This window comes from Tamandua tetradactyla, chromosome 20 (genome assembly GCF_023851605.1).
Source record: "Tamandua tetradactyla isolate mTamTet1 chromosome 20, mTamTet1.pri, whole genome shotgun sequence".
NCBI classification, from domain to species: domain Eukaryota; kingdom Metazoa; phylum Chordata; class Mammalia; order Pilosa; family Myrmecophagidae; genus Tamandua; species Tamandua tetradactyla.
In genome coordinates this window covers 5,558,983-5,619,930 of record NC_135346.1, presented here as the reverse complement: position 1 = coordinate 5,619,930, position 60,948 = coordinate 5,558,983, and the positions used below count along the sequence as shown (strand labels likewise).

General features: G+C 38.1%; 2 protein-coding genes across 2 annotated transcripts; one reads left to right on the top strand and one right to left on the bottom strand.

Moving 5' to 3' along the window:
* Positions 1 to 7,328: 7,328 nt before the first annotated feature.
* Positions 7,329 to 29,293, top strand: TRIM58 (tripartite motif containing 58). Its single transcript, XM_077138031.1, has 6 exons — positions 7,329 to 7,831; positions 11,013 to 11,108; positions 16,060 to 16,290; positions 18,310 to 18,332; positions 18,441 to 18,541; positions 27,772 to 29,293. The coding sequence occupies exons 1-6, from the start codon at positions 7,409 to 7,411 to the stop codon at positions 28,359 to 28,361; spliced, it is 1,464 nt and encodes a 487-aa protein (XP_076994146.1). The 5' UTR covers positions 7,329 to 7,408; the 3' UTR covers positions 28,362 to 29,293.
* Positions 29,294 to 46,377: 17,084 nt separating this feature from the next.
* LOC143664809 (olfactory receptor 2AG2-like) lies at positions 46,378 to 47,127 on the bottom strand. Its single transcript, XM_077138181.1, has one exon. The coding sequence runs from the start codon at positions 47,125 to 47,127 to the stop codon at positions 46,378 to 46,380; it is 750 nt and encodes a 249-aa protein (XP_076994296.1).
* Positions 47,128 to 60,948: the final 13,821 nt, after the last annotated feature.

Below are 60,948 nucleotides of genomic sequence, written 5' to 3'. Positions count from 1 at the left end.
ATTCAAGTGATTTATGACCTCTGATTTCATGAACAAAAATGATTTTGAACTTACTTATGGGCATAGTTGAAAACATCTAAATTTCACTCTGTCAGCATACATATGCCTCCTCTTAGGGACAGAGGAGGGGATTTTTCAAGATACACTAATCACTGGTCTTTATCTCCAGAAAAGTGTCACCACCTCTTTCAAATCCATTCTAGTGCCTTAGCATTCTTAACTCTGTTTGGAATTGATGCTTTATGGATAGAGTCAGGAATTCAATAATGCCAGGTCCAGCAATCTAAATGATTTGAAGAGCTATCTTCAAATATCTTTAATTTTCTTATAAAGAAAGTTTCTATTATCCAAACATTACATCTCATTACTTATTGCATTCTCTGCTTATTTATTTAAGCTGTGAAATGGGGTCATAATGAGTATTAGGTGTGCTTTGCAGTATCTTTTTAATAGAAAAATTGATGACGTTGTATTTTTTAGAATGCTGTGATGTCCAAACACAAACTTTGGTAAGAGAGTTGCTTATAATTTAGAATCAAGTAACTGAATAAAGCTGGTGTCTCAGTTGAAACAACCAGGCACAGAAGATAAAAACCAATCCAGGAATCAATAATTATTTTTTTAAAGACAGCCACATATTGAAATTAGCAGATAATTTGTTATTATTTTAATAAGCCTCCAGGCACATAACTAGGGAGAAAGCCGTCACTCCTGAACATTTCCATGTCAGCACATAATGGAGATAAGGAAACTTCAGAACAATTAGCCTCTATAGACAATTGAATGTAACATGTCCCCAAAGATTTGCCTTTCCTTTGCTTTCTCCCTGGTGCATTATATGACTGGGGAGAAGGGATTTGGACTAGCATTTGTTGAGTACATATTAGGTGCTGACACTTTAATATCACACGTCAGCCTCCTGAAAGGACCCTTTCCTCCCATGAGGACATAGGCAGGCTTACATAACTCACCAGGGTCACACAAGTGCTATGTCAGGTTATTGAATTCAGGTTTGTTTTAGTTTCAAACCCGTCGTCTTTTCACCATCACGCGCTTCTTTAAAGCCACTCATGCAAATTTTAGGTGCCACGTTAATGGAATCAAGCTCAGAGAGCACCAAAGGACTTAACAAGAGACAAATGACCAAAAGATCTAACAGCTGTGTGGAAGAGAACCCATACCACAAAAGTGATGCAGTGGGATTCGAAACGTGGAGGGGGTGGGGAAGCCGTCCTGGGGGTGTGCATGAAGAGAACTCAGGACATGGCACATGGGACACTGGGTGGTGTCGTGAGGGTCATGAGTCCACACCACTTCCTTTCATAGTAATGCCTCTCCCCGCTACTTTCATCTAAGAAAGGCTGCTTTTCAGACCAATCGTACTCTCTTTTGAAAAGCTCAGCTCTGGCTCTATTACCTCCTTTACTTATAAATAAGCTTTGAAAATGTGTTCACTCACTTCTTTAAAAAAAAAGATCAAACTTTCTAATTTTTTAAAAATTTTTCTTATTTGTTTTTGCTCCATGCTGTTTCCACTATTGGGAAACCTTCTTCATTTAAATACTATCATGAATTTCTTCCTAATTTGTTCCCCATCCCTCTCTGCCTCCAATAAGTAAAATAAATAGTCCCCCTCACTTCTTTGAAATCATATAGACAGAAAAATAAATCTTCCACTTTGACATAAATTTTTTTATTCATATGATATATTGGTGCAAAATGCCATGCATTTTACAGAGACTAGAGGTAGAACGGGGGTTGATATTTCAATGCAAATTCATCAGAGAAACTTTGGAGACCTTGTTTGGAGGAGTGGCCTGAGAGGCCTAATGATTTGGTTTTCACACTTATCATGTGGAATCATGTGAAGTTTGATTTTGGCTGTCTTTAACAACTGACAGAATCTTTAAACGCCACAGTCCCATTTCCCACCAGCCACCAACACAGTCCTTGAGGGTAGACAGAGACACATGGGACTTCAATGCCAACAATTCTTTGGAAATAGAATTGAACCTGGATATTATACCCTATGGTAATAACTGTTGAAAATCATCTCTGGGACCCACTGCTATGAATAAAATCTTACCCTTTTGCAGAACATGAAAAAGGATCATTGTCTAGTGTTTCCTGCTCACCACCTGGGCTGAAGCCATGTCAAACCACTAGAAATCCCAAAACTTACACCTTCTTTTGTCCCCTCCTGGGCTTTGCACAGCTGATTGATCTGTCTGGGTTCCACTGGAACCATAGAGGCAGGGCTGGCAGTTCAAGACCCCTGTGAACACTGTATTCCCTATCTGGCTGTTTCTGCCATACCTTTTGCGTTTCTGGTAATGTTTGTCCCCTTCTTTCTAGGATTTTGTCCATGTGTGGTTCTTTCCCATAGCTGGACTGTAGAGCTTTGGGATCTTCTTTTTCTGTATCTTGAATCCTTCAAATGGTGCCTGGCTTCTAAAACTGTCTTTTGAATGATGGAATACACACTGTCATTGAACACTAGACCTGGAACGGTAATAATGGGTTTGTTTTTGCCACTTGCATTTGCTCAAGTCTTAAACTTCTCATGTTTACAATACAGATAAGGTTTATACCTCCCGCTTCAGAAAGTGGCGGCAACTCTCAAATGAGACATTGCACTTACTAATTTAGTCCAGAAGCTATGCTGGGTTTACTCTGTGCAGGCCCAAAATGAAGGGACTGTAAAATACAAACATTAGCACAATACATTCTTGTTCTTGAATAGACCAAATTATGAAAAAAATCTTCTTGATATAACGTCATTATGGTACCTTTTTACACACACACATACTGATTGGAGTTTGTATGTGGGGGAAGCAGGTCAAGGCCAGCATTTCTACTGACCAATCTCTTACACCCCTTGGTTCTCCTCTACAGTTAACTAGAAAGTATCTTTGCTTTAACCTTTCTCTCCGAATTTCTTCCAGATGCAGAAGCCCTTACCCACCTAAAGAAAGAGGAGGCTGTGCCCACAGGGACCATAAACAGCTTCAGCCCAATGAATCTATCAACACAGTCTCTGTAAAAAAAAAAGGAAAAAAAGTTGCTTAAAAGGAAAACATTTTCCTTCCTACAAACAGGGAGGAAAATGCTGAGTCAGTGGCTGTTGAACTTGAGATTTGCTCTGACTTTTTTTTCCTTCTTTTTTTTCAGGGGAGGGGTTGTTTTGGTAGAGGGGGCTGAGCTGTAGGCTTAGAACGCTGTGAGTCCCTATAATTGAAGGAACCGGCTGCAAAGAGCTCAGAGCTTCTGTGAGAAGAGTGCCCAGCAGGAAAGAAAAAGTTTATGTTTAAAGAATTGGTTTCAGGAACTCAAAGATAAAATGCCAGAGAAGTTAAGAGAACAAGGACAGGGAAGAATGGACAGATGATGGAGGGTTCTGGAGTTCAGTGAATTGATTTTATGTCACAAAAAGACAAGATAGGAAAAGAAAGGAATATTAGAGAAGAGAGGTGGCTAGCTGAAAGATTTGGAGGTATGCCACCTACAGATGAGTTAAATTATGGTGTTAGAGTAAAGATTTAAATGGATGATTCTATCAAGACAAACAAAAATGCATTTTATTCACCCCAGAAGAAAGACTGTGAGAAAATATAAATTTAAGTTGGACTGTTCCTATGCAACCAGAAAGTGTCTGGAGTAGAATTCATTTATCTACTTGTAAGTACAATGAAATCTAGTTTTTATCAAGTCCACTTCTTATCTGCATGGATGTGCCATAGGGAAATTTGTTTTTCTAGAATAATAATATAAACCTCATACCTAGCTCTCCAGTGCTATAGGCAAAAAAGAACTTTAAACTCTCAACAACTGCAGAGCCACTGGGGAAAGAAGTGCCGTCTGCTGTCAGCACGCCCACTTCAATGACCTTCAGCATAAGCCAGTGTGACCTTGCCAAACAGGCACTAGGAAATCTGGACTCAAATTATCGCTGTCAGCAAAACACCCATAAGTTTGAAATATATATTTCTCTACTGTGTCTTAAGTTAAATATCTGTAAAATAGAAAAAAATGTTCTAGCCTCTGCCAGAATCATGGTGTGATAAAGCAAGGTCATAAGTAAGACAGGAAATATTGATCCCACAATTGACATAACTGGATATCGTCATCTTTAAAATTCTTTCCTCTGTCAGTCTTATATGATAAACTGTACTGTTTCCACTCATTCATTTATTACTTTATTTATTCAGCTATTATTTATTGATTGTTTATTTATGTGCCAGGTAATGTTCAAGGTACTGGGGATACAACAGTGAATAAAATATTGAAAATACCCTGTCCTGATGGAGCTTGCATTCTGTCTCACTATCCTTCTCCAATTCATTTTGCTATTTCTTCCTTTTTCTTTAATTAAATTTACTCATTACAGGCCAGGACCTATATTCAGTGTGCGACATCTATTAGCTTATTGCATCCTCTGGTCAGGCTTACAGGTGTGGCACAAACAGGGACCTCATTGTGTGAGAAGAAGTGAGGTACAGAAGAGTGACTCCTCTCAACCTCTCGGCCAACAAGTCCTACTCCAGTCTGTTCTGCTTTCCCACTGTTAAGACTGCTGCCTTCTACCCTCTTCATGGTTTTGATGCTTTGCTCTTACCTGTCTATGTGCATTCTCAAGGAACCTATCAATTTTAATGAGCTGTCAAACCTTTAGACCCTGCCTGCTTCCAAAGCTCTGTGTCAAGACCTCCTCCTTAGAATAAGGACCCACAGACCTCACAGGAGCGTCTGGGCTAAGTCACAGCGTCACACCCCTCTCAGCAACCTTATCTACTCACAGGCATCTGGCAGTTCATGCCAGCCTACCCGGCTTCTCGGAGTATCTGGGTGCACCGGGCCCCCTCGCCTCAGTCCACTCTGTACTCTGTGCCCTCTGGCTGCATGGCCCTGCCAGAGACTCACATCCTGCCTGCCAGCCACACTCATCCTTCCCACGTGGGCTCAAAGACTCCCAAGAGCCCGTCCCTAAACCTGCAGGCTAGTGTGGGGTCCTCTTCTAGAGTCCTGCAGTGTTGGTGCATTTCATTTTTTCCCAGTGATTGGTTGGTGTGCTGGTTGGAAAGGAAGTATGGCCCCTAAGAAAAACCATGTTTTGATATAAATCCCATTTCTTAAAGGTAGAATAATCCCTATTCAATACGCTATATTTGAAACTGTAATGAGATCATCTCCCTGGTTGATGTGATTTAGTCAAGAATGGTTGTTAAACTGGATTAGGGGATGACATGTCTCCACCCATTTGAGTGGGTCTTGATTGGTTTATTGGAATCCTATAAAAGAGGAAATATTTTGGAGAATGAGAGATTCAGAGAGATTCAGAGAGAGCAGAGAATGCAGCAGCACCACAAAGCAGAGAGTCCACCAGCCAGCGACCTTTGGAGATGAAGAAGGAAAATGCCTCCCGGGGAGCTTCATGAAACCGGAAGCCAGGAGAGAAAGCTACACATGACACCGTATTCGCCATGTGCCCTTCCAGCTGAGAGAGAAGCCCTGACTGTGTTCGCCGTGTGCCCTTCTCACTTGAGAGAGAGACCCTGAACTTCATCAGCCTTCTTGAACCAAGGTATCTTTCCCTGGATGCCTTTGATTGGACATTTTCTATAGACTTGTTTTAATTGGGACATTTTCTTGGCCTTAGAACTGTAAACTAGCAACTCATTAAATTCCCCCTTTTAAAAGCTGTTCCATTTCTGGTGTGTTGCATTCCAGCAGCTAGCAAAGTAGAACAGTTGGTAATTAGTTATTTGCCTGATGACATGCCAGCCTCTCCCAATAGATCCTCAGGCTCCCAGAGAGACACGGGCACATGGCTGTTGCCAGCTATTGTGCCCTCCGTCCTGGGGACGGTGTCTGAGACCCCATGGGCACCACCAAACCTGCCCTGGGGGAAGACTCTAAGGATTGAATGAATCGCTGTGGGCATGTCCCACCATCCATTTCATACTTTTACTGTTGAAATTACACTCTACTCAGATGATGCACCCTCAGGCTTTCCTGAGTACACAATACTCGCCCTGTAGCAGCCTGCCCCGTAGCAAGTGTGCCCTCTGTCAGATCCCCTTCTTCCTTCTACGTCTCAGCCTCCCTCCTTCTACAGGTGTGGCAAGGAAAGGCTTCTGCCTGAATCACTCCATCTAAGGAGTGTCTTGGCCTATAGGTTCGTCACCTCAGAAACGCACCCTTGAACAATGATAACGAGTCTTTGTTTTACGATCTGCACTAAACTGGACCAAATATCCATTTACATGTATAGGATTATTCCTGGGGCAAAACTTATCATTATAATATGCGCATGTATTCTGCCATTTCCCATCCCCCCTGTGGTAGTTAGATTCAGGTGTCAACTTGGCCAAGTGAAGGCACTAGTTCTGTTGCTGTGGACTTGAGTCAACGGTACATGAGCCTCATCTGTTGCTCATTACATCTGCCGTGGGTAGGAGGCGTGCCTGCTGCAGTGAATGACGTTTGACTTAATTGACTGGTGCTTAAATGAGAGATTGCAACGTAGCACAGCCCAAGCAGCTCAGCATTCCTCACCTCAGCACTGGCAGCTCAGCCCAGGCCTTTGGAGATGCAGAAAGGAATCACCCTGGGGAAAGTTGTTGGAACCCAGAGGCCTGGAGAGAAGACCAGCAGAGACCATCCTATGCCTTCCCACTTAAGAAAGAATCTCAGTGGAAAGTTAGCTGCCTTTCCTCTGAAGAACTAACAAAATAAATCCCCTTTTATTAAAAGCCAATCGTCTCTGGTGTGTTGCATTCTGGCAGCTAGCAAACTACAGCACCCGGTTTATGTACTGCCTCATTTCCTTTTTTTTCTTTCTTTTTGTTTTGCATGGGTAGGCACCGGGAATGGAAGCCGGGTCTCCACTATGGCAGGCCAGAATTCTGCCTGCTGAGCCACTGTGGCCCGCCCTGCCTCATTTCTTTATGATAAGGCATTTAATTGAAGCTGGAGAATTGAAGTTTTGGAAAAAGATGACAAAAATTGATTTTGAGTATCAGGGAACGTGCAGGGATAGGTCAATAAATAATGGATAGAAAGAGATCAGAGATTCTCCCAAGTTATCCGTAGTGGGAAAGAGGAGATTACAGGCTCCCTTAAGGTCCAGTAGGAGGGATTCCTATCAGAACTGCCCACTCTCGTGGCGGCACAGGTTACAGAAGTTCATTTTGTAGGTGAGGCTGAGGCTGAGGATGTCTGAAATGCACCTCCCCCGGGGCGGTGCTTCTTTGGGCTCCCGGGCCGGAGTCAGTGCATATAAGCCCTCGCAGGCCTGCTTCTCCCAGGGCCTGGTTGCCCGCCCCTCGGTGCAGCCCGCAGGGGGAGATAGCGGGGCGGCGGGGGAGGCGGCGCTGCTATCAGCGGGGCCAGGCGGCCTGGGCGGGCCATGGCCTCGGGGCCACCCCCGGAGCGGCTGCGGGACGAGGCCCGGTGTCCCGTGTGCCTGGACTTCCTGCAGGACCCGGTCAGCATCGCCTGCGGCCACAGTTTCTGCTTCCGGTGCATCTCCGAGTTCTGCGAGAAGTCCGAGGGCGCGCAGGGCGGCGTCTACGCGTGTCCGCAGTGCCGGGGCCGCTTCGGCCGGGAGAGCTTCCGGCCCAACCGGCAGCTGGCCAGCCTGGTGGACAGCGTGCGGCAGCTGGCGCTGGGCGCGGGGCCCGCGGGGACGCGCGTGTGCGCGCTGCACGGCGAGGAGCTGAGCCGCTTCTGCGAGGAGGACCAGGCGGCGCTGTGCTGGCTCTGCGACGCCGCCCCCGAGCACCGCGGCCACCGCACCGCGCCTCTGCAGGAGGCCGCCGGAGCCTACCAGGTGAGCGCGCCGCCCCGCCCGGGCGCCTGCAGAGCTCGCGCGTGGGAGCTACACGCGCTGCTTCCACCAGGCAGAGCCAGAGATGCCAAGGCACTTGCCCAGAGGAACAGGCAAATGATAGCCCCCCAGCACTCCCGAGGGACTCCTACCTCCTGCTCCGTTCCCACCTCCCCATCTCCTGACAGCTCCGGCTGTGCTTGGGAACCTCTTGCTTTGGGTTCTGCGTTTCGCCTTTGGGATCCATCTCTGCCCAGGCTCCGAATTCCACCCATTCTGAGTGCCCGACTCTCTCTCATGATGCCTTGACTGGTCGTTGAGTTTCATACTAGTCTGTCCCCCATACGGAAAGGGTCTCACAGCTTGAACTCTGCTGCTGGGACTGCTTTGTCCAAATGGTTCTGGCTTTACACTGCATCATTATTACAAAGTCTCCACAATAACTCTCATTCCTATAAGATGTAGTTATTTGCAATCTGTTAGTTAAATGTTTTTTACACAAACAACCCTCAGCTTGGGGCCCTGGTCGAATATTGCTTAAATAAACAGGAGCACCTGGGTGAGCAGGCAAGTCTGACCACCTTCAAAGCCTACACACGCATGTGTTCTCTGGAGCAGGAATGGAGTTGAGCATACAGTCAGTTCTTGATTCAACTAAAATCTGAAGAGTGTATGATGTGAAAACACTTAGTAAAGAGCATGGCTGGTTAATCTGTCCTGCTTGCATTTATCATACATAGATGAGTATTTGCCCCCAAAAGCGGCTCAGTGACCCTCTGTGTAGAGGTCTTCCTTGTGGGGACCTCCACATGTGGGACTGTCCAGAAGTTCTTGGGCATATTCTGAAGGCATTTAAATATTCACAGCAGCTTTTGTAATAAAGGAGTCAAACTTATTTTTGATCTACTGGCATGGTTGACCTAAGTGTTACCTTGTTGTAATAAATTGCAAATATTAGTGTTTTATTACTATCTGTTTTAAGTAAAGGATTGGGATGTTTTCCCATCAATATCCCTGTAGACCTTCCTGGAAATATATCTCATTAAATTTCTTCTTAATTTCTTTGTCACCAACTATTTCAGGTTTTAGCTTTCTAGCTAGACTTATGCAGTAGGTTTCTGCTTTATTTTTATCCAGAAGGTCTCATGTCTAACGTGGATAATGTAATACTTCAAAGCTCTTCTCTATATTTTCAGTATTCGTTCAATAACAAATAAATATTGGCTACACGCTATGGTCTGCTCATCAAGACTTTATAGGGCCCTGAGTTATGTATTTCTCAATTCTTGTGTTGATCCACCATGTGAGCCAACAAAATTAGCCTACTCACTGTTGTACCCAAATATGACACGCCTTTTTCATCTTGCTTCGGCTCACATTTTGTTTTTTTCTGTCTGAGGGTGCTTTGCTCTATCTACAAGTGTCAGTGTGCTTTCTTTCTTCCAAACATGCAAAAAACAAATGCTACTTTCTCCAACTTGCCAAATGCGTCACGAATTCTATTATTTATATTTAACATTATGCACATTAATTCCATTCTTCTTTTAAAAGCAATTTGCATATAGAACTTTTGAATGACTTTGGAAATAGAGTTGATTTCTTTAAAAAATGGGTGCTGGGTGGGCCATGGTGGCTCAGCAGGCAAGAGTTCTTGTCTGCCGTGCCAGAGACCCAGGTTCAAATCCCAGTGCCTGCCCAGGCAAAAAAAAAAAAAAAAAGAAAAACCAAACAAAAAAATGGGTGCTGTGCATAGCTTTGTGGGTATCTCCTATAAGTAAAATAAATATGTTTACCTCTATCAGGGATTCTAGAGTTGAAAGGAGATTTTGTGTTTATTGAATTATTTCTTTACCCTTTGAAAGTTTGTAGGATAGTGTTTATTTTTCATGTATGCTAACTTACAAAACTTCTTCTAGCCCAAAATAATGGTAATTATTTTTATAATTATTTAACAATAGTGATAATGTAACCGAGAAGTTAAGATTTAAGGGAAGATTATAATGACTGAATCATTGTATAGATATTCCTTTCTATCATTCTGATATATTAGAATAGACAGAGGGAAATATCTGAAATCTCTGAACTGTAAACTAACTGCCTTGATTTCTGACAATGATGTATAGCCTTTTTCTTGTGCTCTTGTGATCGAAAAACCTTGTGTGTGGCCCTCATTTGTACCCATTTTAGGTTTTTCAGCTTTGGAGTTTTGTGATCACTAAAGACAGCCCCTAATGTTTATTAATGAAGGGCCTTGGGTCAGCCCGGAACGAACCCACTCCAATTTCAAAGTCATCTTGATCACCAAAACTGGATCTAACCAAAATGAGTCCATTTGAAATGCAGCGTAGCTTAGACTCTAACCTGTAAGTGACCCGTACCTCATCATCATACTAAAAATCATGTCCATCATATTAAGGCCGCCGTTTTCTTACATGGACTCTGTGACTAAGCATGTAATCAGTGTATGCATGACCAGTAATTAACTCACCTCTGATTACATCATCTGGAGCCATGGTGTTCATTATTCTAAAACCTGCCCTTCTTTTGATACTATTAAACTATCAGAATTACTGCAGTTTGGGGAGACAGATTTTGAGGGAACAGGCCATCTGATCTCCTGCTTTACACCTAGCAGTAAACGCCCTCTCTCTTTGAAACCCCAGTGTCTCAGGCATTGGTCATTGAGTACACTGGGGAGAGAACTCACTGCCTTTGTCCTGTAACAATAATACTAATAAAATAATCCTTCTTATGAATAAATATTTTGGAAAACTGAAATATAAAGATACACAATCATCACTCTTCAATCTAACACCAAGGGACATTTCATCTATTGTATATTTTCAATAGCCAATGCCTAACATTTTTATGTACATTGCAAGTCCTTTTCCCCCCAAACTGGTATCAAATTACACAGAAATATACTTATTTCAATAACACAATATAGTTATTTTAGTAACTAAATTTCATGCCATTAAATATACTAAAAACACCAGTCTATTTTTATCTTTTTGGTTAATTACACTTTTAATATTTTAAATAAAGCTTTAGTGACCACACCGTTAATTAAATTTTTGGTTGTCTGCTTATATTATCCTTTTGAGCTATATTTATGTTAGAGGTCAAACACAAAAGCTATGCTTTTTGGGTGTCTGTAAAGATTTTAGCGTGTCTTCCCAAACAGATCAAACTCCAAATTGCCCTGGGACTTCTGAGGAAACAGATAGAGGAAGCTTTGACTCAGGAAGCCAGTGTGGGGAAGAAGACGGTCATTTGGAAGGTAAGGAGGTGCTGGGCCTTCAAGAAGCTCACTTGTTCCATTCACCTGCCACCTTCCCCACTTTCCCAACACTCTTGAGCTCCACCTGCTGAGGAACAAAATATCTGGGTACCATCCTGGCTCATCCCTGTTTCCTCAGGTTACATTGTGCATCTAATTCTTCTTTTTTTCTTGTACCATCACAAGCCAAATGATAAATAAATAGCTTTACTAGTCTTGACATTTCTTTAAAATTGTAGTACTGCAATACCTAGCATGTAGATCAGAGCTTCATACCGTCACTCTTTGTTTAACAGTATTTGTTGGGCGAATGAAATAGCGAATATTTCACAACACTATGACAGATAATATAGAGCTAATTTGCCACCTGCACTGAGGAGGATAATCTGAATTTTCAGCCTCTTTTCCAGGCAGCATGCCCTTAGATACATATTTCCTCTTTTCTACATGTTCAATTCATTTTCCCTTTACTCACCATTTGCATTTATGTAGGTGTAGTTACAATCAGGAATACACAGTTCTCAACCACACAGATTTTTTTTTTGCCTTTATTCAAAAACTTTTGTTAGAAAGAATTGATTTCTCAACCTAAATTTTTTTTCACCCAGCCACTAATAGGCAGTAAATATGCCATAGTGAACAAAACATACATTTTTTGTTAAAGCTTAGAGCCCAAGAAGATAAACAAATCATTACACTAACAGTCATTTAAGCGTGGTTGTAATAAAAAAGGGAAAGTACAATGCACTGTGAGACTATGGAACAAGGCATTCATCTCTTCATGTGGAGAAGCTGGGATGACCGTGCTGGTTTTCTACAGACCACTTTGGCTGTGGTAGGGGAATGGAATGGGGAGCGGCTAGAGTGAAGTAAGAAGCTCTTGGCCAAGTTCTTGACCAAGCAAGAGGTGATAATGCATTGGACTAAGTACAGGCAGCAGGGAGAGAGAGACAGATGGATGAAAGTATATTTTGAATATAAAACTTATTAAACTTGGTAACTGGATATGAGGAGAGAAATTTGGGAGAGTATGGAGGATGAGTTAGATTTCTGGCATGAGCCAGGAGGGTGCTGTGTATGTTTATTGAGTTGGGGAATGCTGGAAGAGACTCAGTGTAGGAGGGGGATGGCCATAAGTTCAGTTTTCGACATCCTGAATTTCAGATGAGTGTGAGATAGCGGAGTGGGTATGCCAGACAGGCCGTTAGATATGTGGATCTGCAGCTCAGAAGAAAAGTTGGAGTTGTAACTCTGAGAATCACTAACCTAGAGAATTTGAAGCCCACAGGTATATAAGACATGGAAAAAGAATGTGAACTGAAAAGAAAATGAGCCTAAAGTCCCCCACTTTTACAAGTTGGTAGGGAAAGAGGAAGAGATGGAGGAGAATGACAATAATCTATCCTAGAGATAACAAATAGCCGAGAATGCAGCCAAAGATTAAAAAAAAACAAAGTAATGCCATGATTTTGAGTTGCTCCTTGAGTAGGAATTCCTGTGCATTAGTAAATATCTGTAAAATCTGAGAGATTTGATTTGCCATTTAACAACCTGGCATTTCCTCTGCCATTTTCACAATTGAAAAAATACTCATTTCCCCACCATTTGACAATATAATAAGAAAGTAGTAAGTAATGTCTCTGTTGCTAAAAGTAAAAATGTTATAAGTAGACATATGCTTGTATCCAAACTCATAACCATGTGTATACTTAGATGATACGTACAAAGATACTCTCAACCAAAAATGTAGCTCCGTTTAAGGAGTTTTAATGCATGAAGAGACTTGCTTTCCTGCTTGTAAATATTGTTACCATTTATATATGATAGTTTGGTGAGACTTGGTTCCAATCATATGGGAGTTGTTGGGGAGTGGACATATGACTGCAGTCTTGGTTTGGAACTGCCTTTTTTGTTAGTTTTTTTCCTGCTATAATCATCTACAAAGACATCTTAGAAGGCCAATTCATTGTTATTAGTATATAACACATTCTAACTTTAGAAGAGCTCAAATCACTTGAAAAGTGTTGTTTAATCAATGAATTAAGATTTTCTTTTGCAGATTTTATTTTTCCAAGCAAACGAAATGCATGATTATAACATTAATTATAAAGTTCCACAAATGTAATGTTAGTTCTAGACTTAAAACAAACATTCAATCATGTTAAGAGGCCTCTTTATATTCAGAGTTGCGAAGGAGTTTGTATCTTCTCTCTAGTGGCTTGACCGTAAATGTCACAGAGAGGAGTTAGCGAAACTCTTTTCAGCTGTGAATTTTTCTTTTCATTTCTGCACGTGAGAAAGTTCAAAGAGGATTAATTCTACCCCTGCACCCACTATTTATTAGGTATCGGACTTGTTGGATAAATATAAAATGCAAGATTCCCATATACCACCCCATCACCAACATCTTGCACTGATGTGCTACAATTGTTACAATCGATGATAGCACATTTTATAATTGTACTATTAATTAAAGTCCTATTTAATTATTAAATAATTAAAGTCCCAAATTGTACTATTAACAAAGTCCCTTGGTTTAACTTAGGGGTCACCCTTTTGGTAGTATAGCTCATGGATTTAAATTTTTTTTCTATTGCTACATATACAAGCTAAGATTTCCTATTTTAATCATATACAGATATATTCGTGTGCTGTTACTTGCATTCATCATCACCATCCATTACCAGAACATTTCCATTGTTCCAACTAGAACCACGTCCATTTTAAGCCTTAACTTCCCATTTCCTATCACTCACCCCCCACATAGACTTTATTCCCACAGGTACATTTTGCAATATCTGGAGATATTTTTGTTTTTTGCTGGCATCTAGTGCTAAACATACTGTAAGGCCTAAGAGAGCCCTATAAAATAAAGAATTAAATGGTTAAAATGCCAGTAGTTCTGAGTTTGAGAAACTATATATATTTCCAAAAGCAATAGTTCTCTATGCTTCTAGAATGTATTATCTGTGTTGAATATGTTACATAGATAATCCCTGTTCTTTATCCTCCAGATAACTGTCTTTCTCTACTAATTTTCCATATTTTTTTCTAGTTTTCTCTCCTCCCTTTGAAAATCATTTCATGCTAATCCTCACACAAATATTTCTAGAAGAATCATTTTTGATACATTTTTCTTTCAGGATAAGTTTAATCCTTTCCCATTGTTATGTGCATTATAAGCAAAAATTAAATATTGCTTAACCATTTTTGTTTTTCCCAGGCTTATAATCTAAGCCAAGTGTTTTCCATTTTAGCTTCATCACAAGTTTATAAAAAAGAATCTCCATATCCGAGATCTGGGGGCCCATTTTTTTTCTTTTGTATTTTGTAGGGCAGGGATCACATTTCATTCTTTTTCCATGTGATTTTCCCATTATTGCAGCACCATTTGTTGAATTTTTTTTGTTTGGTTGGGTTTTCTTTGTTGCTTGCTTGTTTGTTTGTTTTTGGGAAGTGCATGGCAGCCAATAATTCTATCCCCTTACACCCTCTGGGCCTACATTTTTAAAACATTTTCTAGTTATTCTAAAACAAAGAGATGAGATTAGAATCCCTGTTCTAAGCCAAGAAAATGCACATGATCTTTACCATCAAGAATGTGTCCTTGTGACCCAAATGTAAAACCACCAGTCTTCATAACAATGAGCTTGTTTTTCTAAAAATTATTCTAATAATTTTTATTATTAGAATTTAATAGTATTTGTCTATATTTGTAAATATAATTGTAGTACTCAAAAGGATCTTGTCAAAGAAAGATTCATTGTAATCAAACCCCTTCCCACTATACCATGCTTCTTATCTCAAATATAATACCACTTTTTTCCAGTGGTCATGTGTAAGCCCTACTCAACAACCAGTCTCTAATATGGGGGAGAATTGGCCATATTTACCTAAGTTGTGCCTTTCAGAAATCAGAATAAGAAATTTTGAGTTGGATGATTTTAGGAGAAGGCTAGGAATGTATGAATCTCTTAGTTTAAAGTATGGACAGAAGAAGATGACAATGGAAAATGAGAGAAAGGAGTCACAGTTCTTTGGGGTTTTGAGGGAACTGTTACTGAGTTAAGGTTGAATGCTTACATCCTTTAATTAAATGAATACATTATAGCATTTAGTAATGGGACAGGAAGTAAATAAGATTTACAGAAACTGTGGGAGGATAATTTGCCTCTCATACTCAGTTTGAAGATATTTTCCTACATGTAGCAATCTCAAGAGAATAAAATATAGATGTTATAATCTTGCATGAATGCATGTTCCTTAAGTCTGTTCATAAATTGTAGATATGAGATTTGGTCTCGAAATCAGGACTAATTCCTTGAAGTTAATAACAAGTGGACTGAAGCACTTTGTTCTTTTCTGATTTAGGCAGAAAGCTTTTGCCTTTACAGTTTCATGATTACCCTATTTCAATGGAAAATTCATGTTTTCCAATCTCTAAATCCTTTCTTATTCATGTTAGAAATCTAGGTTTTCTAATCTAATCTTTCATAATTTGTATGTCTCCATATATTTCTCATTCAAGTGACTTATTCTGATAGTAAATAGTAATATTTATTGTGTGACTGCTTGATAGTAGTCACTATACTTAATGGTTTACTCAGTGTTTAGTTCTCATTCTCTTACTCTTTCTTTTCCACATTTCACAGATAGAACTAAGCTCAAATGTTCAAGTGCATTATCCCCAAGGGTATGGCAAAATGGAAACACAAATCCAGCAGTTCTCAGACCCCAAGTTGCAAAAGTCTAGGCCACATCTCTCATGAGTGGCCTCTGGTTTCTGCACGTCATTAGGGTGCAGCCAATCAGTCCACGTGATGGGGTCATGGGGACACCAGACACTGCGTCCTCCTGGTAGGGCATCCGCTCCACGAAGGCGGGAGTCCAGACTGGACTCTTGTTCTGTGTCTCAGGCTCCAGTCTGGTGATTTGACCTGTGTCGCTCTAGGAGAAAGTGGAAATGCGGAGGCAGTGCTTCAGGTCAGAATTCGAGAAGTGCCGTGGCTTCCTGGCCCAGGAGGAGCAACTTCAGCTGAGACGGCTGGAGGAGGAGGAACGCAGCACCCTGCAGAGGCTGCGTGACAGCAAGAACAGGTTGGTTCAGCAAAGCAAGGACCTGAAGGGCCTGGCTGAGGAGCTGGAAGAGAGGTGTCAGCGCCCTGCGCTTGGTCTGCTGGAGGTGAGAGCGGCCTTACGAGGTGGCTGTGAGGTGGTGAAGATAGAGACCAGGAGAGTGGCATTTCCAGATGGACCACTTATGCTTTTACTTTCTTTTGGAGAAGGCCATTCTATAATCTTCTTGGATGGCATTTTAATCCTGTATCCCAGCAGCAGAATCAGAAGGGAATTGCATGGTTCATTTTAAAGATAAACAGTTTAAATATTTTAATTAATTAAAATCAATGTAATGATTGACATAAGATAAAGCAGATAGAAAAAGCCTTCTTAAAACATCACAATCTGTCAATGAAAATTGTTTTTCAGTGATGGAGATTCTGAAGTCTTCCTTACTAACCTGTTTCAAGGCAAATAGCCCAAAGTTTGAATGATGTTCTAAATTTTCTATCTTAAGGGTTTCAAGTTAAAATTTACGGGAAGTGCTAATTTGCTCGTCCATATTACATGTCCATAGCAGGCACGTGGGGAGGAGTTAACATGTGCTCCCTACAGCTTGTTCTGTCTGTTTGGGATGACAGAACAGACACAGTGTAACAGGGAGAAGGACGTGTCTGTGATTCATCCTTCCATGAAGATGGCACGCCCAAGTGATGTGGCACAGCCGTAGGTGTTGATGGGAACGTTTTATGGATCCAGACGTCTGGGCATGCTTTTTCTCTCTCTCATCCCCAAATACTCATTTGGTGAATTCTGAACGATTCATATTCTCATTTCACACATGGACCTCAAATTTCCCCTTGTCAGATTTAGATCCAGACCTGAAAGTGCCTTGAATATAAATAATCACATTAGCTGCCTGTGGTTTACTTACAAGTATAGTGATTAAAGAGGAAATGGCGCATAGTGAGAGATTATCAAATAATGAATTTATAAAAAATTTTATTTTGTCTCTTTTTGTCTTCAAAACATCTATATCTAATAAATAAGATTTAAGTTGTTATGCCTTTAGTTATAGTAATAATATGGCTATGTCCACTTCTTGAGCAGACTAAGAGTCAGGAAGGAATTTAATTTCCTAAATATCAAATGGTAAATAAGCACAGAAACTTAGCTATTTTCAATATTATCATTCATCACCTTACCAAATTTCAAATAATAATGTATTTAATATTTATTTATTTGCACGGGCAAGCACCGGGAATTGAATCCGGGTCTCCGGCACAGCAGGCAAGAATTCTGCCTGCTGAGCCACGTGGCCCGTCCATAATAACTTATTTAAGATGAGCATTTATTAGCACCAAATGCATGTTCTAAAAACTTATTAGAGAAAATATAGTCTCAAAACTTATGTTTACATTTAAGTTTTCCTTTCCCTTTCTTCTCCCATACAAATAAGCTACATTTTATCCCATAAAGGGTAAAGCTAGTTACTTCCCTGCTCATATTCTTTGTCAAACTTTATTCGACTGACAGCTTTTTAAAAAAATGTGCCACAAGTGACTATTTAGTAGTCTACTTTGAAATTAAACATTACTAGATATGACTTCCCTTTTATCCATTAGGTTCCAAAATCACTTATGAGTCCATAGCTATTGTGAGTTGGTTCAAATAATTAGGAATCTGGAGTTCTCTTACAGAGACATTAGAGGAAACAGTGTATAACTTTTATTGTTCTCCAAATAAATTATGTAAATACTTAGAATCTATTTTTAGCCAAATTTCTTCTGCATCAGGTACAGAATGTCACTTTGTTAAAATATCCAAGTGTCAGAATTATCAATATAGAAAATATATTAGATGAATGTATGTTACAAGAATTAACCTGAATTTTGGTGCAGTCTAATTCTATTCCAATAGAAGGGAACTGATTTAATTATTTCAAATTGACGAGGAAGTTAAATGACAGTTTATCTTTGGTTTTAATAAAAAAAGAAAAGAGTCCTTGTTTTCCATAATTTTGCCTTGATAGTTAACAATTTCCATTCATTCCTAGAGAGATTTTTATGTTGAGTAAATCTTACTGTAAGAAGCAATTCAAAGATCTAATTGACACATGGTTGTGATTTCCTTTCTCTTTCAGGGTGTGAGAGGTGTCTTGAGCAGGTATGTTTACTTTTCAAATCAGCGAGGGGGTGGGAGAGGGGGGGAGGTCAGTGGATAACCCTGGGCTCAGAAGGGGCACTGAGTTGTGTCAGTTCTCGCTCTTTTCAGAAGTAACAATATCACACGATTGGAACCTGAGACCATCCCCATGGAGCTGAGGACAAGATGTCATGTCCCTGGGATGAGGGAAATGTTAAGGAAGTTCCAAGGTATGTCTGGAAACTGTTGTGCTTGGGGCATGGCTGTTTTGGCTGTTTTTTAGTGTGTTAGTCTGGCTGCAGTAACAAACAGATCCCAAAGGCTTAATGACTAAATCAGCATAGGTGGATTTGGAGATCTTGTTATCTGTTTTTTACTCTCACTCCACAGCCCTGGCTGACAGAGGGCTCACTTCTGTGGACTCATGAATGCCTCTTAGAGGCATCTGGGCTGAAGTGGTACCTGGATACCTCTGAAGATTCCAGTGGCCACATGACCAGGACAGACTACGAGTAGAATGGCATCACGTGTTCAGGAAGATGAAGATAGGGTTATTTGTAAAATGTCCTAAAGGATATCATCCTCACTGACACCCACAGAAGCTATGTTTAGTTAGAACAAGGGACTTGAAAGCGTAATTCATCTCTTGTCAGCCGTGATAGGTACAATAGCGACAGCACATCTACATTTCCTTGTTTATAAATATGGGAAATAAGCAATGTTTGAAAAAACACATGCAAAAAGTCATCAATATGAAAGCATTACAAAATATCAATTAACAATGAGTTAGATTTTGGTTTTTTGACTGTCGATTTGGTGACCTGCTTTGAATTAGCCCCTAAAGCCAAGAATGTCCAATTATGTTGATTAGGAAGTAATTATGATGTTGCAGACTACTTGGCTCAGTTTGATGTACTGTTTTTTAAAGCAGTAGATACCCCATATCTTAAAATTTCATTCCTTAACCCTACTCGTGCCAAGAAATGAAAACAAGCTATTGCTTAACAGGGGCTGAACTCCTTATAGGAAGACAGTTTTGTCCTATAATGAGAAAACACATCTTATCATTACTGTTCAGTGAAACAACTCATGTTCTGATGGGCAGATGAATATATGCTAATTGAATGACTTGATGGGAGCCATTAAGAAATTTGGATTCATTATCTTCATATTTTAACATTGCTTTTTACCATCTTAGGTAAATAATTAATTGATTCAACAAGTACTTAGCTATTTTACACTATCTACTCTTCAAAGCCCTGGAATATATCGTTGAACAAAGAAAACAAAACAAAATTGCACTAATCCACAGTTTCATGTTACTAATTAATAAATTGAATAAGTTACACAAAATGTTAGAAGATCATACAAAATACTAAGGGGATTGGAAAGCAAGAGTAAGGTAAGCCTTACCAGTAGTTCTGGGTGGAACATCTAATTTTAAGTTGGATGAGCAGAGAAGGTCTCATACAGTAGGGGGTAAGTCAGCAAATATTTATTTATTTATGTTTTATTGATATATAGTCACATACTATGTAGTCATTCAAAGTGTACAATCAGTGGTTCACAATATCATCATATAGCTGTGAATTTATAATCACAATCAAGTTTTTTATGAAAAATTACATATATACAGAAATTACATATTTACAAAAAGCTATACATTTCGAAACACAGTGCAACAATTAGTTGTAGAACAGATTTCAGAGTTTGGTATAGGTTTCAATTCTACAATTTTAGGTTTTTACTTCTAGCTACTCTAAGATACTGGAGACTAAAAGAAATATCAATATAATGATTCAGCAACATACTGATTTGTTAAACCTGACCTTCTCCGTATACTCCACTATCACCGTTGACCTTTCTCCCACTCTTTAGGGGTATGTGGGCTATGCCCATTCTAACGTTTTCATCTTGGAAGGGGTGTCGATAATATGGGATAGGAGGATGAAACTAGTTGATCTTCTGGACAGGCTGAGCCCTCTATGATTCAGGACTTATTTGGTCCAGGGATCCATCTGGAGGCTGTAGGTCTCTGAAAAGCTACCCTCGTGCATGGAACCTTTGTAGAATCTTATATAGCGCCCTAGGTGTTCTTTAGGATTGGCAGGAATGATTTTGGTTGGGGTTTGGTAAGTTAAGATAGGCAGCAATGTCTAACTGAAGCTTGTGTAACAGTGACCTCCAGAGTAGCCTCTCGACTCTATTTGAGCTCTGCCAGCCACTGATATATTACACTTCTTATTCCCGTTTTGCTCAGGATGGCAGTGTTGATCCCATGGTGACAGGGCCAGGCGCATCCCTGGGAGTCATCTCCTGTGTTGCCAGGGAGACTTTCACCCCTGGATGTCATGTCCCAAGTAGAGGGGAGGGCAATGATTTCACTTACAGAGTTGGGCTTAGAGAAAGAGAATCCACATCTGAGCAACAAAAAAGATCCTCTGGAAATAACTCTTAGACATACCGACAGGTAGGCTAAGCTTCTCCACTACATACATAAGCTTCACCAGAGTAAGCCTCAAGATCAAGGGCTTGTCCTGTTATTTGGGTGTCCTTCACGTTTGACACAGTATCTGGAATTTCCCCAGTGATATAGTTTAATAGTTCCATATTTTTTCTTCCATCCCTCAAGGGGCTTTGCCAGTACTTTTTGATTGTTTGCTTAATATGCTGTGGGATGTATCCAGACATTACATTAAGCTATGCAGGATTAAAGGCTCTCATTCTTGTTCTGGACCCCCTGCATTTGGATTCTTTAAATGGTCTATCCAGAAAGGTTGAGTCAGATTATGTGCTACAGAAAATTTAGGTTCCAGACAAAGCAAGCCTTTCTTCCTTTGGTCTCAAAGAGTAGATGAAATTTTAAAATAAGGACGATGTCTTCCTTACCCCTGTATTCTGAGTTACCTTAATCCAGATCTGATTGGCTTCAGTCTCATCTCTAAATACCAGGTTATACTTATATATAAAACAGCCTCTTAAAATCCGGAAATAACAATTACTGCTCCAGAATAAATGTAACTGCTATTAAGAGTTTACAATCTAGGCCCGTCTTCTAAGTATTTTCTAAATGAGACCGTACAATATTTGTTCATTTGTTTCTAGCTTATTTTGCCTTACCAGATGTCCCACAGGTTCATTCGCAATATTGTATGCCTCACAACTTTGTTCCTTTTTTTAGCAACGCAATATTCAATCATATGATTCACCAAACCAATCTACTTCTCAGACAGTGCATCCTTCAGCCACCTCCATGCATTGGGCATTGTGTAATGTCCAAAGTCAACAGCTCATCAACACTCTCAATTTTAGATAATTGTTCCCAAGAGAAAGATAACCAATAAACACACCCTAACCAAATAGAAAATCCAGATGTCTCCTTAATTCTTGTCCTTCCCCTCACTGTTTACCCCTGGGTATTGCTGTGGTTCTGTTGATGTTTTCCTATGTTTAAACATAGCCCATAGCATGCAATAGCAGTTTCCCCACCATGCCCTGAAATTATACACTCTTTGTACAAGATTCATACCTTTATAGTAGTTCATGCAAAAATTTACTTGTATTTGTAGTGCTATTTGGTAGAGTACATGGGTCTATAAAACCCCTTTGAATCATGTTCACCTTCAATGTGGTAATATTACTTATAGACACACTGGTAAACTGCCTTCACTTCTATCTATTCCCTTACATTCAATTTTGACCTCATTAGCTAACTGTTCACCCATCTCTAGCTTCTGTGTATATGTAGGTCCCCTATATTCTGTGTTATAAGCCTCTGATTTAACTTTTACCATGGTCATAAAAATGGAATTCCACAGTATCTGTACTTTTGTGTCTGGCTTATTTCACTCAGCATTATATCCTCAGGCTCATCCATCTTGTCATGTGCTTCAGGATGTTGTTTCATCTTACTGCTGCATAATATTTCATCTTATGTATATACCACATTTTGTTAATCCACTCATCTGTTGTGGGCACTTGGATTGTTTCTGTCTTTTTGGTGATTGTGAATAATGCCACTTTGAACATCAGTGTGCAAATGTTGGTGTCACTGCTTTCAGCTCTTCTGGGTATATACCAACTAGTGGTATTGCCAGGTCATACAGCAACTCGATATTTAGTTTCCTAAGGAACAAGCAAACTGTCTTCTGTAGTGTCTGTACCATTATCCATTCCCACCAGCAGTGTATAAGTGTCCCAATTTCTCCACATCCTCTCCAACATTTGAAGTTTCCTGTTCGTTTAATGGCAGACATTCTTATAGGTGTGAGGTGGTATCTCATCGTAGTCTTGATCTTCATTTCCATTTTAGCCAATGAAAATGAGCATCTCTTCATGTGCTTTTGAGCCATCTCTATTTGCTTTTCAGAAAAATGCCTGTTCATATCTTTAGCTCATTTTATATTTGGGTTGTTTGTTCTTTGGTTGTTGAGTTATATGATTTCTGAATATATACAGGATATCAAACCTTTATCTGATGTGTGATTTCCAAATATTGTTACCCTTTGAGTTGGCTACCTCTTTACCTTTTTGACAAAGTCTTCTAAAGTAAAATAGCATTTGATTTTGAGGAGTTCCCATTTATTTAGTTTTCTTTTGCTGCTTGTGCTATAGGTGTGAAGTTTCTGAAACTATCTCCTATTACTAGGTCTTGAAGATGTTTCTGTACATTTTCTTTTAGATACTTTATGGTATTAGTTCTTATGTTTAGGTGTTTGATCCCTTTAAGTTAATTTTTGTATCAGGTGTAAGGTAAGGGTAATCCCACCTTGCTGAATTTATTAACTCAAGTAACTTTCTTGTGGATTTCTCAGGATTTTCCAGTATCATGTCACCTGCAAATAATGAAAGTTTTACTTCTTCCTTTCCAATTTGATCCCTTTTGTTTCTTTTTCGTGGCTGATTGTTCTAGCTAGAACTGCTAGCACAATGTTGAATAATAGTGGTGACAGAGGGCATCCTTGTTTCATTCCTGATCTTAGGGGGAAAGCTTTCAGTCTCTCTCCACTGAGTATAATGCTGACTATGGGTTTGTGATATATGCCCTTTATCATATTGAGGAAGTCACATTTAATTCCTACCTTTAGAAATGTTTTTAGCAGAACAGGATGTTGAATTTTGTTGACTGCTTTTTCAACATCAATTGAGATGATCATGTGGCTTTTCTCTTTTGATTTGTTAATATGCTGTATTACATTAACTGATTTTCTTGTGTTGAACCATCCTTGCATTCCTGGTATAAACCCCAGTTTGTTGTGGTGTATAATTCTTTTAATGTGTTGTTCCATTCGATATGCTAGTATTTTGTTGAGAATTTTTGCATCTATGCTCATTAGGGAGATTGGCCTATGAAAGTTTTCCTTTCTTATAGCATCATTACCAGGTTTTGGTATTAAAGTAATGTTAGCTTCATAAAATGAGTTAGGGAGGTTCCTTTTTCCTCAATTTTTTGGAAAACATTGAGCAGAGGATTGGTGTTAGTTATTTTTTGGAATGTTTGATAAAATACCCCTGTGAAGCCATCTGACCCTGGGCTTTTCTTTTTAGGAAGATGTTTGATAACTAAATGAATCTCTTTGCTTGTGATTGGTTTGTTGAGATCTTCTGTATCTTCTTGAGGCAGTGTAGTTTGTTTATGTGTTTCTAGGAATTTTCCATTTCATCTAAGTCATCCAGTTTGTTGGCATGTAGTCATTCATAGTTTCCTCTTAGGATTTAAAAAATTTCTTCGGGGTCTATGGTAATGACCTCCCTCTCATTTTTTATTTTGCTTTTTTTTTCATCCTCTCTCTTTTTTACTTGTTCAGCCTTGTGAGTTTTCCATCAACTTTATGATTTTCTTAAAGAACCAACTTCTGGTTTTATTGACTCTTTCTATTGTTCTTTTGTTCTTCCATTCGTTTAACTCTGCTTTAATCTTAGTTATTTCTATTCTTCTATTTGCTTTGGTGTTAGTTTGTTGTTGTTTCTCTAGTACCTCCAGGTGGGCAGTTAAGTCTTCAATTTTTACTCTTCTTTTTTAATATAGGCATTTAGGGAAATAAGTTTGCCTCTCAGCACAGCCTTTGCGACATCCCATAAGTTCTCATATGCTGTATTCTCATTTTCATTCATCTCTAGATAATTATGAATTTCTCTAGCAATTTCTTTGACTTGTTGTTTAAGAGTGTGTTATTTAACATCCATATATTTGTGAAAGTTCTCATTCTTTGGTGGTTATTGATTTCTACCTTCATTCCATTGTGATCAGAGAAAGTGCTTTGAATAATTTCATTTTTAAATTTATAAAGACCTGCTTTTTGCCCCAGCATATCTATCCTGGAGAATGTTCCTTGAATGCTAGAGAAAAATCTGTATTCTGTTGTTTTGGGGTGTAGCAATCCACATATGTCTGTTAGGTCTAATTCATTTATCAAATTGTTTAAATTCTTTGTTTCCTTGTTGATCCTCTGTCTGGTTGTTCTACCTATAGAGGAGGGTGGTATACTGAAGTCTTCTACTATTATTGTTGAAATGACTAAGCGCTCCCTTCAGTTTTGGCAAGTTTTGTCTCGTATACTTTGGAGCTCCTTGATTGAGAGCATAAGCATTCATGATTATATTTCTTCTTGGTGCATTGACCCTTTTATTAATATATAGCATCCTTCTTTGTCTCTTATGATGTCTTTACATTTAAAGTCTACTGTGTCTGATATTAGTTTAGCTACTCCTTCTTTCTTTTGGTTAGGCTTGTGTGGAACATCTTTTTCCATCCTTTCACTTTCAATCTGTTTGTATTCTTGTGTCTAAAATGAGTCTCTTATAGGCAGCATATAGCTAGATTATATTTCATAATCCATTCTACCACTTTGTATCTTTTAATTGGTAAGTCTAGACTGTTAATATTCAAAGTTAATACTTTAAAGGCATTTCTTGGATCCACCATCTTATCCTTTGGATTTTATTTGTCAGATCTATATATTCTTTTCTCTCTTCCTCTTTTTATCCGTTAAGTTACCCTTACTGGTTCTCTTCCATTCTGTGTCAACCTCCAGACCTCCCTCTCCTGTCTTTTTGTTTTCAGCTGGCAGAACTCTCTTTAGTATTTCTTGTAGGGGTGGTCTCTTGTTGACAGGATCTCTCAGCATTTGTTTGTCTGTGAAAATTTTAATCTCTCCCTCACTTTTGAAGGACAATTTGGCTGGGTACTGAATTCTTGGCTGGAAGTCTTTCTCACTGAGGATCTTAAATATATCATACCACTACCTTCTTGCCTCCATAGTGCCAGTTGAGCAATCTGAACTCAGTCTTATGTGGTTTCCAGTGTATTTAGCAGATTTTCTCTTGCTGCTTTCAGAATTTTCTGCTTTTCTTCAACATTTGACAGACTGATTAGTATGTGTCTTGGAGTAGGCCTGTTTAGATTTATTCTATTTGGAGTTTAGGACTTCTTTGATTTGCATTTTTTAATAAGGATTGGAAAGTTTCCATCCATTATATTCTCAACTAATCTTTCTAGCCCTTTACTTTCTCTTCTCCCTCTGGGACACCGGTGATTCTTATATTTATGCACTTTGTTTTGTCCGTCATTTCCCTGAGATCCAATCAAAAGCCATTTCAAGGACTTTAGCTGTAAAAAGGGTAGAATGATATGTAAAGACAAGTACGTTAAACAGGCCTAACACAAGTCCATGGAAACCTATATTTCTAATCCCTGCTATTTATTACTTCAAGAAATTGGGAAAACCACATAAACCCTATGACTCTGAATCACTTCATCTGTAATGTATGATTAAAAATGCCCCCCCTGAGGATGATTATTAGTATTAATATAGATAATGTACATTTAATAAGTTGTATAACCAACTCAGGATTGGGTATCAATAAAAGATTACTAGTTGTGGTATAGGGACAAGTAAGAATAGTTGTAATAGTAGCAGTCATAAGTAGTGGTAGTAATTATAGTAGTAGGAATAGTCATAGTAGCATTTATGATTATGATATTAAAAACAAAATTGTACTGCTGGAATATGCAATTTTTAAATGCCTATAATCCACAGAAAGTACTGAGTTTTTATATATCCTTCCTTATTCAAGGAAGACATCTCATATGTAACTGTTTTTATTTGTTATGTATGCAAGTAATATATCACCTCAATCTTGCTGAGACTGGATTAAATTTCTGTTGCTCTGTAACAAGTCACTATACATTTAGCAGTTTACAGCCACACCCATTTATTAGCTGATCTGCAGGAGAAGTCCAGGCAGGCTTAGATGGGCACTCTACTTAGGCTCTCACAAGGCTGAAATTAAGGGATTGGCCAGACTGGACTCTTTTCTGAAAACTCTAAAGAAGAATCAACCTTCAGTGTCATTCAGGTTCTTGGTAGAGTGCCTTTTGTTTGAATTGTAGGACAGAGACCCCCAATTCTTTGGTGACTGTCAGTTGGGGGCCACTCAGAGCTCCTTCAACATCATTTGAATTTTTCATCACTCCATATTCAAGGTTAGCAATGGCACAATGAATACAAGTCTCTCTTAATTTCCTTTCTGCCATCAGCCAGAGAAAACTTTTTAAATTTCCTGGTCTCCTGTGATTAGGTTAGATGTGCCTAAATAATCTTCCTTCTACCATATAATGTAACAAAATCATTGAATAACATGAGGGTGTGGAGGTTTGAGGGCCATCCTGGAATTCTGCCAACTACAGTAGCATAACTTTAAAGGTAGTAGATTTTAGGTTAATGAGTTTGTCTGATAGGTTTTTGTGTGTATGTGTCTTAAACAACAGGGATTTATTAACTTATGATTTTGAGGCAAGGAGAAGTCCAAAATCAAGGTGTCAGCAAGGCATTGCTTTTTCCCCAAAGACTTTAGTGTTCTAGGACTGGCTGTCGGCAATCCTGTGTCCCTTGGCTCTCTTGCCACAGGATAATTAATGCCCAGGGCGTTGTCCTCTCCTCTCTCCTCTGGGTTCCACTGACTTCTGACTTCCTGCTCCTCCCCATGGCTTTTTTTCTGTGGTCTTTATAAGGTTTCCAGTAATAGGACTAAGATTAAGAACTCAATATGCCACATCCACCTTCCCTTGCTCCACACCCTTCATTCTTCCCATAAGTTTTGAGAAAGAAAAAAAAGCTGCATTAATTTTAAATGTAGAAGATCCCCCTGAGTGCACACAAGTGCTTGGGTGTAGATGAAAAGAATGTAAATGGTATGAACTTCATTTGTTGCATCATCAGAATGGTTGTGTTTATTGTGGCATATAAGTCCGGGATGATGGGAAACGCAGAGATCACACACGTGATAAAGAATATGCTCAGGGACTTACAAGGTAAAATCATCATTTTGCCTTCTTTAGGAGTAATTACAGAGATGAATGAGGAACTCTGAGCTCAGGTTCCTAAAATGGCCAGAGATTCCTGAGGTTTTACCATTTTTTTTCAATGCCTTCATGTGTCCCACAAAATTCTTTCCACAGTGGACGTAAAGCTGGATCCTGGCACGGCTCATCCCAGCCTCCTCTTGACGGCTGACCTGCGCAGTGTGCAGGATGGAGAACTGTGGAGGGACATCCCTGGCAACCCTGAGCGCTTTGACACATGGCCCTGCATCCTGGGTTTGCAGAACTTCTCGTCAGGGAGGCATTACTGGGAGGTCCGGGTGGGAGAAAAAGCAGAGTGGGGCTTAGGCGTCTGTCAAGACACAGTGCCAAGAAAAGGGGAAACCACACCATCTCCTGAGAACGGAATCTGGGCCTTATGGCTACTGAAAGGGAATGAGTACATGGTTCTTGCCTCGCCATCTGTTCCAGTCCTCCATCTGGAAAGACCTCACTGCATTGGGATTTTCTTGGACTATGAAGCTGGTGAAATTTCCTTTTATGATGTCACCCATGAGTCTCACATCTACACATTCAACCAACTGTTTTCTGGTGTTCTCCGACCTTATTTTTTCATCTGTGACACAATCCCTGTTATCTTGCCATCTATGATGGAAATAGAGTCAGAGAGTTGGGCATGCAGGAGTCAATTTGACCCAACCTTTAATTTTAGAGACATTTATTCCTAAAATTCTGTTCCTAAGATATATCCTATGCCAAAGAATGGCTCCTGGGGAAGTGAAGAAGGTACAAATATGCTACGCCTCAAAGGATGCCCCTATTTAGGTTATTGCTATTGTTCATATGAAAATTCCCCCATGAAGACAAGAGAGAAAATGTAAATATTTGCATTTGGAGGTGCATTGTGGGGTATAATAATTTTAGAAATGGAATAATTTCATCAAACTCTATTTTCACAAATTTTCTTTGCATTAATGGATCTTGTATTAACCAAAGATTCCCAGACATTCATTGTAGCGTCATTCCTTTCAATGTCTTTTCGATCCAAGTTTTCTATATATTAAGAATTAGAAATGGCGATTCTTGAATTGGCTTAGAACAACCAAGTTTTTATGTTGGTTCCAATTCTCCCTTCTCTCCACTACATTGTACCAGCATCAGATTAGCAGTCGCCTCTTCTCCTTCATCTTTTCTTCTTCATGCATCGTCCTTCTCCCCGTCTCTCTCCTTTCTCCTGTGCCTCCACCTTCTTCTCGTCCTCCTCCTCGTCCTTTCTCCTGCTCCTCTCTCCTCCTCTCTCTTGCTCTCTCCTTCCCTCTTTCCTTTTCTTACTTTTTTTATGCTTTTAAACCTTCCATTTCCTTCTGTATGAATATATGCAGAACATTTCCTTTGTACATTCAAATTTCCTATCATTACATTTAACGACTTTTAGATCCTCTTTATTTTAGGAATCACTGTTGCAGATTGTGGGGTTCATTCCTCTGAACCCAGTAACACTGACTATCAGACCTTACCTCTCTGTGATTGTAACTTCTGCCTTTATATTTGATGCATTTTTTATCTTAGAAATTTTGCAGAATTTTGATTCCTGAGTTCTTTTGATCAGGCAATTTACTCCAACAGAGCATTCAAACAAATAAAATCTCTTTCCGTCTTAGCTACTTGTTATAGTTCATATATGTGAAACAATGATACTCGTCTCACAGAGCTGTCAAAATGTTTAGGTCATAATTGATGTGATTGATTAAAATTCTATTTCACTATTTAAATACTATTTAAAGATGATGATGATATTAGCCTTATTTTTAAAGTTTATTCTGTAGCTTCCCAACAACATTTTAAAATTCATTGAGACCTAACTTTGCATCATCTTTCTCTTTGGCTGCACAGTAAATAATTGAGGACTCCAACTATCCTATGTGCTAGATAAATATTAATTACTGGCAATATTAGTTAATCATCCTGATAATTTATCAGAAACTTTATTCCTCTTCTTTAATTTGAACCTTAGGTCAAGGCTTCTTTTTTTTTTTTTTCCATTCCAGGGAGCTTTCTTTGCTTGACATCTTTAATTTTCCTTACAACCATAGTGTTAACATAGTTTTCTTTCTAGACATTTTAATTGTCTTATCATGAGCAAACAATTCCCCTCTCCGCCTCTGAGTTTGGCCATTTGAAAACGGTGGTTTTAATGAAGTATTCTTGTGTCCTCTTGGAACATGCATACCCTAGGTCTCTTCTGTCCGTGATTGGGGTAAGGAAGCGGATCATGCACTGGATCTCAGCTCAAACCTCTCCATCATCAGGATTAAGACTAGGGCTGGTAAATTAGCATGAAACCTGCCTTTGGTGTAAGGCCGCACAGGAGTGACGACAGAGAATATCAGAGAACAGCCTTAGATCAATAGTCCCTTCTCCCTGGGATCAGGAGTGAAGTAGCATACTGAGTCTGAGAGCATATATCCATGGGGGCTCTATCCATTCACCAGAAAAGAGCTAAGCAGGAAGTGGACTAACCTGTGCATGCCTTCTGCCCTTGACATGGGGTGAACAGGGATTTCTTCTTCCAACCTAACAGCCTGGTCTCCAGTAACTTCCTTGAACCCCATAATCTCATTATGCATTTTCCCATGGTTTGTGTCAGTCAGTAATATCATCCTTCATACCTTGCACGCGAAGTCTCACAAGGCTTCCTGCAGCTCCTATTATAACCCCTTCTCCTTCCCTTCCCAACTTTTAAAAAGACTTCCACTTTTCCTTCTGGAAATCTTGTTTATTATCAGCAAAATCCTCTAAGTCCTCTAAACACCTATTTCCTGATTTTTCCTTTACTTTCTTCCTTTAAACTTTCTCTGGAATGCCAGACTTACATATTCAACTTCCCTTGACATCAAACTGGATATTTGAAATTCAGTATATCTAAAACTTAACCCTAAAATTCTCCTCATATCCTGTCCCTGCAAAAACAGCCATATGCATTTCCATCTCAGTGGATGACAACTCCTGCTTTCAATTCCTGAGGCCAAAAATAAGTGATTGACTTTCTCTTGACTTCACCAGTGCATGCCAATTCCACCAGCAAGTCCTATTAACTCTACCTTCCACATATATCCAGAGTTCAGCCAGTCCCAACCACTGCTGCTGTAGCCCTGGTCTGAGCCTTCTCCTCTCCCTCTGGATTACTATTTTCCCAGCAGTCCTCCTGGCTCTCCTCTTGCACCTCTCCACCCATTTTCAACTTAGCAGCTAAATTGATTCTTTTAACGCCTGTCAGTCATGCTACTTACCCCTGGTCCACATCCTGCAATGACCTCCCGTCCAACTTAGAATTAAAGCCAACATGTTTATAATGAACTCTGATACCTTAGAAGATCTGTTCCCCAGTTTCTTCTGTGATTCCACCTGCATCCCCTAGCTTCTCTTTCCATTCTGCTCCCACCACCGTGGCTCTCTGGCTGGTTTCTACCATCCCAGGCAGCTCCAGCACAAGGCCTTTCCTCCAGCTATGACTTCTGCTTGCATTTCTCTCTTCCCAGAGGTCCCTTGACTCTTTCCATTTCCTACAGCTCAAATCCCAGCTGCTCACTGAGGGCTACTCATTTAGTATGGCAACCCATGCTGCCCCGGAACCCATCTTCCAAACCCTTGTATTGGGATAAATGGTGATTCTTATTTTTCTAGAGTACTTATCAACTTGTACTATATTTTCTGATTTTCTCATTTGTTAGGGGCTTTTTATATCCCTTCTTGGTAGAATAAAACTCTATGACTGCAGGAATATTTGTTCACATCTCAAAATACTGTACTCCCTTGGGGTTTAGGGAATTTTCTATTAACTTGTAGAGATCATTTTTTTTTTCCACATGGGCAGGCACCGGGAATTGAACCCGTGTCTCCGGCATGGCAGGCAAGAATTCTGCCTGCTGAGCCACTGTAGCCTGCCCGAGACCAAAGATTTTTAGTTTTGAAATGACAGTTCCATGTTTGTGTATCTCCCTTCATCTAACCTTCTCTATTAATGTGTTACCTTGGATCTTGGATCTGCTCTCCTTACCTTTGCTTACCTCAGTATTGTATACTCCTTTATTGAGGGGCCATCTCTCTTTTATTATAATTGGATATTTCTGCTCAAGTCATTCTGTTCAATTTTTTCCCTGTTTGGACTTACTCTTAAGCCAATTGCCAATCAAATTCCGTTTAAAAGATAATTAAACAATCAAGTCCAAACTTTAGCTTCTAGATTTTCCTTAATTATAACTTTACACAGCTGTGTCTATATTTTATCATAAGACTGGATAATTTATTCAAGCAACTCATAGGATGAGTTCCCACACCCTTCTCCCCAAATCAGGTTACTGGTCTGTTAAGTGAATGAACTAAATACACTAATTATCATGGCATGAAGGGAAGTCAGAGGAGAGTGGTATGTGGGGCTAGTTGGGGATGGAGGAAAGAAAAGTAGCCTCGTTAGCAGGCAGAAGGAACTGAGCAAATTTAGAGTGGTGTCTGCAATTCGTAGGGTCCCAATGGAAGAGAAATTGGGAACACTGGGGTTTATTAAATTCACCTGTTCTCTGAGCATCACCTCATCTGTGTATGCTTCAGGTGTGCTTCTTGGGCCCTTGGTGGATCAGCTCTTCTAGTATATGGAGAAGAGAGAAGGATGCAGGTGACTTGTATGAGTGTAGAATGCATATTCTATAAATATGAGTGTTCACCTTTATGGAATATGGATCTGTGATTAAATCTACCCAAAGGTACCAGAATAATTCTTTTGAGATTTTTTGTCAGATGACTTGAATTAATCTGATTTTTCTCTGACATGGGCATAAAGAGCATGCCATCAAGATATATAATCTTCTTGATATCAAGGCGTTCATGTTACATGTTCAATATCCCATGGTTAGTTTTTAAAGCTAAAGCATAAATCCATGCATGCTGATGCCCTCCTTTCCCAAAGAAATAAAACAAAGTCGTTCACCCTGTTGACTCCAATACTTAACAATAAAACCCTTTATTAATCGATGTACCTATGAAATTCTTCCACTACCTAGGACAGTGGGTTCTTTCAATTGCAAATAAAAAATTATTAGCAAAAAAATGCCAGATTATTTTTACCCTATTTTCAGAAGATCTATAGGGCAAAAAACCAACATGATCCTGCTCCATTTGGATAGGACTAACTATGCCTCAGCTGTTTCTAGCCATCTAACAGTGCTTAGGAAGAGGGGAATTGAGTAATGGCCCATCGGTATTTATATCCTTAGAATAGCATGCAGATTTTACCTTCATGAAATAGTAAATTCATTGCATATCAAGGGAAAAATTCTCATGGTCTTCATTTTCTGTCTTGACTATATGAAATATTACAGACCTTGAAGGGAAGCATCACTGCTTCATATCTGAGGGTACATGCTAATGATCCCCATTAGTTCAGAAATTCCCCCAGGACCTAGGGCTGTAGATGAAGCCAGATCACTATCAGTGTCCCTACCCAGTATTTCCTCAAGAGAGTGACATCCATTCTGTCATCACCATAAACTGTTCTGTACAAACATCATGTTCCATTGAATTAATGGAGGATTGGGCCAAGATCAGAAGAGGCCGCAATGCCTTATCCCATAGGAGGTGCATCTGGCTGGAGCACCTGCATACACCCAGGAAAGAAGAAGACATCCATTAGCAGACTAAGGTCCTCCCACTAGGTCTTGACCTTCTGCCTCCTGATTTTTAATGGTACCTAGAAACAGGCAAGTGAAAATGGTGAGGAGACTTCAGGATATAGGGGTTCAACTCTAAGGCCTGTGCTTTTCAATTAGTTTGTTAAATAGCAAAGCCATGTGGAGTGAATCAAAAAATACCCAAACAGGAAATTAGGAACCCCCTCTTTGTTCTTGGAAAGTTTATTGTTAGTGACAGACACACTGTTCTGGTTTGCTAGCTGCCAGAATGCAACACACCAGAGACGGATTGGCTTTTAATAAAAGGGGATTTATTTTGTTGGTTCTTCAGAGAAAAGGCAGCTAACTTTCCACTGAGGTTCTTTCTTACGTGGAAGGCACAAGATGGTCTCTGCTGGTCTTCTCTCCAAGCCCCTGGGTTCCAACAACTTTCCCCGGGGTGACTTCTTTCTGTATCTCCAAAGGCCTGGGCTGAACTGCAAGTGCTGAGATGAGGAATGCTGAGCTGCTTGGCTGTGCTACATTGTGTTCTCTCATTTAAGCACCAGCCAATTAAGTCAAACCTCACTCATTGCAGCAGACACGCCTGCTAGCCGACTGCCGATGTAATTGGCAACAGATGAGGTTCACATATGGTTGGCTTATGTCCGCAGCAACAAGATTAGGTATGCCCACCTGGCCAAGTTGACAACTGAATCTGACTAACACACACACCAAGACAGAAACGTGCAAAACAAACACATATATCACACTCATGTTATTTGATCATTTCAAAGGAATATTTACCAATTCAAAATGATATCTAAAAGTTGAAATTTAAAGGTGCTGAGGAGACAGTATGAGGAAACACAAAATAATATATATTTTTATGCTGAGATTGAAGTTTGTTCAAAAAAAAACAACTAAATGTTGTCAGGCAGAAGTGAAATTTGAACTAGATCTGATCAGCTATGTGAAGGCTCTTTTATTATAAAGGAACAGTGATGAGACATCACCAGAGTTAAAGCAACAGTAAGCTGTTTTATTTTCTGAAGTGGAGAAATTGTATTAAGAATAATGAGGGATAAGCTTATATGCTGCATAGGATTGGAAATCTGTGAATGTTATGACAAGTAACCTATATGATATGGTAGCTTGTCAGTAAATTCTGACTAATTTATTTCATAACCATGCAATAAATAATTTAACATCAGCAACACCAAAATTAAACTTCTCTGAAGCAGTACACTGCAGACAGCTCCAAGAGTCCAGAAACTGGAGTGATTACAAGATCCTGAAACAAAGTCAAATTATAACCATATCTTATGAGTACACAACAGTGTTGAAATTTGCAAAAAGGTTTAAGCTCACTTCTCTTAAGGGACTCAACAGAATGAAAAAGAAAAGTAAGGAATATCCATAATAAGCTGAATGCCGTAGTAGAGCAGCAGAAATGTCAATAAAAAGTTCTTAAAGGAAAGCCGCAGAGGGAGCAGCCAGAGGATAAACACCAATGGAACCCAGAGAGACTGGGAGACTCGCCATGTTGCTTTCCATGGGAAAAAACTAAGGACTAAGATCTCTGGTGGCCAGCTCCAGAATGCCATAGTCTTAGGGGGAAGGAAGGATCACATAATGCTGCCTTGATTTGGACTTTTACATGCTTCAAAACTGCATGAGACAGAGTTTACAGGAGGTGAAGTCTGGTCATTCAGAGAGCTTGTTTCCTTCCAGAAAGGCCATAAATGGATGACGTATTTTAAAAACTTTCTGAATTGCTGGATTTTATCAGTCCTACAAGAACAAAAGTTCCCCTTCAGGACAATATAACAGAATCCAATCCTGACAGCATGGCATTCATAATGTCCACTGTAAAATCAGAAATTGCTAGACTTCCAAAGAAACAGGATAATATTGCCCATTGAAAGACAGCAGTTAATAGAAACCAGCCAGGAGATGGCACAGATATTGGATTTAAAACACTAATACATGTCAGCAGTTACTATGAAGAAGTTTAAAATCTTGATGGAAAATCTGGACTAAAGGGTAGAAGAACTAAGTCACTTAAAAGTGACTTAAAGGAAATTTTAGAGTAAAAATTATAATACCTGAAATGAAAAATTCAGCAATTTCCAGTAATGGGAAAGAGTGGCAACAAATAAGAGATTTAGCCTTACAAATTCAGCATTTGAAGGGAAAATAGAAGGAAAACATGTTAAGATAGTTGAGGATATTGAAAATTTGACCTTTAAAGGCAAGGAAAAGCAATCCATAAGTTAAGTAGCAAATTAGATAAATTTGAAGACTGTTTTAGTGATCCATTCCAGAATGGATCAGAAAAATCACAAAGTCACGGAAAATATAGAAGAAAATTTAAGCAATAGAGATGACAGAAACAGAAATTGCAATATCCAAATAGATGTTACAGAAGAGTGGAACAGAGAGAATGGGGAGAATGAACTAGTCAAAGAAATGGGAAAGGAGAAAAATATTCAGAAATTCAAGACTAAAGAGAAAATTCTAAAAGCTTTCATAGAAGAAAAAGCGTTGATAGATGAAGGAGCAGTACTCACATTGGCAGCAGACTCCATTTGCAACACTAGATCTTAGGAAACAATGGAGCAATATCTTAAACATTTTGAGAGAAAATTATTTTGAGCCAAAATTTCTATGCCAAGCCAATTTATCATTTAAAAGTGATGGTGAAATGAAGGCATTTTCATGTCTGCAAGGCCTCAAAAATTTATTGCCCACAAGCCTTCTATGAAAAAATTACTGAAGGATGTGCTGTCACTAAATGGAAAAAAATAAACCAAGGAGGAAGAAGACATGGGGGTCAAGAAAAAGTGGGTAAAACTGCAATAGACTCAACACATGGAGATTAGAGAACAACTAGTGATGGTCTGATCTTTCTGTTTCTCAAAGAAGTAAAGATTGCTGAGCCAGAGGAGATAAAGAATGCTGAAGCGCAGGACGAAGCGTCTTCAGAGTGGAATGAGAAAGAAGCCCCTGCCTGGGTGGAAGAAGAGGCCTCAAAGCTGGAAGAGGAGGAGGAGAAGGAGGAGGAAGGAGGGGCCTTAGAACTAGAAGAGCAGCGAAAAGAGGCCTCAGAGTTACATGAGGAACAGGACTCAAGCTTTCAGGGTCATATGGTAGTAGATACAGCATGAAGTTGAGAGAATACCCAGGGATGCCACAAAGATAGAGGATATGACACCAGAGGAGAAAGAAGCCTCAGAATGGGAAATGGAAGAGGACTTAACATGGGAAAAAACAAAGGCCCCCTAAGGAGAAGGGTTAAACTCTATCTCTAAGACGAAGAAAGAAGAGGCCTCACATGGACTTAAATAAATTGCCTTTAACTACTGTGTTTGGGATTCTTATAAGAAACAGTCGGTAAAACGCCAGGTAGTAGTCAAAATCCAGAAGGAAGAGAAAATGGTTATGCTCCAACATTCAGAAATTAGGACATCCTCTCCAATCTTACATTTACCTTCTCCTTCAGACTCTCTGGAGATAAGTTATGGTAAATGGAAAAAGCATTCACGTACAAATTTGATGACTCCATCAGAAGTCACCTCAGTTTTAAGGAAAACTCAGAAAGAAAGACACAGAATTCTGCAGACAGAAAAGTAAACATCCAAAGGAGCAGACTTAATGCAGGAAACAAAGGAGAACTTGAGAAAACTCAAAATTAATAGTTTCAGAGAGATACAAGAAGTGACTGGAAAAGTTAAAAATTATCTGTTAGAAGTCTTGGAAAGTAAAAACTTAATAGATGCATTCAGTAGTATCATGGATATACTTGAAGAAAAAAATCAACAATCTAGAATATAAAACTACAATGCAAATGGCCAAGCAGATAAGAAACAAAGAAAAGATTGAGACATAAAGGATAGAACTAGAAGCTTCAACATTTATTTAATAGGAATTCCAGAAAAAATAATAAAGAAAATGAAGAGGAGGAAATAATTTAAGAAATAATTGAAGAGAACTTTCCAGAGCTAAAGCAAGGTTTGCACCTTGAGATTATCAATGCCTACCGAGTACCCAGTAAGGTTGATGAAATGCGATTCACTCCTAGATACATCTCCGTGAAATTTTGGAATGCCAGTGATAAAGATAAAATCATAAAGGATTCCAGAGAGAGAAAAGAGGTAACCTACAAAGGAGCAAGAATCAGATTGACAGAAGATTTTTCACTGGACACACTAGATGCCAGAAGTAAATAGGGCAAATCATGAAAATTCTGTAGGAAAAAGATTTTAAACCTAGAATCCTATACCCAGCCAAACTGGCATTCAGTTTTGAGGGTAAAACAAGGATATTCTTGGATATTAAAGAATTCAGGAAATTTATTTCTTACATACCCTTTTTGAAATTGAAAGAATTACTGGCGTATGTATTATAGCATTCCAAAGTGGCTACAAATACAGACATACAATATCTTTTCCAATGAACACACACATCCAAAATCAACAGGTAAAACTGGAAAATAAGACACTGCATCTCCACCCAGGAAGTGTAGATTGAAAGCTAAAATCATACTTGGGGCTGAGGGGAGAGGAAAGTTATAGGCATCTAGATGTTGGTAAAGTTGAAGAGTATATTAAGAAATGTAGTGGTAACCACATGAGTTGTACAATGGTAAATTTTCTAGTGTCACCAGGGGAAGGGGAAATCTGTTAGCATAATCATAGAACAGGAAAAGGTAGAGGGAAAGAGATAAAAAAGCAATGGTGGAAAGATGGCTAGATAAGTAGAAGCAAATGCAAAAGGCTGAAATTCTATCAAGAGAAGGATATTTCGTAAATGATCATTTATCATAATGTGTATCTGGGATCCTTGGATTTTTTCCTTTGAATATGTTTACTATATTTTTTAATACAATTTTCTGTTTTACATCTTCTAAAAAAGTTCATAGAGACACTGGCATTTTGAGATTAATTTGAAATATATATTTCTACTCAATAATAGTCAAATTAAAATTATTGGTACAGAGAACAGCATCAGGGTCATAGATATAGGAAACACCTTTTACAAAGTGAAACTACTGAAGTCGTATTTTATGTGTGTGGGACAAAAGGCAGAGTTGTCATGAAGATGTTATTTAAGAAATGTATTAGATAATGGGTTTGAGAAGAGATAAGTTAGATATTTCATGCAGGTTTGTAATATATACTGAACAAATTTTAGAGAATATAAAATGAGATCTGTAATGCATTTTATTTTTATTTTTTTAAATGAGCATTGAAAAGGGTATTATCAAACTCATGGGATTAGGGGGTTTAGCTAATCATCTGTTGGTTACTGGTAAAACTTGTACATTCTCATACTCCTTCCTTGCTCTGAAGTCATTGATCTCATTTCCTAAGTACTTGACAGTATGGCCACTTTTGTTTTAGTATAGCCACTTTTTAAAAGTCAATATTTGCAAGTTTAAATCTCTTTAATCTTCAAGACTAGAAATGCTTTGTACATACACTAAAATCTCCCCTTTCCAGGAACTGAAAAAAGTACATGAAATTGATTTGTGACTTGAGGTGGAACTTTGCATTTTGGAATAATTTCATTCGTGCTCTTTGATCAAGATTTACTGGGAGAAATATATTGTGATCCATTGTAGACACGTACACACTCACAAATATGTGAGTTAAGCAGTTTACAAAATAGTGGCCTACTTTGTGCATGGAAGGTGCTCTACTATCTCTTATTCTATACAATATCATATTTGAAAAACCTTGTGGATATGTGCAGTATTTTTCAATATACTTGTGTGAAATTAATATCATATTTTGGATTTTATTGGATAGTTAATAATTCAAAAAATATTACATGTACTTATTTAGTAATTGCTTATTTCCAGTTCATATAAGTATCATTTTTTATGTAGTCATTCTTTAGCTATAAATATGTGCATTATTTCCAATTATTATCTGTTGCAAACAATGCTATAATGAAAATTTTTGAGCAGGAGAATTTACATTTTGGCCTCTAATAAACGCAAGATATATTCCTAGATGTAGAATAAATGGATAAAAAAACACATTTTAAATATAATGAAAGACTAATGTGTCAAAAAATATATACACAATGTCAAAATATATGGGTATTTTACATACTGATTTTTATTAAGTTCTTTTCAAAGATGCTATTCTATTTTAAACTCCATGATTTTCTGAGAATGTATTAATTTCCCCACATTTTTCCAACTCTGTATATTACCAAGCTTTTCAATATTTAGTGCCTAAAATTTGAATATCTGTATATCTATGTTTTAATTTTTATTTCCTTAATCATGAGTGAGAATATTTGCAATATTTATATACCACTTGCTTGTAAGTGATTTGGTTTCCTCTGAACTGCTTCTTCAAATCACTACCTTTATTTCTGGTAGTTTTTGGTGGTTGCTCAGCAAGCAATAAGAAGTCTTTGAATGTCATGATGAATTTTTCAAATAGTGTCATTATTCTTTATACTTTGTTAGCAGTGCTTCTTTCAATGCACAGTTCTTAATATGTTGTCACGTTTACTTGTATTTTGCTTCATAGTGCAAGAGAATTGAAACTTTCCTAGTGAGGTCTGCCAAGATTTAAGATGATCAGGCCAAGAAAATGCACATGCACAGACACACACTATCATATATTCTTATTGTCATGTTGTACTGGTTTGAAAGTATTATGAACCCTGGAAAAGTTATGAATTAATACTGATCCAACCTTGTAGGGCAGCCATTTCTTTTAATCCTGATTCAATACTGTAGATTAGAAACTTTTGATAGATTATCTCCACAGAGATGTGAAACACTCTGTGGAGTGATCATTTGAGAGTATTATGTATCCCTTAAAAGCCATGTACCCCATAAAAGCCATGTTTTAATCCTGGTCCAATCTTGTTGAGGCAGCTGTTTCTTTTAATCCAGATTCAATACCATAGGTTGGAAACTTTTGATTAGGTTATCTCTTTGAAGATTTGGCATGCTGAATTGTGGGTGTGGCATTTAGATTAGATGGAGATGTGACTCCACCCATTCCAGGATGGGTTTTGCTTAGTTTACTAGATTCCTTTAAAAGAGGAAACATTTTTGAGAGTCAGAAATGACAGAGCTGACAGAAACTTCAGAGCAGAGCTGATAGAGAGCAGAGACACAGATATTTAGCAATGCTTGGAGCCCAGCAGACATTGCCATGGGATGTTAAGCAAGCCAGACCTAGAAAGAGCCAAGGGAAGCCCAAAGATGAAAGTCAGCCCCAGAGAAGAAAAGTGAGGAACCCTCATAAGAATAGAGACTGAAAGCCACAGAACCCAGAAACGAGGGATCAGCAGATGCCAGCCACATGACTACACAGCTGACAGGTGTTTCTGACTCATAGGCTTTCCTTGAATTAAAGTTTCTTTCTTGGATGCCTTAGTTTGAACAATTTTATAGGTTTAGAACTGTAAATTTGTAATTTATTAAATTCCCCTTTTAAAAAGCTATTCCAGTTCTGGCATATCTCATTTGGGCAGCTTGTAAAGTACTACATATTTTGGTACCAGAAGTGGGGTGCTGTAATTTGCAAATACCAAAATGCTGGTACAGCTTTATAATGGGTAAGGGGAAGATTCTGGAAGAGTTTTGAGGAGCTTGACAGAGAATGCTTTGAGAAGACTGCTTGTAGATATGTGGACTCTAAGGATGCTTCTGATAAGGCAGACAGAAATAATGAACATCATTGAAAACTGATAGAAAGTCATTCCTTATATATAGGAGGCAGAATTTGAGAGTGATGAAATTGGATATTTAGCAGAAGAAATTTCCTATCTAAATATGGAAAACGTAGTCTGGTTGCTCTTAGAAACTTATAGTAAAATGTGAGATGAAAGAGATAAGTTGAGAACTGAACTCTTGGGTACAACAAAAACAGAAATTGCTGTTATGTAAAATTCTGGGCTTCCAGAAAGTGGGGCCCCGGTGAATAGGACCCTGTGTGAGGATTGATCTAAGCATAGAAGCAGTCAGCCATTACAGGACAAATGAGGGTTGAAAGAAGAGTTATCCAGAAAGGATCTGTGGAAATTCCTTTTGTATAATGGGCATGATCTCAGCATATTGCACAGAAAACCAACGAGAGTTTTGCGGGATCTGTATAAACAGAACCACTACCAGTCTGGACTAAAAGGGACAGAAAAGGGACAAAGTGAAGTAAAAATGTCTTCAGAGGTAGAACTTTGGAAGTTAAGATCTAGATTCAGGAAACCTCAGGTCAGGAGAGCACATCCACCCATACATGTGGAAAGGGTGAGTTTGCTCCCAGCGCTAGTTTGAAAGTATTAAGTACCCTAGAAAAGCCATGTTTTAAACTTGATCCAAACTTGTGGGAGCATCGATTTCTTTTAATCTTGATTCAACACTGTAAGGTGGAATCTCTTGATTAGATTATATCCATGGAGATGTGGCATGCCCAATTGTGGGTGTGACCTTTGATTAGATGGAGATGTGACTCCACCCATTCCAGTGGGTCTTGATTAGTTTACTGGAATCCTTTAAAAGAGGAGGCATTTTGGAGAGAGTCAGAAATAACAGAGCTGACAGAAACTTCAGAACAGAGCTGACACAGATTCTGATACTTGGAGAACAGAGACACAGATGGTTGGAGATACGTGGAGCCTAGGAGAGGTTACCATGAGGTGTTAAGCAAGCCAGAACCTAGAGAGACCAAGGGGAGCCAAGAGATGAACACCAGCCCCAGAGAAGCAAAATGAGTAACCCCCATAGGAACAGAAACTGAAAACAATGGAGTCCTTACCTCCAACCCCCCATGTACTTCCTCCTCACCTACCTCTCCTTCTTGGACCTCAGTTTCACCACCATCTCCATCCCACAGCTAATGTATAGCCTTTGTGAACATGACAAAACCATCAGCTACACTGTGCTATCCAGCTTTACCTGTTCCTTGGTCTTGGTGGTGTGGAGCGCCTGGTCCTTGCTCTCCTGGCATATGACCACTTTGTTGCACTCTGAAAGCCCCTACACTGCAAGGTGATCCTGAGCCCAAGGCTCTGTGTGGGATTGTGTCTGTGTCCTGGGGCTGTGGGGTGGCTAACTCCTTGGCCATGTCTCCGGTGACTGCAATGACCACATTGTAGGCACCATCATGTGGACCACTTCCTGTGTGAGATGCCAGCTCTGATCTGGATGGCCTGCCAACATGGTGGCTATTGAAGTCACCGTATTTATGCTAGCAGTGGGCATCGTGCTCTCCCCCATGCTTTTCATCCTAGTCTCATATGGCTACATTTGAGGGCTGTGTTACTAATTCGGTTAGCATCAAGGAGGCAAAAGTCTTCAACACCAGGATCACTGTGGTCTCACTCTCCTGTGGAAACATCATCTACATGTATATGCAGTCTGGAAACGGCTCCTCCCAGGACCCGTGCAAGTTCTGCACCCTCTTCTATACTGTTGTCACCCTGCTCCTGCACCCCCGATCTACATGCTCAGAAACAAAGAGGTTGAAGGGGGCGCTGGGGAGGTTTCTGTGGGTAACTAACAGAGTGGAAAGGAGTAAGGGCAAACAAGGCAGCTGGTCATCAACAGTCCACAATCCATGGACTGACTGCCAAATCCATCAAGGGTCACTGAGTGCATCTAGAAGTAACCAGTCAGATCTGGTCTTGGACTATGATTTCCTACTTATTTGCTGTTTCCTGGATTTCTATAAGACTGCTCTAATTCCAAAATTATATGTCTTGATGTATACACTATGCAATACATATTTTCCCAAAACCTCTCTTGAGGATCTATATGCATGACCAAAGAGCAAAGGGAAATAATCAGTTATAATGGTGATTGTCTCTCAGCTTATACCAGAGTGCCAATAGGAAACAGATTTGTCTAATCAGAAATATTTATTTGTTTTAGAATAATTAACTACATTTTTTGGTGCTTTAGTCAGAAGGATCACAAAGCTACTGTTACTGCTCCTGACATGGGCTAACTGGGTATGCATTCCTTATCTGACAGCCATCAAAAATGGAAATTTTGCACAATTTGGTGTTTTCTATTTGCCAACTGTCTATCCAATGCCTTTCATTGACTCATTGTTTTTTCCACACTTCACCCAAGTCTTTGGCATTTTCCCCAAACTCTTGTCTGAGAATCTTGATAAACCAAGAAGTTAACCTATAATTATGATACCTGGGCTATTTAAATCTAAAATTATGTCAAATGATGGTATCTACACCATTTAAATCCTAAAGTGTCATTATTTCTCAGGTATATTTTTATATTAGTGAGAAGAACCTGTTATTTATTAAGTTCCTGCTATATGCCAGGTACACTTAATTCATCTGATCTTCCCAGAATTTATCTGAGGCCATTATGATTTTAAATTACCCCATTTTATCCCCTTCAGGTATATGGCTTGGAAGTTAAATCATTTACCCAAGGAAAATTGAATCATAGATTTGCTCCAAGTCCTCACTCCTAATTTCTGCTGTTTCTACTGATGTGATTTAAAAAATAATTATTTATTTCAACTCAAAATTTCCAAATTAAGTAATCTTCAGATGCACAGTTTAGTGATAATAATTACATTTGAAATATTGTCCTACAATCACCACTGTCACCAAAACTTTTTCATCACCCCAAACCAAAACTCTACACCCATTAGGCAATAACACCCTATCTCCTTCTCTAGTTCCTGGGAGCCTGAACTGTACCTCTAGTTGCTATGTATTTGGTAACTTTAGATATTTCATATAAGTTAAATCATACTTATATGTTTGACTGTTTGTGCACCCCAGAAAAGCCATGTTCTTTAATCCTCTTTCAATATTGTTGAGTGGGATCTTTTTACTGTTTCCATGGAGATGTGACCCACCCATTTGTGGGTGGGACTTTGTGATTAGGTGGTTTCCATAGAGATGTGTCTCTGTCCATTCAAGGTGGTCACTTACTAGAGCCCATTAAGATGGAGCCATTTTGGAAAAAGCTTCAAAAGTGATAGAACCAACACAAGATCTAGACATTTGGAGATGCAGAAAGAAAATGCCTCCAGGGAAAGTCTTTGAAAGGAGAAGCCAAAGGATCAGCAGACACCAGCCACATGCCTGCCCAGCTGATAGGACTTATCAGCCTTTCTCGAGTCAAGGTATTTCTCTCTCTCTGGATGCCTGAATTTGGACATTTTTATAGCCTTTGAACTGGAAACTTACTACTTCATAAGTTCCTTTTTTAAAGCTATTCCATTTCTATTGCATTCTGGCAGCTTTTGCAAGCCAATGCACATACTATTCATGGCATTTTATGTCTAGATTATTTCATTAACCATCTTCAAGGTTGTAGCATATACAAGAATTTCATTTTTTTCTGTGGCTGAGTAATATCCGATTGTATGAATACACCACGTTTGTTCCTCTTTTCATTCATTGATAGACACTAGGATTGCTTTCACTCTTTTGTTTGTTTGTTTGTTTGGGGTGCATGGTCCAGGACTCAAACCCAGGTCTCCTGCCTGAAAGGAGAGCATTCTACCACTGAACCACCTGTGCATGCTTGCACCCTTGCTTCCACTTTTTAAAGCAGATTTAGACATAAACTTGTATACTGTAGAGCTTGCTGGAGCTTGAGTTACAACTTAAATATAAAATGAAAAGGCTAACCACTGCCAGGAAAATATAGAAATATAACACAAATAATATGTAATGATGAGACATAATACAATTTAAAAATAAAAGTTGCATAAGTTCAGATATTTAACAGATAATAACATTAAATTATAAAAGACATAATTGATTGGTGATTTTTCATTAATACTACATGAAAATTAATGTCAATTGTTTATGCTAATATGAAGACCCGAAATAATATAAAGCTAAAAATCATTATGATAAAGTCAGTAAGAAGAAAGTTACAAGGCACACACACAATTTTAGTGGTATGTATATGTAAGTAAATATTTATTAAAATTCTATTGTTTCTTTTTCACATACAAAATTAATTTAAAATTAAAGGCAAAAATGTTAATATTACATTTTGTTGATGACTGCATTGCACACAGTATTACATAAGCAAGCATATTATAAGCATAAATACATTTTTTCTGCATATTAAATGTACACTAATTTAAAAAATTTAATTGGGAAATACATATCAAGAAAAAATAATGATATTCTTGGAACCATTTTTTTCATTTCCTGATATATATCAGGATAGAAATTCCATAAAGTGGGAGTGGTATTTATGTATACATGTTTATATGTATGTGAGTATATACACATATTTGTATACATATATACAAATACACCTGAATACCCTCATGTATATATATATATGGCAGGTGAGATACACATATACACATACATATATATATTTATATATAGGGAATGACTTAAAAATGAATAATAGTAAATTACTATATTTAGCAGGCTAAATTACTGTAAATGTTTAGGTAAATATTATTTAATAGTATAAGAATATGAGTTCTTCTAACAATTATTTCAAAAACATTACATCACTTCCAAAATCAAGTGGTGAGAATGAAGAAAAGTGTATGTTTATAGGCCACATTAATATATTCAGAATTAAATATTGACAAGAATTGCAGAACTTAAGTTATGAGCAATTTGTTACTAATGCTCATTTTTAAGTGATGTTATAATATTATAATACTGATATTTAGGGTAAATAAATGTAACATTCAACATAGGGTTTATATTGGTAAGGTTTTGCATTTTTCATTTTGTCTAGCGTGAAAAGATCTTTTGGTCCTCTATTATTTGCTTCCTACAAATTTTGGGTGCCTTCTGACATAGAACATTCTGCTTAATAGTACTGTGAGGTTCAAATGAGGCTCAGGTGGAAGAAGAGAACTGATCCAATGTCATCTTGCCAAGAGACGTATGAAGAAATTTGTCCATGAGTTGTCTGCATAGAAGTAATAGTTTGGTTTCTGTAAGGTGTCTATTTTTGAAATAATAATTTCATTCTTTATATGTGGCCCATCCTCTTTTATCTTATTCTAAATATGTATCCATTTGTGTGTGTGTGTGTGTGTGTGTGTGTGTGTGTGTGTGTGTGTGTGTGTATGGAGGAAGGTCACCTTCCCAGCACTTTCCTGAGGGCTGCAGCCACATCTTTATTTCGAAGACTGTAGATGAGGGGGTTGAGCATAGGAGTGACGATAGTGTAGAAGACAGAGGCTACTTCGTCCTGCAGCGCGGTACGGTAGGATTTTGGGACAAGGTACATGACGATGGCTGTTCCGTAGAAGAAAGACACCACAATCATATGGGAAGAGCAGGTTGCCAAAGCCTTTCTCATTCCTACCTTTGACCCTAATCTCAACACAGTAGAGAGTATCTGCCCATATGAGGCCATAATGACAGATATTGGAATGAGGAGGACCAAAACACCACTTACAAAAAGTCCATCTTCATAAGAAGAAGTATCGCCACAAATAACCTTTAGGAGTGCTGGGATCTCACAAAGGAAATGATGGATTTCCCGAGAAGCACAGTAAGGGAGATTCAGAACATATATAGTGTGGACTAAAGAATTGAGCAGAGAAGCCAGCCAGCTGCCAGCCACCGTGAAGGCACAGACTCTAGGGCGCATGAGAGCTGAGTACCGGAGAGGGTGGCATATGGCCACGTAGCGGTCATAAGCCATGACTGCCAGCAGAAGGCACTCTGCTGCAGCAAGGGTCGTGAAGAGAAAGAGCTGAATCCCACAGTTCACAAAGGAAATGGTGTTCTTCCCAGACAGGAAATCAGTGGCTGCTTTGGGGAAAATATTGGAGCTGTACAAGAGGTCCATGATGGAAAGTTGACTGAGAAAGAAGTACATAGGCGTATGCAGTCGAGAGTCCGACCAAATGAGAATCAGCATCATAATATTGCCAAAAAGTGCCATGAGAAACATCAAGAAGATGAGAGAGAACAGGAGATTAGGGGATTGAATGTCATGGAAAAGCCCCAGGAGAACAAAGTCAGTTCCAGTGCTGTAATTGGACCATCTCCCCATTCTCTCCTTCTGAGTTCATTATCCTGGAAAGATCAGAAAAAAAACTTTAATCTCACACAATTTGGGCCCACCATCATTTTACTATATGCCAACTTCATTCCCTTTCTTAGTCATAAAATGATAAGTATTAACATGTTTTCAACTACTTTCAACTGTATCTCTACCACACAATTGTTCTCAGTATTAATGTGATGTCAGTGCATGTTGATTTAAAATAGTTTTCGCAAAAATTACCCAGACACTACACTTTCTGCATTTTAAAGTAATTATATTTATACCCCTTGAAATTTGGATATTAAATGAAATTTGTTTAAAAATAATATATTCAGACATATAATCTCTATTTCTGCTTCTATCTCTCAATTTCTCAATCTCTAGCTCTTTAAATTTACCTATTACATCTATGTCTATTTCTATGTTGATATCTATATTGACAAAAAAAATCTCCGTATGTGTCACTTTCTATTTCTTTTTTCTATTCCTATATATGGATATATCCAACTCAGATATTTAAAGACATTCTCTGGTTTTCCTTAGTTCTGATTTGCAAGAGGTAGAGACTGTTTAAATGGGATAGTGTTGACAATTAATCTTCTATACACCTACATGATGTATTAGTTTCTTATATACACTATATTATCTTTATAATTTATCTTCAAGGGATAACTTTTGTTATTTTCAAAGGGAAGTTTGATTTCCAGAGAGAATGATAATTTTGCATATTTTGAGAACAGTTAAAGAACCAGCACCTCAATCACATGGAAATGTTTCCAGCTTCCCTGTTTCTTTACTTCAGGATGTTACCTAATACAGCCACTGAAAGGGAAATCTTGTTTAAGTGTTCTTCATTTTGAAATTAAGTTGGTATGTTTGTCTTTATTTATTTATTTAGTAATTTGAAAGCTGGAAACATAAGAACATCGCAATACTGAAACCCAGTATCAAACAAATACTTCCTGAGTGCAATTCAGTAATTTGACTCTATATTTATTAAAGTGTGTTGGTGACATGACAAACCAAAAAACAATGGAAACAAGCAAACAAGCCAAAGCTACTATGAGTGATATAATTTGGCCAGAGTGATAGGTGGTTTTCCTCACCAGTGCTGCATCCGGTGGAGCTTACCCAGAAGGGAAAGTAAAAGTACACAGTCCAGGGCTCTAACTGAGACTCTACAAAAGTTTCACTCACTAAGTTTACTTTTCAGAAACCTAAAATCACCGGATTGTCCTTATGCCAGATAAGCCCTGAAACCCGGAGATACAAAATTGGGAGACTGTTCGAATGAGAAGGAGGAGTTATTACAGAGAAGGTAGAATTTAACAAATGAGTAAGACTGCTACATTATATATCTTTTTAGTCTACAGTGTGTTCGAGGAGCTAGGTGGAAATAGCTGACATTGTGGGACTGTAACCCATGCCATATTTGAAATTTATTCTATAACTACTTGTTAAAATGTACTTTGAAATTTATCACTTTTCTGCATATATGTTCTAGGTTACAACAAAAATATTTCTTTAAAAGTACGTAGACCAAAGGGGCTACAACCTAGTCTGAAGGGGAGTAAATGGAGAGAACCTCAATGGACTCACATCTTTTTGTGGAAATGAGAATGAAGCGAGCAGATTGGCTAAGTTTGTCACATTGTTCAAGATGTTCTTCAAAATTAGGGTTATATAAAATGTAACATCTATGATGGCATCAAAATATAAATGTCACTGAACACAGAAGAAGTCTAACTTCTTAGAGTTGGGAACATGCCCGTCTGTTATAATGCTGCATCTGGGATATTCCATAAAAGTCAGCACAGCTGATATGGGTCCCTTAGCAAGTAGGAAATTTTCATTAGAAGAGAACAGCATTATACTTATTATGTTTATTTTATAGCGTGTAAGCCTAGATATCAGTTACTAATTTTCTAATAAATAGTCTTTGAATTGTAAAATAACTGAACAGCAGAAAGTCATTCAAACAATGCAGACTCACTACTTTGACTTAAACGCAGGAAAGCTCTTCACTGCTGAAACTATGGGAGTTTTTAATTGTCTCTCAATAATGTCATTTTTACTTCAAAATTGTCATTCATTTTCAAGAACTGTAAAATAAAGAGTTAAACCTCAATTATGTGGAACATTTAAAAAATAACAGTATGCATTTGTTTTTTTCAGTTATTTTTTTTCTATTGAATATCTGCAAATGGAGCATTTTCTTCAAACAAACCACTCAGTTAAGGAAACAAAACCCCTAGACTCAGGATTCATTTAGAGTTTGTTCTTGGCTACCAGGCCACTGAAACTACATGTGTTTGGTCTTAAAGTAAAGGAGGAAGAGAGTAAAAATGGTTCAGTGAGAAAATCTGGAGTCACACAAATCATTTGATTCGTAAGAGTGAATTAATTTCATTTGCTCTAAATATTATTACTTTATCGAGTACATACGTAATGGAGTTTTTCATTATAAATCAATGGCTCATGTGTCAACTAGAGAAATACAAATGTAAACTATGTGATGTAAAAAATATAAAGTAGTTAATTATTAAAACTGTTTCTTGTTTTCTCCTAAATCATCTCTCAGTTTGATGTTCTCCACCCTACAAAATGGTTTTAGAGTCTCTTTATAGATTTTTGACAGTCAATAATATTCAAGTTTGTCAATTATTCAAGTTTGTATAATTCTAATTGACTGTTCTTCTTTCTTTGCCAATGAATAACTTGAGATGTGATGCTTTAGAGTGGTAAACTTTCAGGAACCGAACAATTTGTTCATGTCAGTGCACGCTGAAGTGCAAATCCATATGTGAGAAGGTGGACACAACCATATATTGTGGTTTCAGTCTTAATGTAAAATGTTACCTTTTTCAAGTGATTTTCACAGATGATGTTTGATATATTGCAGTATGATTGGGTGAAAAGATGATTTATCCTATAGATATATTAAAATGTAATGAGTATTTTTAATGCTTTTTAAAGCAAAGTATTTTTTTATCAGAAGAGTTCATTAGAGGTAACTAGTAGCACCTTAGGATATGAAGAGCTCGAAGGCCACCCAGCATTATAGCAACTGGTCAACTTGTACATTTTTAAGTCCTATGCATAATAAATCTATGAACTATCCACTCATTTGTGTTTAAGCACTCTTGGGGGTGAAGGATTTGCTTTTTCTTGAATGAATTTTTTCCGTTGTGAACATATCAAATTAATATTGAATTTTTCAATTTAATAATGCCAAAAATCTTATAGTTAAGGCTTTTTAAAATTCTTTCTCATCTGAATCCATAGAGGCAAATAATTAATTATGGGTCTTTTCAGCTGTCCAATTAAAAGATATTCAATGACCATGTATTAATGATCATTTTTTTTGTAATTCAAATATCGTTTGGGACAATATTTCATCTCTTGTTTTGAAGAATCTGTGAAGGATGTATGGCATTATACACAAGTGGTATGCATAAAAACCAATATTTAAGAGCTTCTCAATTTCATTTATATTTATACTAAGAAGTTACAAGTCATTATTGTGTAAAATTATTTTTACCTGTGCTACAAAAGCAAGGCTGATAAAGTTAAATGAATTAACTATTTCGGTAAGCACAACATTATCATCATGCCTATTTCAGCTGAATTTTCTTGTATTAAAAACTAAATCCCATTTTCTTTTCAGAAATGCTAGGCATAGACTAACATACCTTTTATATTTTTTCTCAAGTCATCACCAGTACTCTGTTTATCTAAAAGGATGAGTTGCACAGAAAAGTATCCAGAGATTCCTCTTCCTTTCTTCAGGACTATATATTACCAATGAACTAAAGAGGTTAAATAGTGAAGAAACTGTACTACAAATATTTGGGCCAATTTACAATTCTACTTGAACAGCCCTCAGGGAAAATGTCCCTTGTCTGTCCCTCTGTTCCCTTAGGCAGGACAAACAAAACCATTCCATTTTCCTTCAAATGGCCACAGTAAAGAAATACATTATTTTGAAAACAAGTAAAAAAAAAATATCACTCAGTCACCTAGGCATTAATTTACCAGACCCAGCTAACTCCAGTGCAGTGATGATGCTGCAGTGGTGAAATCCCAGTGCAGAATTCAACAGATGCTGCCTTAGATCTAGAGTGAAAAGTTTCCCTTCCTGGTTTCACTACCTAATATGACTTCAGATATGATCCTTAACTTTTCTTTCCTGTGAGTCTTCATCTGATGATAAGAGCATATCAGGCCTCTCGTAAAATTAACAAGCACATACATGTCTATACATTTTATGATTTATATAGACATGATTTATATAGAGTGAGAACTTTTCTTGATCTATTTCATTTGAATTATACATCACTATTGTTCATTGTATTTTATATTATTGTACATATTTCACTAAAGGTCTCTGAACATTTTAATCTCCAAATAACCCCTAAATACTTTTTTCTTTATGTGGGGGTGTGGGGGCAGGGAGAGATGTATAACGATTCTTAGAATTGAGCCTGGTTACAAATGAAATCTCTGGCTGCATATGAAATAATGAGTAGGTTAGTTTAGTGCTGAGCAGATTTTCAGGTCCTGGTGAGTGTATGATATGAAACTAATGTAACTTTTCTTGAGCTTCAAGTGTGCTAGGTAGAGACATAAGTGCTTTATGTATATACTAAATACTCAGGCTTCCCAATGTCCCTCCTAGGAAGGCACTATGATAATACCTGCTTTTTTCAAGTATAGACGTTGCCTAATTTCACCCGGAGAGTAAGTAACAGAGCCAAATGCTGGTCATATCTACCAGCACAGTGCCTTGCTCTTGCAGGTCCTGCTTTAGAGCCACATCACATTTAATACATCACCAAAGGTTTGTGTTTAGCCTTTTTATACTTTAAGAACTTCTTTCTTGTGTTATGGTACGTGGCCCAGGAATTGAACCCGCGTCTCCCGCATGGAAAGCGAGCATTCTACCACTGAACTACCTGTGCACTGTATACTTTAAGAATATTTTACAATATAGTGTTAAAATATAAATAAACAAGAATTAACAATTGAAAGGTGCTTGCGCACAATCCAAGTTTATTATATCAACTGCATAGTTAGAAGCCATCCCATCTGTTCTTTCCTACTTGTTGTACAAGAACTACTAAAAAAGCCAAGTAATAATTTCAGCCCTGTAGTTACTAAAAAAAGCAATCAGAATTTGAAAATAATTTTGGAACTGATCTGTCCTTTTTTTTCAGTTAAATCCAGCATCATTTATTTTATTAGTGACCAATAGGTGTTAAAATATAATTAGCATAAACATTATTTAGATTTTATTGAAGAAAACTCAAAGGTTTATCTGTTATCATGCTCCAGGTAAATATAGGAGAGAGAAGAACTTTCCACTGAAGATTATTTCACATCAAATGAGCATAAAATCTACAGGTAGCACCACCTTTAATATAAGGATCAATCTTCATTTGCTGAGTGTTCTGTTGTCAGTTCCAAATACTTCCACTCAGGTTTCATTTAATAGATTTCTGGCAGATGGAAACTGGAAACTATATTTCATAGAATCCCTTTCTCTATAGTTCATGTTTATCACCTATCAGCTTGTGGAATTTAACTGCAATTTGGGAGATTGGAAGAGAAGAAAATGAATTATTCTATGAAGGAAGCAGATGCGTGGACTGTATCAATACCATGATATTAATGTTCTTGCTTTTATTTATTGTCACTATTAACAAATCATTTCCTATCTGTAGGATTCAGAATCCAAATGAGCCAATTCAAATTTGTTCCAAAATTCTTTCCATTCTATTGTAATCATACATTTCATAGTACATAGAACCTTCTGCCTTTGTTTAAGATAAAGATATTCTTTATCAATCTAACAATTTCCAAATTTACAATCTAAAAGGTAAAAATTAGATGTCATACAACAGAAGAAAAAATAGATATAAACAACTTGAAATAAAAATTACCTTTTTTTTCCTTTCCCAGTTTATGGTCCAAGAGGACACTTGCTCCATCCTCTCTACTGCATATTTCTGCATCCCACTTCATGTTCATTTTACAACTTGTAATTATTATTTTTCACCCTCTACTATAGTAAGCATTAGAAACATTGTGATCTAAATCATGTTGAAATAATTGAGTTTCAGCTCTAATGCTGGAAATGAGTATTGGATTTAAAGTCTTATCTAATCATCGCATTTCCATATATCAAATAATTTATTCCCCCATACAAAATGAGAAAGAGCAAGTAGCATCTTTAAGCTAATCACTGGTTATAATAAGCTCAACCACATTTCATAATTTCTGGTTAAAATAAGAAATAATCTCCGGATAATTATTTAATTCACACCATATTTTTCTAATATTTAACATAGTGGAGAAAAAAAGGAAACCAAGTTAACACTAAATATGAGCCCATGACATCAAGTACAACTGCAAAATTACACATGCCGGAGTATCAAAAATTTTTGAGTGGTTCTTATTGTTTTATTCACAAGTGTTACTATTGCTGAGATTAATGACCACATAATAACATTGAAAAAATGAGCTTATTAAAAATCAATACATGTTATTGCGTATTGAATACTACTCAAATGGTACCTTAGAATTCAAAATGCAGTTTAATTAAGTAAATGAGAGGAGAACTTTTTTCAGTTATTTTAATGAAAATGTAGCCATATAAAAGCCTATATATTTCAACCATAAAATTTGGAATCTTTGAGATATATTATACCAATCTTCTGCAAATATTTCCAGATAGTAGAAAACTGAAACATTGCCATTTCATTACCTGAGCCAACATATCTTGGATATACCACTTCATAAATACATTGCAAGACTGCAACATTGAATATTTCATATGAATTTAGACCCAGAAACCCAACTCAAAATATTGATATGTTGAGTCTAGAGACATAAAAAAGAAAAGTATACAAATGAATTTATTTCTGAAGGGCAAATTTGTCTAAATTTTGAAATAAATGTAATCTATCTTAACATCTTAAATGAGAAGAAAACATCTTATGGTCATGTTAATGGATGCTGCTGTCAGAGCATTTGATGTGTTAACTATTTATGTTAAAAATTCTCAGAAAATTAAAAGTAGAAGAGGACTCTTTACTCTGACCATGGGAATCCAGAAAAAACTATGTTTATCATACTTTCTGGTGAACTACTGAACAATTTCACTTGATTTTGGGAAATTCACGAACAATATTCCTTACGTGCTTTATTCCATAGTGCAATATAGCAAGGAAAATAATAGCATATATAGATATGAGAGAAATTAGTAAATCTAGGTTCATTCATACATGGCAAGGAATTATAGAAAATCCAAAGACTCTAGAAACAATTTCTTTAATCTAATAAATAATTCTACTATGGGTCCTGAATGCAAATCAATATAAAAATATCAGTCAGCAACAACTCAATAATAAAATTATATAAGATTATAATGTAATAAAACTGTTAGGAAAATTCCTAAAGAAAGATGTTTAAAAACTCTATATTTGAAACTAAATACTACATATGGCTGAAAGGAATGAAAGAAGATGTATATAAATGGAAATATATTCCATGTTCATGGATTAGAAGACCAATAACTTGAAAATGCCAGTTACCCACAAGATGAATTGGAGATTCAATGTGATCCCAGTTTATGCCATGTCTAATTAGAATATGCTTTTTCAGGAAAAAAATAGGATTTGTTACTTTATACATACATTGCAAAAGCTTTAGTGGCATCACTCTTATAATCAGGAAGGTACTCATGGATACTGTGTTTCTAAATGTTCTAGTTTGCTAGCTGCGGGAGTGCAACATGCCAGAAACAGAACAGCCTTTAAAAAGGGAAATTTAATAAGTTGCTGGTTTATAGTTCTAAGGCCGAGAAAGTGTCCCAACTAAAACAAGTTTATAGAAATGTCCAATCTAAGGTATCCAGGGGGAGATACCTTGTTTCAAGAACCTGATGAAGTTCAGAGTTTCTCTCTTAAGTGAGAAGGCACATGCGAACAGGGTCAGGGTTTGTCTCTCGACTGGAAGGGCACATGGCAAACATGGCATTGTCTGCTAGCTTTCTCTTTTGGCTTCCTGTTTCATGAAGCTCCACAGGAGGCATTTTCCTTCTTCATCTCCAATGGTCACTGGCTGGTGGACCCTCTGCTTCTACTCTCTCTGGATCTCACTCATTCTCCCAAATGTTTCCTCTGTTATAGGATTCCAGTAAACTAATCAAGACCCACCCGAATGGGTGGAGACACATCTCCACCTATTCCATTTTAACAACCACTCTTGATTGAATCACATCTCCAGGGAGATGATCTAATTACAGTTTCAAACATACAATACTGAATAGGGATTAGAAGAAACAGCTGTCTTTACACAATGGGATTAGGATTAAAACATGGCTTTTCTAGGGTACATACATCATTTCAAACCAGCATGCTAAAGAAGGCCCTTTCATATAAAAGTATTTGGAGTATAGGCTGCTAAATAAATGTATGAATGTGACTTCTTCTTTCATCTCTGCTGATCTGTGTCAGAAAATTTATACTGAAACCAACCTATTTACTCACAAATAACCATACTGTTTACTGGTCCTTGCATATTCTAGTGTTTTTCATAACTTCTACCTTCCTGTTGCCATTCATAATTGTTTCTCTTTCTGGAGATTAAGGCTGTAGGGCTGGGCAAGTGTCCAGCATGTCCATGTGTCTGGACATAATTACCTTATTGCCATTGTTTTATGATAGAGAAAATTGCATTCCTCAGTGTGCCTACCATGGAGACTACTGAATGCGGATGAAATAGTTGCTTGCTAACTGTGCAGGCGTGCTGAACAGTCCAATCAGAGGCCATCCTTAGAGGTTATCAGGTGATCAGATGCTGTCCAAGGAAACTGCATTTAATTGACCTTGTTTCTTTTGCTACTATTTCTTATAGTTGTTGTTTTCTTTTATTCTGATTGTAATGTGAAATGTAAATATGAGATCCAAGCTAAATGCTCTCCAATAGAGAGATTGTTTTATCCTATCAACCTTTTCTCTCTACATTTTTTCCTGTGTAGGGACAAAGTTATTCTAGAAGTTTGGAATAGTTATGATAATTTGCTTTATGGCTGCTAAAAATATTAAATTGCCTATAATATTCTCACATCTGCTTCTAGCTCTAAATTTGTGACATTGTTGGCATCTTCGTTTAATTTTAACTCCTTTCAGTGTAGTTCCCCTGGACACCTGCTAATATCTCTATTTTTATCCTTGCCAGCCCAGGTCGGAGTAGACGACTTTCTTCTTGAATACGCTGCACCCCACACATAGCTCTGCAAGGATACTTCCCACCGAATCGCGGTGATCCATCTTGTTACCTGTAAACTCTTGAGGGGAGAGACTATGCTTAGCATCCTCTATTTCCCATGCTGAGCTTTATTCCAGGAACTTACTGGTAATTGACAAATGGATGCAGATTAATTAATTAGTAAGTATGTACCTGAATAAGAAGGTTTTCTCTGCAAAATAAATTACTATGCAATTCTTGATATTGCTTATTATTATGGAAAGCCACACTTTAAATCTCTGCTTTGTACTGTTTTATCAGGACCATAGTTTTTTGCTCTTCAGCTTCAGTTTTCTCTATTATCAATTTCAAATGGTCCTGCATTTTAGAGAACAATGTTATTAGCCAGGTATTAATTTGCCTTAAGGAAAGTCATCTGCATTGGGGTGTGCCGAGACAGTTTTCCTCATTAAACGTTTGCTTTAAATCCTTCCTCATCACTTCCGGAGAAGATGGCGGCTTAGTAAGACACGCGGATCTTAGTTTCTTCTCCAGGACAGCTACTAGGGGAGTAGAAACGATACAGAACAGCGCCCAAAGCTACAACAGAGATAAAAAGACAGCGTACCCCATCCTGGAACGGCTGGCTGGCTGAGAGAAGCCGCTCGGGTGAGATCGCCGAGGCGCGCGGGCTTCACCGGGTGGGGCGGCAAGCGGCCGGAGTCACTCCCTTCCCCCTTCCCGGGCTGGCTGGGAGAATTGGAGAGGCAGTCCCCTGAAACCGCGGCGGCTGGCGCCCACACCACACGCAGCCCCCCGGACCAACTGAGAGAATTGGATCGGAAATCCGCAGGCCGCGGAGAACGGTGACGGGTGGGGGAGTCCCCTTCCAAACCCGTGACTCCCCGGGAACGTGCACTCTCCCAGGCAGGCCGCTGCCACTGGCGCCCTCCCACCACGCTTGTCGCCCGGGCGACTAGGAAATTTGGACGGGCGCTTTCCCGGGCTGCGGCGGCCAGCAACACTCCCCGCATTCAGACCCCGGGCCGGCTCGAACCCTTCCAAGCCGCTTCGGCTAGCGAACCTCCCCAACGGCGAGAGTTTTCCAAAGTTAAAGGTCCCACAGCACCTTTTACTGGTGGGACCCACAGACAAACGTGTGCCACGAGCGCCACCTACTGGGCAGGATAAGAAAAACAGAACCCAGAGATTTCACAGGAAAATCTTCCAAACTTTTGGATCCAATACCCAGGGAAATCTGTCTAAATGTGCAGACGCCAACAGAAGATAACGGATCACGCTCAAATAATTGAAAATATGGCCTAGTCAAAGGAACAAACCAATAGTTCAAATGAGATACAGGAGCTGAGACAACTAATGCTGAATATACGAACAGAAATGGAAAACCTCTTCAAAAACGAAATCGATAAATTGAGGGAGGACATGAAGAAGACATGGGCTGAACATAAAGAAGAAATAGAAAAACTGAAAAAACAAATCACAGAACTTATGGAAGTGAAGGACAAAGTAGAAAAGATAGAAAAAACAATGGATACCTACAATGATAGATTCAAAGAGACAGAAGATAGAATTAGTGATTTGGAGGGTGGAACATCTGAATTCCAAAAACAAACAGAAACTATCAGGAAAAGAATGGAAAAATTTGAACAAGGTATCAGGGAACTCAAGGACAATATGAACCGCACAAATATACGTGTTGTGGGTGTCCCAGAAGGAGAAGAGAAGGGAAAAGGAGGAGAAAAACTAATGGAAGAAATTTTCACTGAAAATTTCCCAACTCTTATGAAAGACCTAAAATTACAGATCCAAGAAGTGCAGCACACCCCAAAGAGATTAGACCCAAATAGGCGTTCTCCAAGACACTTACTAGTTAGAATGTCAGAGGTCAAAGAGAAAGAGAGGACCTTGAAAGCAGCAAGAGAAAAACAATCCATCACATACAAGGGAAACCCAATAAGACTATGTGTAGATTTCTCAGCAGAAACCATGGAGGCTAGAAGACAGTGGGATGATATATTTAAAATACTAAAAGAGAAAAAGTGCCAACCAAGACTCCTATATCCAGCAAAATTGTCCTTCAAAAATGAGGGAGAAAGTAAAACATTCTCAGACAAAAAGTCACTGAGAGAATTTGTGACCAAGAGACCAGCTCTGCAAGAAATACTAAAGGGAGCACTAGAGTCAGAACCGAAAGACAGAAGAGAGAGGTATGGAGAAGAGTGTAGAAAGAAGGAAAGTCAGACATGATATATATAATACAAAAGGCAAAATGGTAGAGGAAAATATTATCCAAACAGTAATAACACTAAATGTCAATGGACTGAATTCCCCAATCAAAAGACATAGATTGGCAGAATGGATTAAAAAACAGGATCCTTCTATATGCTGTCTACAGGAAACACATCTTAGACCCAAAGATAAACATAGGTTGAAAGTGAAAGGTTGGGAAAAGATATTTCATGCAAATAACAACCAGAAAAGAGCAGGAGTGGCTATACTAATATCCAACAAGTTAGACTTCAAATGTAAAACAGTTAAAAGAGACAAAGAAGGACACTATATACTAATAAAAGGAACAATCAAGCAAGAAGACATAACAATCATAAATATTTACGCACCGAACCAGAATGCCCCAAAATACGTGAGGAATACACTGCTAACACTGAAAAAGGAAATAGACACAAATACCATAATAGTTGGAGACTTCAATTCCCCACTCTCATCAATGGACAGAACATCTAGACAGAGCATCAATAAAGAAATAGAGAATCTGAATATTACTATAAAGGAGCTAGACTTAACAGACATTTATAGGACATTAAATCCCACAACAGCAGGATACACCTTTTTCTCAAGTGCTCATGGATCATTCTCAAAGATAGACCATATGCTGGGTCACAAAGCAAGTCTTAACAAATTTAAAAAGATTGAAATCATACACAACACTTTCTCGGATCATAAAGGAATGAAGTTGGAAATCAATAATAGGCAGAATGCCAGAAAATTCACAAATACCTGGAGGCTCAACAACACACTCTTAAACAACGAGTGGGTCAAAGAAGAAATTGCAAGAGAAATTAGTAAATACCTCGAGGCGAATGAAAATGAAAACACAACATATCAAAACTTATGGGATGCAGCAAAGGCAGTGCTAAGAGGGAAATTTATTGCCCTAAATGCCTATATCAGAAAAGAAGAAAAGGCAAAAATGCAGGAATTAACTGTTCACTTGGAAGAACTGGAGAAAGAACAGCAAACTAATCCCAAAGCAAGCAAAAGGAAAGAAATAACAAAGATCAGAGAAGAAATAAATGAAATTGAAAACATGAAAACAATAGAGAAAATCAATAAGACCAGAAGTTGGTTCTATGAGAAAATCAATAAGATTGATGGGCCCTTATCAAGATTGACAAAAAGAAGAAGAGAGAGGATGCAAATAAATAAGATCAGAAATGGAAGAGGAGACATAACTACTGACCTCACAGAAATAAAGGAGGTAATAACAGGATACTATGAACAAGTTTATGCTAATAAATACAACAATTTAGATGAAATGGACGGGGTCCTGGAAAGACATGAACAACCAACTTTGACTCAAGAAGACATAGATGACCTCCACAAACCAATCACAAGTAAAGAAATTGAATTAGTCATTCAAAAGCTTCCTAAAAAGAAAAGTCCAGGACCAGATGGCTTCACATGTGAATTCTACCAAACGTTCCAGAAGAATTAGTACCAATTCTCCTCAAACTCTTCAAAAAAATCAAAATGGAGGGAAAACTACCTAATTCATTCTATGAAGCCAACATCACCCTCATACCAAAACCAGGCAAAGGTATTACAAAAAAAGAAAACTACAGGCCAATCTCTCTAATGAATATAGATGCAAAAATCCTCAATAAAATTCTAGCAAATCGTATCCAACAACACATTAAAAGAATTATACATCATGACCAAGTAGGATTCATCCCAGGTATGCAAGGATGGTTCAACATAAGAAAATCAATTAATGTAATACACCATATCAACAAATCAAAGCAGAAAAATCACATGATCATCTCCATTGATGCAGAGAAGGCATTTGACAAGATTCAACATCCTTTCCTGTTGAAAACACTTCAAAAGATAGGAATACAAGGGAACTTCCTTAAAATGATAGAGGGAATATATGAAAAACCCACAGCTAATATCATCCTCAATGGGGAAAAATTGAAAACTTTCCCCCTAAGATCAGGAACAAGACAAGGATGTCCACTATCACCACTATTATTCAACATTGTGTTGGAGGTTCTAGCCAGAGCAATTAGACAAGAAAAAGAAATACAAGGCATCAAAATTGGAAAGGAAGAAGTAAAACTATCACTGTTTGCAGACGAT

Bases quoted from the DNA above. Each gene is read 5' to 3' on its own strand.
- LOC143664809 (XM_077138181.1), bottom strand. From the start codon at position 47,127: ATGTACTTCTTTCTCAGTCAACTTTCCATCATGGACCTCTTGTACAGC.
- TRIM58 (XM_077138031.1), top strand. From the start codon at position 7,409: ATGGCCTCGGGGCCACCCCCGGAGCGGCTGCGGGACGAGGCCCGGTGT. The intron at 7,832-11,012 runs GTGAGCGCGCCG...CTTCCCAAACAG, and splicing joins AGGCCGCCGGAGCCTACCAG to ATCAAACTCCAAATTGCCCT. The intron at 11,109-16,059 runs GTAAGGAGGTGC...GTGTCGCTCTAG, and splicing joins AGAAGACGGTCATTTGGAAG to GAGAAAGTGGAAATGCGGAG.